This window comes from Primulina huaijiensis, chromosome 3, assembly GCF_012295235.1.
Source record: "Primulina huaijiensis isolate GDHJ02 chromosome 3, ASM1229523v2, whole genome shotgun sequence".
Classification (NCBI taxonomy): Eukaryota; Viridiplantae; Streptophyta; class Magnoliopsida; order Lamiales; family Gesneriaceae; genus Primulina; species Primulina huaijiensis.
This window is the reverse complement of record NC_133308.1, coordinates 2,403,602-2,472,524: the sequence shown is the minus strand read 5'-3', so window position 1 is coordinate 2,472,524 and position 68,923 is coordinate 2,403,602. Positions and strand designations below refer to the sequence as shown.

Here is a 68,923-nt window from a genome sequence, read left to right as displayed (position 1 = left end):
AAAAGGCTGAACTGTATTTTAAGAAGAGACCAGAATTGATCAGTCTGGTCGAGGAGTTTTATAGAATGTATCGATCATTGGCTGAGCGATATGATATTGTCTCCGGAGAACTACGAAAAACCATGCCCTCCGATCTTGTATCTCAAGGTTCCGGAATTTCTGATGTGAGTTCGGAACAAAGTATTCGTTCTCCTAATCGAAAGAAAAGTCATGGTAAGTCTGGTTCTCGTGCTGCGGGATTTGATGTTTTTCTTGGTGGTGGTGGTGGAGGAAGTGGCTTGGAATTAAATAATAAAGGAGATGATTCGTCTAGTTCTGAATCAGAAACCGATGATTCCTCCATTGATAATTACAATATCACACCGAGCAATGATGGTGAGACGCAAGAGTTCCGTCAGAAGAATATTGAGTTAGAGGTCCAGCTTAGAGAGGTGAATGAGAAGCTGAAGATGCTCCAAGAAGAGATTACTGAAGTGCATAAGAAATCCCATGATGAAAATGCTGAATTTTCCTCCAAGATAGCTTTTTATGAAGAGGAACTGCGAGTTGCTAAAGAAAAGATACAGCATTCTGAAGAAGAAGTTACTAACTTGACGATCGAGCTTCAAAAGTATCATCAGTCTTTGGAAAATTCAAATAATCCTGTTACTGATCCTAGAGTCTTGGATTCAAGTTCATTACAGGAGCTAAGTCCAGCCCAAGAGCTCGAGGAAAACATCAATGGTTCGCAGGCGGAGGATTCAGATTCTGTCTACAAAATTCAGACGCTAGAAAAAGAGCTGAGAACCGTGGAAGAGAAGCTTCGTGATTCAGTGGAGGAAATCGAGAAATTGAGGCAGGAACTTATGAGCAAGGGCTCGTTCATTCAAAACTTGCAGAATCAGCTCGAATCAGCACAAACAGAGGCATCAAACTCAAAAAACGAACTCAAGAAAGAGAAAAGAGAGGTCTCCGAGCTGCAAGACGAAATAACCAGGTACAAAACGAGCCTTTCAGATAGCGACCAAGTAATCATGGGATTAAAAGAAATGTTATCTAATGCCAACAATAACTTATCTGAAGAAAACGAGCAACTTCAAGCTCATATATCAAGAATGACAACGGAAAAAACTCACTTGGAGGATAGCCTAAAAGAATTGGATTTACGTCGTCAATCCTTAGAAGACGAACTGAAACAAGCCAAGGCTGGAAAAGACGAGAAGGAAGGTGAATTCCGAGGTCAAATAGAATCGTTATCTAATGCCATTAAGAGCTTATCTGAAGAAAACGAGCAACTTCAAGCACATATATCAAGAATGACAACGGAAAAAACTCACTTGCAGGATAGCCTAAAAGAATTGGATTTACATCGTCAATCCTTAGAGGACGAACTGAGACAAGCCAAGGCTGGAAAAGACGAGAAGGAAGGTGAATTCCGAGGTCAAATAGAATCGTTATCTAATGCCATTAAGAGCTTATCCGAAGAAAACGAGCAACTTCAAGCACATTTATCAATAATGACAACGGAAAAAACTCACTTGCAGGATAGCCTAAAAGAATTGGATTTACGTCGTCAATCCTTGGAAGACGAACTGAGACAAGCCAAGGCTGGAAAAGACGAAAAGGAAGGTGAATTCAGAGGTCAAATAGAATCGTTATCTAATGCCGTTAAGAGCTTATCTGAAGAAAACGAGCAACTTCAAGCACTAATATCAAGAATGACAACGGAAAAGACTCACTTGGAGGATATCCTAAAAGAATTGGATTTACGTCTTCAATCCTTAAAAGACGAACTTAGACAGGCCAAGACTGGAAAAGAGGAGAAGGAAGGTGAATTCCGAGGTCAAATAGAATCATTATCTGATGCCAATAAGAGTTTATCTGAAGAAATGGAGCAACTTCAAGCACAGATATCAAGAATGACGGCAGAAAAGACTCACTTGGAGGATAACATAAAAGAATTGGATTTACGTCTTCGATCCTTAGAAGACGAGCTTAGACAAGCCAAGAGTGGAAAAGAAGAGAAGGAAGGTGAATTCCGAGGTCAAATAGAATCATTATCTAATGCCAATAAGAGCTTATCTGAAGAAAAGGAGCAACTTCAAGCACAGATATCAAGAATGACAACGGAAAAGACTCACTTCGAGGATAACTTAAAGGAATTGGATTTACCTCGTCAATCCTTAGAAGACGAACTGAGACAAGCCAAGGCTGAAAAAGACGAGAAGGAAGGTGAATTCCGAGGTCAAATAGATCGGTTAAATGCTGATATTACTGAGAGGAATAAACGTTTGGAAGAACTAAACAAAACCCTCGATTCATTAACGCTCAAACACGAAGGTCTAAAGTCCAAGAAAGATGATCAGATTGATCAAATGAGCAAACATCTGCACCAACTGCATATGGAGCACGTCAAACTGATTGCTGGAGCCGAGAGGGCACATAAATTGTCAGAGGAGCTGGGATCGAGGGTTAAAGAACTGGAAAGTGAAGTAGAGAGGAAACAAGAGATCATTCTAGAAGGAGCAGAAGAGAAACGAGAGGCGATCAGGCAGCTTTGCTTCTCGCTCGAGCATTACCGCGATGGGTATCATCAGCTTCGCCAGGTCATTTTCGGCCACAAGCGATTGCCAGTAATGGCATTATGAGTTTTAGTCTTAATTTGAGGCATATCATGTTAACTAGCTGTCTTAGCTCCGAATTTTGTTTCGTCCTATGTTTCTAGTCCGTTGGTGTATCGGTTTTAGCTTTGATGAACTACTTCAGTTGTGGTGGTACGGTTGTCATTGAGTTCTGAAGGAATAAAAGGATGTGATACTAAGTGTATTGTGTTGCATTTTTCCTTGTTCATGTTGTATTCTTACAGGCAGCATTCGCATTTATGTGTAACGTTCATCTTCTGTCCGGTTCAGATCTTTTTACTGGTCAATTATTCCTTGGTGTTGTGGTGTGCGTATATATATATTTAGGTCAATTAATGAATTTTTGAACTTTTTTATATTCATATATTTTTTTATTTTGATTTAAAATACCTTATTTTCTATTGTCAAAAAGCTTTGATCATTATTATTTATTACCAGTGACTAGGGCATATAAGGCTGGGTAGATGTTACTTATTGTGAGTGTAATCATCCACTGAGCACATGAGATATTGAATGATGAATCATGATAACTCAATAATACATTATGATTGAATGAATGACTACGATTTATCTATTGATCACACTTGTCATGTGCTGAGTACGTAAGACGATGTTCGGTTGGAGGGATTAGGTGGGTTTATGGTTTTTTAACCCACCTAATCTCATGTTTGGTACGTTTTTTATTTAACCAAATCAATCTCTCCTATAAATGATTAGGTTATATTAACAGTGATAAAATAATCACTTCCCACTCCCTGTGATTATTTATCTCACTCTTAATCCATACTATTTTTCCAATTTTACCCTTTTCTTAAATCTAAATTCACCACCACTTCTCTCCACCGACCGTCCACCGACCGCCGGACGACCACCCCCGCCACCGGCCGACCACCGCGGCCCACCTCCGACCGCCGCTGCCGACCACCCCCTCATCCTGCCGGCCGACCGCCGCCGCCGGCAATCACACCGCCGACCAACCACCACCATCGTCGACCGTCGCCGCAAAAGTGGAAGGGCAATTTTGTCAATTTATCAAAAGATTATTAATTATCCTATTATTAATCATCGTACCAAACATAATATTATTTTAGCTTTATATATTATATTTCTACTCCAATCATTCTTTTTATCATTTCTCTCTTAACCATTTCATTATTTTATCTTCCAACCAAACGTAACCTAGAAGCACTATCACGTGGATAGAATGAACAAAACCGGCATACGTACGCTCTCTTACAAATATCTCTAATTTTAAAATCAATGGAAGGGAGATTGGGGTCACTTATTCACTTGCAGCACTTGGCTCCTCTCCGTATTTATTTATGGTATGTAGCCTAGAAGTTAAATATATATTAGTATTTCTTGGTATGCGATATATGTATATATAAAAAATTTGTAAAAAGTTTTTAAAAGAATTTTAATGCTTAGTTTTTGAATTTTTTTAATAAAAATATCTTGGGGTTATTTTCTTGATTGCATCGCTGGTCCCATGTATTTAAAAATAATCCATGTTTTTCAATTTCTTATTATTTTTTAAAATAGTGATCTACGGGGACCGCACCAAATCGTTTGACACCCCATTGGCTATTTATTATTAATAAAAAAATAAAGTTAAGAGCTCTTTTTAAGATTAGTTGACTTTGCTCGGTTACAAATTAAATATCAAATTTCATATATACTTTTAACAAATTTCTCTCCGACTAAAACANTATATATATGTTTGTTACAATTTGAACTCGAATGTCATATGGATTAATGCTATTGGTATTATTATTCGATTGTTTTTCATGTCCAAATTGTTATTCGAAATTTAATCCCAAAGGGATGGTTCAAAATCAAGTCCGTCGCTAATATAACACTAGAGAGTTATATTTTTGGGGGTTAGGTTTTGGTGGAAAATGATGTTCCCATCCGTTGTGGTAGGTTTGAAAAATATAAAGATATAATAATACATAACGTGGTTAAATAAAAAACAATTAATTTCATTTTTGGATTTATCCTAGATTAGTATATGCTATGTTAGAATTGAAAGAGCAACTGCCCCATTTAGAGGATCCTTGTTTGTTTTTTAGCAAAATTTTTCGATTTCAAAAAACTTAAAAATAATAAAATGTCCCTTAATATTGAATAGTTATGTTTGGTAATAATTATCTTTAAGGAAAAAACTTATAACCATATATAAAATAATTAATTCTAACATCCCATAATTATATTAAACAACACAAAAACTCTTGTGAGACGGTCTCACGAGTCAATTTTGTAAGACGAATATCTTTATTTGGTTTACCAATGAAAAAATATAACTTTTTATCTCAAAAGTATTATATTTTTTTTATAAATATGAGTATAGTTGACTCGTTTCACGGATAAAGATAAGTAAGAACATCTGAAAAAAATTCTTCGAATAAAACAATAATTGAATAATAATCGTTTCCCACCGATATCCTTCCTAACAATCCTACAATTTTATAAATTAATCGTTTGACCTTAATTTTAATATCATGGGATCAAACTATAGTTTGTTATAATAAAAATAAAGATCTTATTCCGTATAGACACTAATGCGAGATATCGAGATGTCTATATTAAGTCACCATAAGTTATATATTCGTCGAGGCATATTAACTTATGAGATAATTACCCTACTAAGATAACGAGTAATTGACACGTGATTTTTGGTCGTTGCACGTACGATCTAAAAGATTGAATTTTTAAATTATCATTGATCATAACTTTTGATAATACGACAACAAACGCTTAAATCAAATAAAAATCCAAAATTTGTGGGTTGAAATTTATTTATATATTTAGTAGCTACCTGGCAGATCCAATAAAATTTCATGGTAGCCTTAAAGTTTTTTCACAAGGGAATAACATAATTATTAGCACATGAAGGTCAACCTGCATGTACGGGTGAGCAATCGATCTATTCGTTACCGATCGAACCGAATAGATCTATAATCGATTTTATTTTCGAATAACCGAACCGATCGAAATATTCATATAAACCGGATTAACCGAACCGATTGTTATTTCGATTACCGACTGAAATAACCGATATTTTTTAAAAAATACGAATTTTAACATAAAAAAATAAAACAATGAAGAGTTTATAAATAACAAGAAACATTGAACAAAAAATATCAATAACAAATAGAAATATTGAAGATAAAATAATTGGATGAATGAGCTTCCTTCTAATATATGAAAAATTAAGGTTTCCTTAGAATGTATTTTTAATGCTCATATACAATTTAAATTAATATATATACTAATTCAGTTAATTCGGTTTAAACGAATTTTTCAAATTAAAACCGAAAGCGAACCAAATTAATCGAATTAACCGATTGTTTAAAATTTCAAAACTGAACTTTCAAATTAATCGAACCGAATTAATTCGGTTCGTTCGGTTAATTCGATTTAATCAAAATTTTGTACACCCCTATCTGCATGCTAGGTCTCCTCCAACATATATAAACGTTTGAATCGTGATTACACTTTCAATCATGCATCCAAATTTGAGCCAACTCATTCATCTATATATGACTCTTGATGGACGTAAAAGTTGTGGAATATTGTATTTGTGATGAATTGGTCATACATGTTAAATTCTCTATCACCACACTGTCGGACATGAGCTTGTCTAATGCAGTTTACTTGGTTGACGTTATTTGTACGTTATTGCGCTCAGTTCGAAAGTTTTTCATGTTCGCAATTACAAACTCCGTCACCAATGTGTGTGNCAATTTGTGATCAGTTTACTAACAGAGTCAACTGATATATATTATTTTGTACGAATTTAATTCTACGAGACACGTGAAAATAATGTATTTTTGATAATGGTGGTTGAGAGAATATTGTTCGGCTAACTCATAGCACTATTCGAATTCTTCAATCCACCACGAGTTTTACCATTCGATCTCACATCAAAACAAAACTCTTCACCTCGATTTACAACAAAGAAAAAAAAATATCTATAACAAATATATTTTTAAATAATCAAAATAAAACCAGAACTCTAATTTAGAACACTATTAGATTGGAAATTTTTTATTTTTTTTTAAAAAAAATATGTTACTTCAAACAAATAATAGAGCTAGGAATTATATTAATTTTAACTGGTTACATAGTATACGGTGCAACTCGTTAATTTGTTTTCATCTTGATTAGTTCGATCCTATTTTAAGATATTATCGATGACTATAAAAAAATTCGTATACTTAATTTTTTTCGTAAAGTAAAATAATGTATTGGTCCATATGCCAAATACACATGTGACCGTTTTAACATTATTAGATCAATATTTGAGATAATACCTTAAGAGTAGATTCGACTAAATAATGTATCTCATTATCTTCCATTGAAACGAGAATAAGAAAAATTCTATAAAAATCGTGTTATTTTAGTTGGTTCGAATAATTGTGTATAAAAGAAATGTTTTGCAAAATAAAATTTGTTTTTTCATAAGTTCGATTGAATGTGCATAGTCTCGTGATAATTTGAAGATCAAAACTTTGTTCTAAAATGTTGTTTAAGAATCAAATATTAGTTTAGCAAAAGTAGATAATTAGAATTTCACAAGAGTTGTCCCAAAAAATGTATGGAATGATATCCGATCTCAGATCTGTTTTCAACAATATATATATATATATATATATATAGGGTTAACTTCTTGTACTGAATTTGTCTAGTGCGATTTATCTGTCCGAGATGATTTCAAACAAGTGTAGATCCAACAATCTTAATTGCTCAAAATGCACGAGATATGTGCTTTGTTCCATATAATTTTTTTTAAAAAAAATATAGATCGAACTAAATTAAATATAAGTATTCGAAATGATTAAATAAAAAATTTAAATTCTTGAAAAATGGAATTCAATCAACTACTCCTACTAATATAAAAATAATAATCAAAAGTATCGGCCAGATCGTGAAATTTAAGAATTAAAAATTACTTCAAGCCAAAAGAAAAAGTATAATTAAATGCGACTTTTTGTGAACTCACGCTGAACCCAAGTACCAAACCCGTTTACCTACCCACTAATCCTTTCCTAAAATTTACCCATTCAATTCTGATTCTTCACGAGTCTCTTTGACGCCGTCAATTTCGGATTAAATCAACTTCTAACCAAACGCCGTTAACTTTGACGCCGTCAAATCCTGCCTCCATCCTATAAATTTCAACTGTCCGTTGTCACCTTCTCATAGAACAGAACAACTCCGCCAACATTGTACTTAACCCACCATAACTCCACCGCCATCAACCTCCGTTAGACCCCGGCTCAGCTACTTCTACTCATGGATCTTCTCCTCCTAGAGAAGACCCTTCTTGGCCTCTTCTTCGCCATAATAACCGCCACCGTCATTTCCAAACTCCGAGGCAAGAAGTTCAAGCTCCCCCCGGGCCCCATCCCCGTTCCAATCTTCGGAAATTGGCTTCAAGTCGGAGATGATCTGAACCACCGCAACCTGGCAGACTACGCCAAGAAATTCGGGGAAATATTCCTGCTCCGTATGGGACAGCGCAACCTTGTCGTCATCTCCTCCCCTGAACTCTCTAAAGAGGTCCTCCACACTCAGGGAGTGGAGTTCGGGTCCCGCACGCGTAACGTCGTGTTCGACATCTTCACCGGAAAAGGGCAGGACATGGTTTTCACCGTATACGGCGAGCACTGGAGGAAGATGCGGAGGATCATGACGGTGCCGTTCTTCACCAACAAAGTGGTGCAGAGGAACCGCCGTGGATGGGAGGCGGAGGTCGCCTCCGTGGTGGAGGACGTCAAGAAGAATCCCCAAGCTGCCACGAATGGGATCGTTCTCCGGAGGAGACTCCAATTGATGATGTACAACAATATGTATCGGATCATGTTTGATAGAAGGTTTGAAAGTGAAGAGGATCCACTGTTCAATAAACTCAAGGCTCTGAATGGGGAGAGGAGTAGATTGGCGCAGAGCTTTGACTATAATTACGGGGATTTCATTCCCATTTTGAGGCCATTTTTGAGAGGGTATCTCAAGGTCTGCCAGGAGGTTAAAGACAAAAGATTACAATTATTCAAGGACTATTTTGTTGATGAGAGAAGGTGAGTTCTTATTTCCACCTTGTTTTCAAAATCATTGCATTAACTCACTGCTTTTGACCTTTTCCATTTTTCAAAACCTTTTGGTTGGGCAAGGGCATATTCTGATCTGTGCTTTGCTCTTGAAATAACTATGATTTTTAGGGATACTTTTTCTCTCAAAAGATTCAATTTTGCAACCCATACATCTGTTCAAGCTTTGAAGCAATTTAGCGTAACCAAGAAAATAAATCAATTTCTTATTCAATAGCTTGAATTTCATGTTATAGGAAGCTTGCGAGCACGAAGGCTACAGACAATGACGGCCTAAAATGTGCCATTGATCACATCATCGAAGCCGAAGAAAAAGGAGAAATCAATGAAGACAACGTCCTTTACATTGTCGAGAACATCAACGTTGCAGGTAATTTTTTTTTCCTATATTTGTCCGATATTCCTTTCATTTTTATCGCTGGAAAAAGTTCCTTTTTGAATCTTCTTCTAGTATAAATGATTTCTTGATGATTCCAGATTGTGTTATTGATAATGGTGGAAATGGGGTAGGGTTGTTGACTTTGATATCATAGTTGTTTTCTAATTTGAATAAGTAACAATGACTCAAAAGACAATTCGAAGGCTCTCGTATGTTCTTGTCGGTAGTTAAAAATGTCATCATCAGTTGAGCTAATAAATAACCCCACGCACTATATGTCTTCTTTGATATATTCACCCCCGGGGCTTCAATTGTAGATCACCAAAATTAGGCCCTACTTCAACTTAAAACAGCATAAGGATGTAGAGGATAGATAATATTGAAAATCAAAAATTCAGACCAAAGTTACTTACTTGCATTGATAGAAATAGATTATTTCGAAATCTAGGAACTCCTGAAAGATTGACCCGACAAAAGTTTCATACTTCACCAAAAAAGTTATCGTTGGTGATCAAGCCAAATCTAACTCATTTTTTCCCCATGAACAGCCATTGAAACAACACTGTGGTCAATTGAATGGGGTATTGCTGAATTAGTGAACCACCCTGAGATCCAGAAAAAACTTAGGAATGAGTTGGACACCGTGCTTGGTCCGGGAGTACCAGTTACGGAGCCCGAACTCCAGAAACTACCATACCTTCAAGCGGTTATCAAAGAAACGCTCCGCCTCAGAATGGCCATTCCTCTTTTAGTACCCCACATGAACCTCCATGATGCCAAGCTAGGTGGCTACGACATTCCAGCTGAAAGCAAGATCTTGGTGAACGCTTGGTGGCTGGCTAACAACTCAGACAACTGGAAAAAGCCCGAAGAATTCAGGCCTGAAAGATTTCTGGAAGAGGAGTCCAAAGTGGACACTGCTGGCAATGATTTTCGGTATCTACCATTTGGGGTTGGCAGGAGGAGCTGTCCTGGAATTATTCTAGCATTACCAATTCTTGGTATTACTTTGGGGGGACTGGTGCAGAATTTCGAGATGTTGCCTCCTCCAGGGCAGTCGAAGATCGACACCACCGAGTGCGGTGGCCAATTCAGTTTACGTATATTGAATCATTCCACCATCGTTCTGAAGCCAATATCTCATTAAAGTTTCATCGGTTTGAATCATAATGGGGACTGAATTTTGGATTCTTCAAAATCATGTTTTGTAACGTTTCTATTTTGCGTGTCTTTGGGTGATAAATATTATTGACAAATCCCCTTCTTCGTGTTTGTTTGTCTTTCTTGCTTCCCTTCTTTTCTTTTTAACCCCTAAACCCTTCAATATATTAAAAGATACATACACAAAATAGATCAATCTGAATTAAAAAAAAAAAAGAGATAAAAAAAAAGATATAAAGTCATGTGCGTGCTCTATTTTCAATAATTTTTTAGTGGGACAATTAATTTTTTAAAAAAATAATTCAATACTTTTAATCATTTTTAATTTTAATTATTATAAAATTAGAGTTATAAAATCATCTCATTTAATTAAATTTTCATGATTCCATTAGTCGTATCCTAAAAAATAATTAAATGTTCCCAAAGTATTTATTTTCCTCTCTGCGGGCTTATTTAAGTGGCCCATTGATTGCTCTTTTTAGTCGGCTTCTTTTATCCTTGTTATTTTCAACTTTGGGCTTTCTTACAATTTAATGCAATGAGACAATCTAAACCGTCCATTTTCGATCAATACTAGCAATCCACGAAGAAGTAGATAATTCACTTCTATATTTTTTCTAACCTAATTAATTATTTTGTAAATCCTTGAGTAATTAATTATGATTAATAAATTGTTAATTATTTTTAGAATTCAATAAAATATTTTCTTATAATAAATTTTTAAAATAAAATTTTTTGACTTTATATAAGTTAATAATATATAAAGGTTAATATAATTAATGACAAAATCGATTGATATATATAACTCCTCACCAATATATAAAAGCACAAAAGTATCTCAAATTACCCTTGAAGCTACTGGTCTCGTGCTCTTGAGTTACAGACGATACATTTACCAAACAAAGTATGTCAAGTGATCTGTTATTTTCACAATTTGTAAGTATTATGCGTTCCTTCGATTGAAATCTTCTAAGCGCTCTATTTATCTCTATAGATTGTAACATTGTGAACGGTATCAAAGCGATTAAAAAGAAAAAAAAAGAGAAAATCATCATATAAACATAATGGCATAAAATATCTATCTGAAGAGGTAACAGCTGATATGACATACATTTGGGGATTCAGATACATGTCATATCAGCTTTCTAAAATATATATATATATATATTCGAATCTCTCATGGTACGATCTTCTAAATCTTAGGTCTTTCCGTTCATTCGTCTGGCTTATATATTTGTATTGTGTGTGCTGTGCTATCAAGACAGGTTTGGATGAAGTTTTTGAGATAGTTTATAAGCTCAAAGTTACTATAAATTTGAAAATTTACAAGTTTTTAAAATAAGATGTTTGTCAGCTTAATAAGTTAACTAAAAAAGTTAGACGATCATCGTGTATTATCCATAAAAATACATGGAGATTTGACTTTGGGGTCTTCACCTTTGTTACGAAGTCTCTACAAATTCAGGAGTTTTTTTTCAAAACGATGAAGTTGAAATCTTACAAGAGCACATACGTAATTGCCCAAGAGAAGATAAATATTTGGTCAATACACAAATTAAGAGTAGTTTTCTCCAGAGAGATCGTAGCTTCATCACAATGGTATGGCGGTTCAAAATGCGGGTAGAAAATTTTCCATTATTTTCTGTCATATCGACCTTGGATTGTCCCGGCGGGGGCAAAAGCTCGAAATTTTGAACCAAACTTCCCAAGGTGATCCCCATAGAAGCCATCGCCATGAAGATTCCGGGGCAACTCCTCCTGCCAACCCCGAACGGGATATATTTTATATCATTACCATTGGCTTACACCTTACACTCTTCCTCGAAGAATCTCTCGGTCCTGAATTCTTCCGGCTTCTTCCAGTGAGCAGGGTCGTTCGCCAGCCACCAGGCGTTGACGAAGATTCGGCTTCCTCCGGGGATCGTGAAGCCCTTGAGATCAACATCCTCCAGGTTCAGGTGTGGAACCAAACAAGGGACGGTCATTCTTCGGCGAAGTGTCTCCTTTATTACTGCCTGGAGATAGGGGAGCTTGAGTGTATCGGGCTCGGTAACCTGCACGTCCGGCCCGAGCACGGCGTCTATCTAAGCCCGGAGTTTGCTTTGAATCCGAGGGTGTTGATCAGTTCTCCAACGGCACACTCTATCGCCCATATGGTTGTCTCGATTGCTGCTCCATCGGAAAAAAAAGATAATTCAGATTTTTGTCACCTTTTTAGCTAAAGGAACGAGTTTGAGAGGCAGTCTCCAACAATGAGTTGGACCCAAATTTGATTGAATTTAGTTTTAGAGTTGAATTAAATTGAGTTTCAAAGATGTACATGTTATAGCAACTATTAGACGTACCAGCAACATTCATGTTCTCTGCTATGTAGAGAACATTGTCGTCATTTATCTCTCCCTTGTCTTTGGCTTGAAGAATGTGATCGATTCCACGTTTGAAACCTTTGTTCTCTGTTGTTCTCGTGCTTACATTTCCTCCGTTGAAAATTTCAAAAAAGAAAAAGAAAAAAAGGTGTCTAAAAGGAATTACTTACTTTTTAAGTGATTCAATATTTTCCAAGATTTATAATTAATAATTTACATCAAAGAGTGAAACTTACTTCCGGTCATCAACAAAATAATCCTTGTACAACTTCAACCTCCTCTTGGTAACTTCTTGGCAAATCTTCAAGTAACCTCTCAAGAAAGGCCTCAAAATGGGAAAAAAATCACCAAAATTGTACTCCAGACTCTGCCCCAATCTATTCCTCGCCGCGTTCACGGTCTTAACCTTGAGATACAAAGGATCGTCCATACTCGCAAAGCCTCTCCCGAACATGATCTTGTACACATTATTGTACACCATTAACTCTATCCTATCCCTCAGAACAATCCCTTCCGTCGTCGCCGCCGGGTTCTTCCTCACATCCTCCACCACCGCGAACGCCTCCGCCTCCCACTCGCGGCGGTTCTGCTACACCACCTTGTTTGTGAAAAAGGGTACCGTCACGATCCTCCTCATCTTTCTCCAGTGCTCCCCGTATTCCGTGAAGATCATGTCCTGCCCTTTACCAGTGAAGATGTCGAAGACGATGTTTCTGGACCGGGAGCCGAACTCGACTCCTTTAGTGAGCAAGACTTCTTTGGCCAGCTCTTTCGAGGAGATCACGACGATCTTTCTTTGGCCCTTCCTGATCAAGAAAACTTCCCCGAATTTCTTGGCATAGCGGATCAAGTCGTGGTGGTCTAGCTTGTTGCCAATTTGGAGCCAGCTTCCGAATATGGGCAAGGAGAATGGGCCTGGAGGGCACTTAAACCGCTTTCTGCGCAGCTCGGACACAAAAATGGCGAATGTTACTGAGACAAGGAGACTTACAAGGGCTTTCTGGAAGAGGGAAAGATCCATTTGGAAGAGTGCATGAGCCAGAATTTTACAGGGAGGAACTGCTGCTGACTTTGCCACTGATTCGTAAACAAACACGAATGAAAAATAACAACAGTAATCGAAGTGTCGGCAAAGAAAGATATTGATGCATGGTGATTAATTGTGAGAAAAAGACGGGTCGTATCAGAGTTGCAAGTGGAAGGAAATTGCTTACACGTTGTTTCACAAAGACGAAGATATCTTAAATCATATCTTTTTCGAGTTTTTCTCTCCTTATAATATTTGAATGTTTAGTTCATATCTCGATGATATTGCCTTGGTCAAAGTGTTTGGAAAACCAAACTTATTTCTTACTATCACTGGCAATCCCGAATTGAGAGAAATTAAAGACAATCTATTTGATGGTCAAGTTGCCCATGATCGGCCTAAACTTGTTTCGCGAGTATTTCGTTCGAATTTGATTGATCTAAAAGACCAAGTCCTAAAAAAAAGTATGTTTGGCCGCTTTGCTGCTTATGTTTATGTTATTGAGTTCCAGAAACGAGGTTTGCTGCATTGCCATATGCTTCTTATCTTATCCACTGATTCCATGATTAGTTTGCCTGAAATCGGATGAGGATTATTTCCCAAAGCTCTTTCATTTGGTGTCGAGGCATATGATGCATGGCCCGTGTGGCGTGCTGGACAAAAAATGTCATTGTATGATAAATGGAAAATGCGAAAGCCATTATCCTCATCTTTTGTTAGATCAAGCAATACAAGGGAAAGATAGGTATCCGATATACAGAAGAAGAAATGATAAGAGGATTGTTGAAGTCCGTTATCGCACATTGAATTCACAGTGGGTTGTTCCATATAATCCATTTTTGTTGTACATGTATGACTATCATATAAACATTGAGATTTGTTCGGACCTCACAGCTGTCAAATACCTTTACAAGTATATATGTAAAGGTCATGACAAGATATATGTTAATATTTCACTCCACGATTCTTGAACATACATTGACGAGATCAAGACATATCAAGATGCTCGGTGGGTCAAACAAATTCAATCTTGCATTTATAGATTATCATTTTTGTTAGATGACTGTACAACTATTGCTAGGATTAAAATCTTTGAAGAAGTTGTGAAGGCATTAATTGGATATCCGTTTGAAAACTACATGAAGATTCATAATCAAGTACATACTAAATATGACAATATATATCATATTGGTAATAATTTTTATCATCACAATAAAATCTAAAGATTTTGTTTTTTTTCTTATTGCCTCCACCTTGCCCCTGATACCACAATTAAAAATCACGTTGATGCATTGCTAAACGAAAACTACAAAGTCTTGTTTAAATTAAATCACTCTGTAGACAAACGTTGCACCATATGTTCTATAGAAGCTAAAGGTGCTGAAAAAATCGGAGACAATTTGAAGATCAGAAAACGAAAATTGACGAAGAAAAGTTAAATTTCATCATATGAACCTCTTTCGACTTGTGTTGCTTTAGAAAAAAACAAATTTGCTTATCATCTAAACTTGGTAAGATATTATATGAAATTTCATTAACGAAAAAGCTAATATTGAACAAACTCAGAAAAGACACAAAATTATATATACTCCATTTAAACAAAACACCGATAATTACATCTTACGTGCAACACATGTGCCCCTCCTAGTTCGTTCAAATATCCTGAAGATCCGACGAGTAATCTGTCACCGATTTCTCCCCCTGAGTAAGAGCCTTCAGTTTGGATCGCAGTGCAAATATGTGATAGGAATTTCCACACCTCCTTCGCTGTTTGGAACCAAAGATACCTTCCACTTCCACTGATATTAGGCTCCATCCAATTGAAGAGCCAAGCAAGGACCACAGAGTTCTCGGCAATCCAGATTTTTCAAGACGGGTCCCAGATGTTGGGTATCTGGGTTGTTCGCTTCCGGAGAGAGAGGCGAGAGTGCCAAGAGGATTGTCGGAGGACTTCCAGCTCTGACTTAAAACTTGCTAAGAAAACCTTGATATAACGGAGTTTCTTTTTGTTAGTAATTTATAGATTTTGAGCCAAGAATGAACTTTTTTTTTGCAAGTAAATGGTAAAAGTCGAGAAAATGAGGTAAATAATGAAGTGTTTGCTGATTTGTTAGTTGTACCACGAAAAAATCCATGAGAGTTATATATATGGACTAAAACAATCCTCCTCCTTGAGCTAGCTTTTGGGATTGAGTTAGGTCCAAATTCCAATCTGATCATGGTATCAAAGCTCAGGTTCCACCGTTATGTTGGGATTAAGTTAGGTCCAAGTTTCAATCTAACATGGTATCAGAGCTCAGGTTACACCGTTATGTGTTGGACTGCCCATAACTGGGCCACATGTTCTGCCCATAGTGGGGTTATTTTTAAATTTCACACTCAAGAAATTCATTGCTAGGCGTGAGGGAGGTGTGTTAGTTGTCCAGCATCGGTTGGATAGAATCTCTGAGAGTTGTATATATGGTCTTGGACAATCCCCCGACCTAATTTTTTGGGTTGAGTTAGATTTCAGTCTCAATCTTAACAACTTCCTCTAAAAAAAATGTGCTTATCGGATTTTCCTTCACAAATTTAGTTGAGCATGTCCAGTATTTATTATACAAGTCGTATTCATTACATGACAGTTAAAAAATGTAAGATGATATACAGATTCATAGGTTTAATGGTATTACATAAGTCTCGTTTGTGTTATAAAAATACATTCATGCAATGCACATGTTGCCTAAGCTGATGTCGTAAACAAATTGAATATATGATGGCAGTTTTGTGACCACCCCGTGCCAGATTACGGACATCGACTCGTGATTCATGCCAAGTTGTAAAGAATCTTTATGCATAATAATTAATTCAAATATCAATTATTAAATACTCTTCCAAATTCTGATTATATACGTGACATTCTTCTTGTTGGGCCTTGGACCAATCCTACACGCCCAAGATATTCGTATTCAGTAGCGGAGTCACATGTTTATGTTTGTATATCCGGACTAAAGTCCGGTCCAATTTTTTTAAAAAAATTTGATATGTAAATTTTGTATAATTTTAGAATAATATGATATTAGTCCGAGTAAATCTATTTAAAATATTAAAAGATTTTAGAATTTAAAATTCTAGCTCGGACATAACCATATTTCTGGCTCCGCCACTTCCTATTCGACATACATACCATATGCATACGTACATTTGTGTCTATTCAAGTGATAAAGACACCGTTTCGATGGTGTATTTATCATTGAACGTTTATCAATATATGTGAAGTCTATCGATTTTAATTTCTCATGTTCAAGAAGGACGAATATGTGATATGTGCAATTGTATCTCAGTATAGAATAAAATTAGTCAATCTAAGAAATAAGGAAAAATGTTCGAAATTAAACTTGTGTTGGTAATTTTTTTATATTTCTTAAATTAAACTTGACTTATGGATTTTGAACTAGTTTTGAATCGATATTGAAAATTTTATTGAGAAAAATACGAAAATGTCAATGATAATAATTTCCTCGTTCATGCGTGTCCTTTATTTTCTATTGGGAATATTTTCATTTTTTTATGCTCGACTGGGGGAGCAATGGAATGGATTTCAAATCACTATTTAAATCGATATAATTTATGTATTCATCAATATATAATTGTATGTTGTATTTTTTTACTTTAGCATCGAATAAAATGTTCCGACTACATTATGGGAGTGTATAAATTAGTAGAATATGTGAATGTTTGATCAATTATTAAGAGTTCAATTCGTTCTACCAACACCTTCTCGAGCAAGTCATGTGCAGCTTGTCTGTCTAACGTAGTTGATAGGTTGTTATGTTAGCCCAAATATTTACTCGGTAAACACGACGAACTGAAAGATAATAGTTGCGGATTCTCACGTCATGGAAAAAAATGTTTTGGCAACCATACATTCTAACATGTGAGAGTCCATTGAACAAAATATGACCCCTCATATTGTACTTAAATACATTTTTATTTAACATAGTATTAATTTATATCATAAGATAAACATTGTAAAAAAACCACAAGCGGCACCTAAATTATATTAATTTATATTGGGCATGAACTTCAAATTTGGTAGCATGACAATTGTTTTAATTGCCTAATATTTAGAATTATCATCATTGTTTAAATCTTGATAGCTTGGTCTCGAGAAATTTATTTTTATCTTTTCATTCCATACATGCAAAATATTCATTAAGTAAATTTCAATGAATTGCATGAATATTATCAAAGTTTTATATTTACTTTTCATTCGGCAACTCCAAATTTTGTCTCGAAATACAACCTAATATATTCAAATAGCGGATGGTACAAAATTTTTTTTATTAAAAAAACCAGAATTTTACAATTTTGAAAACATTGGCCATGAAATTTAAAATTCTTTATCCAAATGTAACAAAAATATATTTCCGTTTTCCCCTTAAATTTCAAAATTGTATTCAAAATATAAGACCCGTATATTTAAGAGTAGTTTAAATTTTATAGTTTTAACTTTATTGTGTTGTGTTGTCCTGTTCCAAAATTATGAATGACAATGAGTTGAGTTCGGTCATCTCCATTTATTGTCTCTACCTTGTACCCATCCTCATCTCCGTTGGATATTCAACTTTTAAGTTCATCCTCATATTTGTCGAAAGGTTGTGTATCCACATCTTACCCAAATATCTTATTACCACCTACAATTGTATTTTTTCAAATTTGAATTATTTCGATAAAATTATGCTTATTTACTAAATTCTTGCAAGAACAATAAGAAAAATATTAAAGATTGAAAAATTAACAAACTAAACATCGTATAAGAAATAACAAAATATTACAAATAAATTATTCAAACACCATTATCTTACAAAAAAACATTAGTTTTATACTGATAATTTTATTCGTTCTATCCAATTAACATCATTAAACAAAAGCAAATTAGAATTAATATTTTTAATTTAAATAAAAACATAAATATATGTATACATACGTAAATCGAGTATTCGAGTCGGGTGTGAGTAAGATGTTACTACATCCGTCTTCATCTCATACCCGAAAATACCTCGATTATTCGTTTATTTAATAGAGTAAAAAATTCAATTCATATCCTCTTATATTCGAGTCGGATATCAGATTCTCTATCAGATTCCGAGGAAATTGTCATCCTTAAGTAGTTTTTTATTTGGATTATCGTCAAATTTCAATTAGTTTAATTTTTTTAAATTTTAACTAATTTAATATTTTTTAAATATATATGATATTATTGAAGTATTTGTTGGATAAAAAAATGAATTTCAAATTAAACAACATTAATTTAGTGCATCTGTCTTCGTGCATGCATTTTGTTCATCTGTTCCCTTTTTGCATGCACGCCCCCCTTCTCTCTTAATTCTCTTTCTACGCAGAGTCGCGACGCCCACGCTACATACACATCCTTGTATCTACACACATCTCTATATCTACTCCGTTTGTTTATGTAATTTTAATTTTTATTTATATTTAATTTTAATTAATTTGATTTTGGGACTGCAAGAATCAGTAGCACCACCGATGGGGCCATCGGCGGCCGCCGCAGTTTTGACTTTCGATTTTTGAATCTTAGATGCAATCCAAGATTTCTAGTTTGTGATAAAAAAAAATTGGCGACGTGGGTTTGGATTGATTCGTCATGGAGATGGTTACTTGCGGTCGTGCATTTGATTGATTTGGATAAGGTAAGTGGAAAATGTTTTTTACTGAAAAATTAAAGTACATGAGAAGTTTTCTCTTGTTTTTCTTTTGATATGGCGATTTGCCCGAAGAATTGTGTGTTTTGTCCGTCTGGGTCATCAAGATTTCAGATTTGATGGGGTTTTTAGGGTTTTGATCTCGATGTATAATGTTTGGGTTTAATAGGGATTTTGACTTGGGAGTTGAAATTTGCGAGAAATGGGGTCAAAGAATTGCATGAATGACGCGTGCTGTACGACGACGTTGTCTGAGTGGAAGAAAGGTTGGAGCTTGAAATCAGGAGGATTCGCCACGCTTTGTCACAACTGCGGGTAATTTCTGAATGCCAAATTTAACCCTTCACAATTCGGCATACAATTTATCACCTCCACCCGCGTCTGGTTTCAGCTCGTGGGGGTAATTTGGGGATGTGAAATATTGATTCCTAAAATATCGTTCCACCGGAGAGTTTTTCTTCTTCCGCTAGTATGAATGTTTTTGCTGTCATTGTGTGTTTCCTATTTTTTGAATTTTTTTTTCTATTTTCTGCGCCATTTTTGGTTCCCTTGTCTTTTCCTCAGTTTTTCGTAGTTTTTCCTCGTGGGTTTTTCCCCATTTTGTACTTGTTCATTTTATTTTATTTTAAAAAAAGAAACATTTTTTTCATCTGTATTTATTAAATTGGCTCAGGAGCTATTCATATAGATATATGGAATCTGTTTCTCTTTGAAAGATCACGTTTTCATCCGTATGCTTACTTCACTGGCTGTGCTCGAGTTCTTGTGTATGATGTCTGTATCTTGTATCTATTTTTTATTGAACTAGATTTTTTTAGGAATCAAAGAAGTTTCTTTTCACTTAATCAGTTAGTTAATTTGTGTGGTCTGCTCAATTCGTGTTGTGATATGGGTTAATGTGGATTCAGATTAGCGTATGAGAATTCAGTCTTCTATGAGACATTCCACTTTAAGGAATCTGGTTGGAGGGAATGCAAATTATGTAGGAAGGTAATAATGTATTGACATCCATGCCGTCTTTTTGAAGTTGTTCTTATGTGTTAATTAAGCTTTTTTTGTGTTTGTCTATCCTTTGTCATTCGGCATGACAGATCATCCACTGTGGGTGCACTGCTTCGAGATATCTGTATCAATACATGGATTTTGGAGGTATCAGTTGCCTAAGCTGTGCAAAGCATTTGGAAATTCAACCGTTGCAACCAGTTCAGGTTTTTGTTCCTTTACCATCACAAAAAATGCAAGAACTATAATGTGCTTATTTCGAGAGGTACATCTAGGGGGGATGATATGCATATGCAAATTTTTTGAATAATTTCAGAAATTGCAAGTTCTGTTCCATCTCATCCAGTGTCTTCGAATTCTTGAATCATGGATTGCATCTATTGTGAATTGACCATTTTATAAAGAAATCGTTACTCTTGTATCAATTACGTTAACATTATTTGTATTCACATTTGTAGAGATTCTGGTCTTGATTGCAGTTCATGAAATTGTTGTTCCTTTGAAAGCCTCTGAAGTTGAGCTCTGTTTATTTGTGATGCATGATCCGATTACTTTTGAATATCTCTTATCTTATGAGATGATAGGATGATTCCTTGGTACTTATACTTGAATCGTTCAAGCAGATTCCCAGTGATCTTTCCTGTGGCCCATTTATGACAAATTGTGTGAAAGATGTGTATCCTCTAGTTACTGAGCATAAAAGAAATGATGACAAATTTAGTACTGAGAGACTTCTTCAGTTGACGAAGGCTGTGGAAGCAACTGACATGATTTCGAAGCTCGAGCAAGTTAGACGAGAAGAATCCATGTTGAAAACCGTGGACACCCAAAACTGCGTATCAAATCTCAGACAGCAGTGTTCCTCACCTGCTTTTCTCAAAACAGATATCGGTCGACCAAAACAAGAAGTTAAAGATACACACGAGTCTCTGACTCAGCAGTCTCTAAACTTCTCTTTGGCAACTCCTTTAGGTAGCTCAAGTTCGCGTATGCCTTTTGTTGGAGAGATTACTGAAGGGGTCGAACAGAGCAAAAGTTCTTTCCAACATGGTAAAAGTACAAAGCAAGCATTGTCAAAGCCAGTCAAGAATAGTCCCGCATCCTGTTCAGAGACAAACAAAGGCAATATTGCGCAAAAACGTTTTGCTAGGCCTCCAGCTGATGGGCGGGGTCGGACTCAGCTGCTTCCTCGCTACTGGCCTAAGATCACAGATCAAGAATTGCAGCAATTATCCGGAGAGTATCCTCTATAATTTATTTGTTCCTTTTTTTATTCCTGACAAAGATTTTTCTTTGCAAGAAAAAAAATTTATGTAGAGTTTGCCTTGACTGTAGATTTTCAGCTTGAAATCCTCGATTGTGCCATTGTTTGAGAAGATCCTGAGTGCAAGTGACGCTGGCCGAATTGGTCGCTTGGTCCTTCCTAAAGCCTGTGCTGAAGTTAGTCTTGTGTTTTTACTTAGTGTTTCTATTTTTTTCAGCATCTAGTGACAAAACTTCGGAAATCATCACCACAAATATATTTGATGCAGGCATATTTTCCGCCTATTAATCAATCAGAAGGTATACCTATAAGGATTCAGGACATAAAAGGAAAGGAATGGACATTTCAATTTAGATTTTGGCCTAATAATAACAGCCGAATGTATGTATTGGAGGGTGTTACCCCTTGCATCCAAAATATGCAAGTACAAGCCGGTGACGTAGGTATATCCTCCGATGATTATTATTTTTTTATATCACTAAAGTATTTATCATTAATGCTTATTTGTCAAACTGTTTGATGGAAACAAAAATTATATTACTGAGCATTATTTGTGTTTTGAGCAGTGACATTTAGTCGGATAGATCCTGGGGGTCAGCTCGTGATAGGCTATCGGAAGGCGACAAATAACAGTGATGTGCTGGTAAGCATGTTATGCATGACCCTGTTGATTATTTTGAATTGCTGACGTGTAATTTTATTTGGAAACAAATAGGATTCTCATGCAACCATCCTTCCAAATGGTAATTCTTCTGGGGAAATGTCGTATTCTGGTGTTACAGACACTTTGCTTACCGTAAGTTATTACTTTCTTTTTTTACTTGATTCATTCTTTTATTGTTTTTATGCCTATGATAATGACATAATCTTGTTTCCCTATATTCGGAAGACTGGAGGCCGAGCATCTGATGATTCAATACAGCAAAGTGATCATGTGTCTGAGAAGAAGTTGAGAAACATTAAAAATAAACGGCTTCTTATGCCCAATGATGAAGCTGTGGAGCTGAGAATTACATGGGAAGAAGCACAAGAGTTGCTTCGTCCCTCACCATCTGCCAAACCAACCATTGTCTTGGTTGAGGACCTTGAATTTGAAGAATTTGATGTAAGAAAAGTTTCATTCAGTCATCGTATATGTTAATTTAATAAAATGGTTCCCATGTTATAAGGTGTAAGTTTATGAAACCTTGTATTGGTTTTTCGGATTTCACTTTGTATTCTGTTGTATTTTGTATATCTATTGACATGGCACAACAATTGAAACATGATGTTTTGACAAATTTGACTTTTAAATTTTTGAGTTATACTTTTACCATCTTCTGTAACTTTTGCTGCATTGTGCAGGCGATAATATTCGGCTGTTCAGATTCTTATTTTTACTTAGGTAGTAGTTTGTATTAATTATTCTTCTGTTGCTTAGGAGCCACCAATTTTCGGTAAGAGGACAATTTTCACTTCTCGACTTTCAGGGTAAGAATTTAAGTATGATTTTTATCTTGTGAGACTGCGACTCAAATTTAAACAAGTGTCTGCAGGAGATTTTTTGTTTTTGTGTGTTAATTAATTATAATGTTGGATAATTTTATCAGAGAGCTGGAACAACTTGCACAATGCGACATTTGCTCAAAATGGCGTAGATTACCTGTTCATGCTCTTCTTTCTGCCAAGTGGACGTGTTCAGATAATAATTGGGACTCGAATAGGTTAGTACTTTGAGAGGTTCTATATAGACGAAAATATGGAATCTATAAACTTCAGTGTGCGAATTCTTGAACCTTCTGAGCGCATCAATAAATTGTTGGAACCATGTTTGAATAAATATAGACTAGAAATGTTCAAGGTCAATGCATAGATTTTATCTAATTATTTTAAATTTGAGGGTTATGCCTAAAAATTCAAACATCAGCCACTAAGAGCAAAATTTTCAATTTGAGTGTATTTCATCTTCTTGTCAACGATACTAGAACAGGATTAAATGATTCATTCCGAACTTAACATGACAAACTCTTAAGATTTGTACGATTCTGATCCGATGTCCATACTCCATACCCTTAAGGCTTCTCTATGAAATATCAATAGCTTGTTTAATTTATTAATAAATTTTTTTCTGTTTATTTCTAAATCTTTCATAGCAGTAATTTTGAGGATGTGCTGTTTATTTGCTTCAGGTGTTCATGTTCAGCTCTAGACGATATAAGTCTGCAGGATCTGGAAGCTCTCTTTACCTATAACAATGGTATGAATTATAAGCATTGTTCAATGTAAAAATTCCGCCTCCTTCTGTGGACGTTTAGAATGTGCAATGAAATAATTGGAGAACTTCTCTATTTTGTTAATCTGTATGTACCACCTATTTTCGTCTATTGTAAACCACTTTCTATGTGGAGGATAAACCACTTTCTATGTGTTTCCTTCACGAAATAATTGTTCTTGTGTACGATTCTGAGTTGTTTCGTGTATGATTTCCAGAGTTTAAGAAGAGAAGAATTTCAGATAATGTGTCCAAAGAAGGGGAGCCGTCTGGCTTAGATGCGTTGGCTACCATTGCAGTTCTAGGAGACAACATTGGTGACATGGGAGAGTCTTCTGCTGGGGCCACCACAAGACATCCTCGACACCGGCCAGGATGCTCTTGCATTGTTTGCATCCAACCTCCGAGTGGGAAAGGAAAACACGAGCCCACATGCAAATGCAACGTCTGTTCAACCGTAAAACGCCGATTCAAGACTCTAATGATGCGGAAGAAGAAGAGACAATCAGAACGTGAAGCTGAGCTCTCCCAGGTGAAAGATAAGCCTGCTCTTGCCAAAATTTGTTTCGAGAAGGAAGAAGAAGATATCGCTGGAAATGCTCTTTTAGATATGAATCATCAGAAGGCAAACGAAGATGGAAATCAAACCCATTTGGAAGAGGCGAAAATGGGAAGATTGGATTTGAACTGTGATCCATACCGTGAAGAGGATGGGATGAGCTTGACAACGTTGATGAGCGTTGCTACTCTTCCTTTCGATATGTTCTTGGGGAAGCCGGATGCCTTACCAACCCTTGAAGCATCTATACTTAAGAAGGAAGATAATGTTGCCGGTGAAGGAGCCATTCTTCCTAGGGATTCGAGACAAGAAAATAATCCAGGAGATGGGTAAGGGGCATTATTTTTGGGTACCATTTACCATTTTAGATGATAGATTTCTTCATATAATATTAATTTTTTTTTTGGTGACCACAGTCTTTTTTTCTTGGATACATATAATCTGTTTTTAGCTTATGTAGTCGTATACAAGGTATAGAGTTGAGTGAGTGATTTTGTTTCCTTTGGATTGGGGTTTGCTGTTTGAAAATATCCCGAGCCAACCAAATTTGTTGAGACTAAATCAAGTTTCAAAATATATATTAACGTTTTCATTTTTGTCTAAAACTGAAATTCTAGTCATATATGCTACTGCATACCCAAACAAAGTCGTATGTCGTACTGGCGGGGATTCTCAGGACACAAACTTAATCAGAAAGGAAGGTAAATTTTGAAGAAATGAGCTTCGATTTTCTTTATAATTAAAGGCAAATTGTATTTTTGGTTTCACGTGTTGGTCTCATAACGATTTTGATATATTATGTTATTAAATATAAGATTTAGTATGTTATCTTTGTTTTTTTTTTCTTTTCGATTTTTTAGTCTTTTTTATGATTTTACGTTAATATGATATCAATGTGACGTTAACGTGTATGTCAAATCAGCATTCTCGATGAAAAATATTAAGGTTACGACTGAATTGATGGATTTTATATGTTGTTGTTGTTTAGATAAATATGATCACAAATTTCAAATTCATCACTTATTGTTTATGTATTATATTTCATGTTAATTTGGTGGATTTGAAGTTCACCCAATAATGATGTCATTTTAAATTCGCTATACTTTGTACTACTAAAATGTATAATCATTAATATTTTTGTTTCTTCCATTATTTTTTATTTGGTCAAATATGCTTCACCAAATGTCATTAAAATTCTTTATATGTTTTTCAGAAATTTAGTAATAAATAAAATTATCTACATGTTTTCGAAAAATTAGTAATAAATATTTAGTCTCTCGAAACTAAAACATTTGCATATATCAAATATTTTTTTCTATGAAAAATTTCAAGTTACCTGTAGAGAAATTTTTCGAAGATACTTTAAAAAGTGAACGTATATTTCAATATATAGAGTCAACTGAAAAAAAAATATAAATTAAATAAGATCAAATGTTAACTCTTGAATACTCGAGTAAATATAACATATAAGATCAAATGTCCACCATTTAATCGATGCCCCCATAGTATCCCATTAACCCTATTTCATGTCCTTAACTATGCTGCATTCAATTACCATTTAATTTTGTTATTTTGCGATTTTGATCATCTATGTCATCGAGTTTCAATTTTAGTCTCGATCTTCCGATTTTGAGCAATTTTAGTCATTTTTTCATCGGAAATGCTAATATGATACTACTCATGTCAACGCTACATTAACAATGCATTGATGTTACACTAACTCTGCATTGTTGTTACATCAGTAACACGTCGAAAAAAGACTAAAATTGCACATACGCAAAATTAAAGATAGTGGACTAAAAGCTTATATTTGATAACATAATAGACAAACATAGCATAAAAACAAATATACAAAATCAACTAACAATTTTTTTAAAAAAAAAAATTAGCTGGCAACTCCAAAATTTGTCTGAAATATAATACAGCCTAATTATTGTTATTATTATAAAAAGAGCGAATTCGACAAATTTGTAAGCATTAGATACGACATTTAAAATTATTTATGTAAAGTTCACTATATGTTTCGTTACTAAAAAAATATTTGGGTGGTGATTTTTCACAAATTCTTTTAAAATTTAATATACCTTTATTATTATTTAATTTAAAATTGAAAACTAATTTTGTACATTTATTTCCCATTTATAACTGTCATCTTTCATATATAATTTTACCATGTTTTCTGTTTCTAAAAAATATTTCTTGAATTTATGAAAAGTATGATAAATATGGATCCTCTAGAAGAGTGAGTTAATCGAAGAGTAATAAACATCATAGTCATGATGATTTTTTTTCTTATTTTGTTTAATTTTCATAATTTATCAAATTAAGAAATATAAAATTGAAAGCAAAAATAAGAACACAAGACAACTTTCATGTAGTTGGATCCAACCTATCTATATTTATGGGATCACGCTCATCTATCAAGCAAATCCACTAAACTTTAATAATGTTACAATTATACAAGAACTTAAACAATTAAAAGACTTCATCTTTTCTTATGACGCCTTTATGATGAACATGTTCAGTAGACTTAATTTAGAGAGCATTACTCGTCTTCAATATCCGCCAACTCGAAATCTCTTTGAAATTGAGAACGTCACATTCATCTATCGAGGAATGAATCGCGATTTTTAGAGTATGGTGCATACCACTGTCAATTGAAACCCTCGAAATCATAATGAAGACAATGAATCTTGTCTCACGGTTTGTCACGATACATAATGAACTACAGACAATTTTCTGTAAAAAAAAAAAAAAGTCGTATATTACCAACTCTTAATGATTTGACAATATAAGATCAACGGCCTTTTTCTCGGCCACATAAGACCACTTTCGGCGATTTTCATAATGAATGAACACTCATTTATATAGACAATCGCATTATATCCAAGATAGACATTTTCTTTTCAAATTGTGCATCATATCTTCTCATATTAATCAAAACAATATATTTCAATATTTCCATAATATCTTCAACAATCACACTATATCTACAAACAAATAACTTCTTCAATTATGTCTTTTATATCTAAAATCTTCAATCAATATTTTAAATTTTATTGATAAAATAATCGAAAAAATAAAATCAACCAAAAATAACATATAACATACTGTAAATAACTCAATTAATACATGACTCAACTAAAAAAAATTGATTTCACTCTTACCATAAATTATTTTTGAAGTTCAAATAATTTTATTGAATTAAATTATGTACGCATTTTTTATTTTCAATTTTATTTTATTGATTTTTTTTTAAAAAAAAAATATTATGTTAATTTTAAAATTATATAATGATTATCATACCCTTTATATTAAACTAAAATTATTGATCAATACAAATATACATATAAATTGATAAATATAGTCTCAAATATATAGTATATTTAAAAATATCTATAATNGTATTAGCGACGGAAAAACCCGTCGCTAGCTCTTTTAGCGACGGAATTTCAAACCGTCGCTAAAGTCAGCGTCACTAAATATTGCGACGGTTTTGCAAAACATGTCGCTAATTAGCGACACTTTTTACCGTCGCTATAGCGACGGTTTTTAAAACACCATCGCTAAATAATTGACGACGGATTTTATAAAACTGTCGCTATCCGTCACAATATTTAGCGACGGGATAAAACCGTCGTCATTATAAGATTTAGCAACGGTTAATAAATACTTAAAACCGTCGATAATTTTTTAAATTTTTTTAAAAAAATTAATTTATATAAAAAAAGTACCTATTTTTAAATTATTTATACACATTTTTATAAATAACCTCTTCTATTTATCTAATATATATCAAATTTGTAAAACAATTTAAATAAGATTCAAAAAAAATAGTAATCTTAACAAGATATAATAAAATTCAAAATATGAAATTTCGCGTTTGATACCTCGTGGGAGAAGACACAAACTAGAGACAAGAAATCGTAACGAGAAATGAGCTCGGTGGGTCGAATATAAAGGCATTGCGAGACGGTTTTTGACAGAGCCGTCGTTAATAGCGACGGTTTTGTATTAACTGTCGCTATTTTGCGACGGTTTAAAAGACCGTCGCTACATTGCGACGGTGTACAAAACTGTCGCTATTGAGCGACGCTTTACGAAACCTTCGCCGATCAAGTTAGCGACGGTTTACATTAAGTTGTCGCTAATTTAGCGACCGATAATATTGCGACGGTGTACAAAACTGTCGCTATTGAGCGACGCTTTACGAAACCTTCGCCGATCAAGTTAGCGACGGTTTACATTAAGTTGTCGCTAATTTAGCGACGGTTTATATTATCGGTCGCTAAATTAGCGACGGCTTTTATTAAACTGTCGCAAATTGGCGACAGTTAATACAAAACCGTCGCTAATTTAGCGACGTCTTTTATTAAACTGTCGCAAATTGGCGACAGTTAGCAACGGTTTAAAAACGTTGCAAATTTGCGACGATTTAGTAAAAGCCGTCGCGAACAGCGACGTTTGATGACAAACCGTTGCGAATTTTGGCGACGGCTTGTTTTAAACCGTCGCTAATCCGTTTTTTTTTTTTGTAGTGAATATCTAACATTATTTTTTCCCTATGTCGAACTATTTTTGGCATATAAACGAGTACAATTTTATGACAATACAATTCCAAAACCTAATTCTTATATCACATATTTGATAGAATTACACACACTTAGGTTATATTATTTTGTATATTTCCTATGTTAATTATATACATTTAAAATATTATTATAATTTTAATAAATTTTCATTTGAGTGTTGACGTAATACTGATACCATATTGACATAGCATCAACATCGTATAATGTTACCTTAACACTACTTTTAAAAAAATGACCGATGTTAGAAAAAAACAACTACGATGTCACCTTAACAATACTTCGGAAAAAATGACTGATGTTAGAAAAAAAACAAACAAAGATGACATATAAATATAGGAAAAATAACATTTTGTTAATGTAATTTGAGTTTTTTATTTTTTGTCATGTTAACAGTAAATTTATATGTTCGATTTTTTTTAACTCAGGTTAAAAAAAAAAACTAGCATGTATATATATGTACGTATTCAGTGTGGGATATCAAATGGTATACGTTGACAACGTGAGAATCTACGTAACGTAAGTCAGTAAGTGTCATGAAATTCATCGTATCGGTTGTTTGAAATATGTAAGAACCCTGAAATTAATTAATAATTAATTAATTATCTTCTGTAAAATAAAAAAAAACCCAAAAAAAGAAGGAATTAAACAGCATTCATTTAGTGCATCTGTCTTCAAGTGTCGTGCATGCATTTTGTGAATCTGTTCTCTTTTGCATGGACGCCCGCTTTTTCTCTCTCTATTCCTCCCATCTCTGTCTACGCGTACGCATACGCCCATGTATGTACGCTACTACACACATCTCTATGTCTAATCCGTTTGTTTATCTATCTTTAGTTTAATTAATTTGATTTGATTTTGACGCAGCAAGAATCAGTAGTACCACCGATGGGGACACCGGCGTCCGCCCCCGTGTTGACTTTTGATTTTTTAATCTCCGATTCAATCCAACATTTCTAGTTTGTCGTACAAAAAAGAAAAAAGATTGGCGACGTGGGTGTTTTGATTGATTCGGCCTGGAGATGTTTACATGCCTTCGTGCATTTGATTGATTTGGACAAGGTGAGTGACTGGAATATGATTTTTTCTGAAAAATTAAGGAACATGGGAAGGTTTCTGTTGTTTTTCTTTTGATATGGCGATTTGCCCGCAGAATTCTGTGTTTTGTACATGTGGGTCAGCAAGATTTCATTTTTGATGGGGTTTTTAGGGTACTGATTTCGATGTATTATGCTTGGGTTTAATAGGGATTTTGAGTTGGGGAGTTGAATTTTCGAGAAATGGGGTCAAAGAATTGCATGAATAAGGCGTGCCGTACGACGACATCGTCTGAGTGGAAGAAAGGTTGGAGGTTGAAATCAGGAGGATTCGCCACGCTTTGTTACAACTGCGGGTAATTTCTGAATGCCAAATTTGACCCTTCTCCATTCTGCATACAGTTCCCGCGTCTGGTTTCAGTTCGTGGGGGTAATTTGGGCATGTGAAATATTGATCCCTAAAATATCGTTCCACTGGAGAGTTTTTCTTCTTCTGCTAGTATGAATGTTTTCTCTGTCATTTTTGTGTTTCCTATTTTTAGAATTTTTCTTCTATTTTCTGCTCCATTTTTTATTCTCTTGCCTTTTCATCTCAGTTTTCCGTAGTTTTTCCTCGTGGGTAAATTTTTTTTTCCCTATTTGGTAATTGTTCATTTTATTTTAATTTTTTTAAAAAAATCTTTTTTTCATCTGTATTTAAATTGGCTAGAGCTATTCATATAGATATATGGAATCTGTATCACTTTGAAAGATCAAGGTTTTCATCCATATACATACTTCACTGGCTATGCTCGAGTTCTTGTGTATGATGTTTATATCCTGTATCTATTTATATTGAACTAATTTTTTTTATAGGAATCAAAGAAGTTTATTTTCAGTTAATCAGTTAGTTAATCTGCGTGGTCTGCTTGATTCGTTTTGTGATGTGGCTTAGTGTGATTCAGATCCTCGTATGACAATTCAGTCTTTTGTGAGACATTCCACTTTAAGGAATCTGGTTGGCGGGAATGCAGAATATGTGGGAAGGTAATAATATTCTGACATCCATGCCGTCTTTTTAAAGAAGTTCTTATGTGTTAATTATTATTATTATTATTATTATTATTATTATTATAATTTTTGTGTTTGTCTATCTTTTTTTTTTTCATTTGGCATGACAGCTCATCCATTGCGGGTGCAGTGCTTCAAGATATCTGTACGAATACATGGATTTTGGGGGTATTAGTTGCCTAAGCTGTGCAAAGAATTTGGAAATTCAACATGTGCAACCGGTTCAGGTTTTTGTTCCTTTCAAATCGGAAAAAATGAAATAACTATAATGTGCTTATTTCGAGAGGTAAATCTAGTGTTTTTTTTTTTTGGGGTGGTGGGAAGCAATATGCATATATTTTTCTGAAATTGCAAATTTAATTCCATCTCGTTCTGTCCTCTTGTGAGTTGACCATTTTACTAAGAAGCCGTTACTACTTAATACTTGAATCGTTCATGCAGACTATTGGTGATCTTCCCAGTGGCCCGTTTATGACAAATGATGTAAAAGATGTGCATCCTCTAGTTACTGAGCATATAAGAAACGACGAAAAATTTAGTACCGAGAGTCTTCTTCAGTTGACGAAGGCTGTGGGAGCAAATGACGCGATTTCGAAGACTGAGCAACTTAGACGAGAAGAATCCGTGTTGAAAACCGTGGATACACAAAAATGTGTATCAAATCTCAGACAGCAGTGTTCTTCATCTGCTTTTCTCAAACCAGATATCGGTCGACCAGAACAAGAAGTTAAGAATGCATATGAGTCTCTGGCCCAGCAGTCTCTAAACTTTTCTTTGGCAACTCCTTTAGGTAGTTCAAGTTCGGTTCTGCCTTTTCGTGGAGAGATTATTGAAAGAGTCGAACAGAGCAAATGTTCCTTCCAACGTGGGAAAACTACAATGCAAGCATTGTCAAAGCCAGTCAAGCATAGTACCGCAGCAAGTTCAGAAAAAAATAAAGACAGTATTGCGCAAAAACGTTTTGCTAGGCCTCCAGCTGATGGGCGGGGTCGGACTCAGCTGCTTCCTCGCTACTGGCCTAAGATCACGGATCAAGAATTGCAACAATTATCCGTAGAGTATCCTCTATAATTTATTCGTTCCTTTTTTTATTCCTGACACAGATTTTTCTTTTCAAGAAAAAAAATTTATGCAGAGTTTGCCTTTACTGCATATTTTCAGCTTGAAATCCTCGATTGTACCCTTGTTTGAGAAGAGCCTGAGTGCAAGTGATGCTGGCCGAATTGGTCGCTTGGTCCTTCCTAAAGCCTGTGCTGAAGTTAGACTTGTGTTTTTGCTTAGTGTTGTTACTCTTTTCAGCATCTAGTGACAAAATTTCAGTAATTATCATCACAATTATCTTTGCTGCAGGCATATTTTCCTCCTATTAATCAATCAGAAGGTATACCTATAAGGATTCAGGACATAAAAGGAAAGGAATGGACATTTCAATTTAGATTTTGGCCTAATAATAACAGCCGAATGTATGTATTGGAGGGTGTTACCCCTTGCATCCAAAATATGCAAGTACAAGCCGGTGACATAGGTATATCCTTGGATAATTATATAATTTTTTAATCACCTTTTTTAAATCACTAGATAGTATTTACCATCCACAATTATTTTTCAAACTGTTTCCCAGAGACATATATATGATATTACTGTGGATTATTTGTGTTTTGAGCAGTGACATTTTGTCGGATAGATCCTGGGGGTCAGCTCGTGATAGGCTGTCGGAAGGCGACAAATAACGGTGATTTGCTGGTAAGCATGTTATGCATGACCCTGTTGATTATTTTAAATTGCTGACATGTAATGTTGTTGCGAAGGAGTCCCATGTGACCATCCTCCCAAATGGTAATTCTCCTGGAGAAACGTCTTTTTCTGGTGTTACTGAAACTTTGCTTCCCGTAAGTTAATACTTACTTTGTCCTTGACTCATTCTTTTATATATGCCTATGATAATGGCATAATCTTGTTTCCCAAAATTTGGAAGACTGGAGGGCGAACATCAGATGATTCCATGCAGCAGAGTAATCCCGTGTCTGAGAAGAAGTTGAGAAACATTAAAAATAAACGGCTTCTTATGCACAATGATGATGCCGTGGAGCTGAGAATTACATGGGAAGAAGCACAAGAGTTGCTTCGTCCCTCACCAGCTGCGAAACCAACCATTTTCTTGGTTGAAGACCTTGAACTTGAAGAATTTGATGTAAGTTTCATGCAGTTATCATATATGTTCTCATAATAAAATGGTGCTCGTGTTTTAAGGTGTAAGATTATGAAACCTTGTATGTTGCTATGGTTATGGCTTTTTAGGATTTCACTTTGGATTCTGTTGTATAGTAGCAATGCTCCGCTCCCATTGTTTTGTATATCTATTAACATGGTACAACAGTTGAAACATGATGCTTTGACTGTTTCAATTCTAATATATTGAGTTATTATTTTACTCGCCTATAGCTTTTGGTGCAGGCGTTATTGTTCGGTTGTTCAGGTTTTGATTTTTACTCGGTAGTAGTTTGTATGGATTAATTTTTCTATTGCTTAGGAACCACCCATTTTTGGAAAGAGGACATTTATCACTTCTCGACTGTTGGGGTAAGAATTGAAATATATTTTTTTTAATCTTGTAAGACAGCGACTCAAATTTAATCGTCTGCGTGAGACTTTTTGTTCTTGTGTGTTTATTAATTACAATGTTGGATAATCTTATCAGAGAGCAGGAACAACTTTCACAATGCGACATTTGCTCAAAATGGCGAAGGTTACCCGTTCGTGCTCTTCTTTCTGCCAAGTGGACGTGTTCAGATAATATATGGGATTCGAATAGGTTAGTACTTCAAGAGGTTCGATATAGATGACAGAGCAAGAATTCTTGAGCCTTCTGAGGCATCCATAAATTTTCAGAACCATGTTTGAATAAATATAGGCTAGAATGGGATAATTCTGATCCCGCTTCCATACCTCTAAGACTTCTTTATGGATTATTGATAAGTCATTCAATTTATTAATATTTCTTTCTATTTATTTCTAAATCTGTCGCAGTAGTTTTGAGCCTTTACTGCTCACTCAGTCAAGGCAGAGCAAAGGGAACATTACTGATGTGCTGCTTATTTGCGTTTATTTGCTTCAGGTGTTCATGTTCAGCTGCAGATGATATAAGTCCGCAGGAATTGGAAGCTCTCTTTACCTATAACAATGGTGTGAATTATAAGCGTGGTTCAATGAAATAATCCCTCCTTTTGTAGAAATTTACACTTTACAATTAAATAATTGGATAATTTTTCTATTTGGTTAATCTGTATGTGTATATGTAGGTCTCCTGTAAACCAATTTTTATTTGTTTAATTCACAAAATAATTGTTTTCGAGTACGACACTGAATTGTTTCGTGAACAATTTCCAGAGTTTAAGAAGAGAAGAATTTTGGATAATGTGTCAAAAGAAGGGGAACCATCTGGCTTAGATGCGTTGGCTACCATTGCAGTTCTAGGTGACATTGGAGAGTCTTCTACTGGTGCCACCACGAGACATCCTCGACACCGGCCAGGATGCTCTTGCATTGTTTGCATCCAGCCTCCGAGTGGGAAAGGAAAACATGAGCCCGCGTGTAAATGCAATGTCTGTTCAACCTTAAAACGTCGATTCAAGACTATAATGATGCGGAAGAAGAAGAGACAATCAGAACGTGAAACCGAGCTCGCCCAGGAGAAAGATAAGCCTGCTCTTGCCAAAATTTGTTTCGAGAAGGAAGAAGAAGAAGAAGATATCGCTGGAAATGCACTTAAAAATATGAACCATCATCAGGAAAATGAAGATGGAAATCAATTGCATTTGGAAGAGGCGAAAAAGGAAACATTGGATTTGAACTGTGATCCATACCGTGAAGAGGATGTTATTGCCGAAGAGGATGGGATGAGCTTGACAACGTCGATGAACGTTGCTACTCTTCCTTTCGATATGTTTTTAGGGAAGCCGAATGACTTCCCGAGCCTAGAAGAATCCGTTCTTAAGAAGGAAGATAACGTTGCCGGTGAAGGAGCCATGCTTCCTGCGGTTTCGGGACAAGAAAATAATCCCGAAGATGAGTAAGGGAATTATTTTTGGGTAACATTCTCTCTTTTAGATGATAGATTTCTTTGTATGATGTTAAATTCTTCTTCTTTTGTGTGTGTGTGTGTGTGTGTGTGTTTGGATACATATACTTTGTTTTTAGCTTATGTAGTCATGTACAGGGGGGTATAGAGATGAGTGAGTGTGATTTGTTTCCTTTTGGATTGCGGTTCGCTGTTTGTAAATATCCGAGGGAACCAAATTTGTCGAGAATAAACCAACTTTCGATACCTACAACTCAATTAAAGAAAAGGCTTCCAAGTAAAGGGCTTGGATCGTAAAACAATAAATTAGTATGGTCAAAAAGGCTAGCGAGGCGAGCCACCCGTGATCTGCCGTTAGACAGGGCGGAATAGGTCGCAAAATTACTACCTCAACCTGTCTATTTTATGTGATGGAACGAGTCGACCAAATTTACTTTCAACTTTTTTTTTTACAGCTTTACAGCAAAAATAGTAAATAAACCATCTTCTATCAAATTATAGTAGAGACCAAACAGAGGACAGATGTATGCATTCACGGGGCAATGATAATATTGAGGCCGGACTTGCCTTTTGTAGTGAGTCTCTAATTGGCTCCAGTTAATGTAAAAAAATATGTTTTCAAATGGCCAATTTCTTATCCATATATTACTGTCACTCCCACCTAATTATTATTGTATATAGTTTTTGGAAAGGACTTAATTATTTTAAAATCCCACTGAAAACTACAAAACTATGGTATATTAGCTTGCAGCAACCAATGTAAGCATCAGGCCTGCAAGCAAATTTAATTGAAAAGAAAATATCCCAAAAGATATTATCATCTAGTTATTAATTTATCGATAAATTTGAGAATTTTAAAATAAATAATTGGTCTTGAATACTTATTTGGATTTTTGTTACATGTTATAAATACTCGAATAATATTCGTGTGAATATTTTGAATGCTAATTTTGATATACTTATCGAAGATGATTTAAATCGCAAAAAGATGAGACATTAATTGAATATTTCACTAAAGTTTTAGCAAAGATTAAAATTGTAAATTATTATGTTATCATGTTTAATTCGTCGTTCCTATATGTTACATTGAGAATTAATTTTGAAATTAAATATTAATTACATTTGAATAATTAACACGATTATTTATATACCTTCACGGGCTCAACTTTGTTACCATTCTTTTGTACACTAGAGACACCAAAACGCGTGACCGGCCTAACGTTTTGGCTCTTTGTAATGTCTCGTCGTCCTTTACATTGCGCCTGTTCAATATATTCCCACCAAACACACGTAACTTCATTTTACAACTCCCTCAATTCCGAAGAAAATTTTCAGAAATATATCCTCTCAATTCATGGGGGACAGAGCAACGCTAGAGAAAGCAAGAAAGGAGCTTGAGGATTTGTATCTCGGAGTGCCAGATGATTCAGTTAACCTCACTTTCCAAGACCTGGCTCAAGTGAGGCAACAGCATGCAGCAGACAAGAGAAAAGCCATAGAACCCATATCGGAATCGAGCCCGAAAACACAGTTAGCCAAACTCCCTAGCCTAGACTTCAGCAAAGGCTTAGAAGCATCTTTTCAAACCACTAATTACCATCACCACCAGCATAATAGTCTGCATGGCGATCACCATGTGATCCATCGATCGAACGAGGGTGATTTTCGGGGGCCTGTGGGGAATATGTTCGGCCATGATCACCATCGTGACCATCTTCATGGACTGAGCTTACATAGTGGTGATCATGGGGCTGGGAGTTTTCAGAGGAGTGTTGTCTACGATGATGATATGAGCCATGTCAGTGGCATGAGTGTGGCCTATGGAGGAGAGAGAGGCGGCGGCGGGAGGCACCGCCCCGGGATTCCACACTCCAATATCTGTGCCGTATGCTGCAATTTTATCTACATGTTTCGGCACCGTTGCTTAGTAAGTAGCTTGTTTTTTTAGATATTTTTTATTTGGACCAGCACTTATTTTGATATGACATCATTTTCACATTTATGCGTGTTCATTATATCAGGTGTGTGGAAGGGTATATTGCAGGCAATGTGTGAGCATTGGAATGGGAGAGATGACCGAGGGTAGAAAGTGCATAGAGTGCTTGGGAAGAAGATTCAGCCAAAGGTACAAAAACTCCATGATCCGATTGCTGCATATGTGGCTAGAATGAATTTTCAATTTTATCGTAGACGTTTATGTATTCTCATATTCAATATATGTGTATATCTATATCATCATGATCCATTTATTTTTGTGAAATTTTTGGCCATACCATTATCAGTTCCTTCGATGATTTTGAGTTATTACCAAGAAGTTGATACGACAATCACATATATGATGATATTGTTTGATAGATATATAAAAGAAGCTGGAAAGATAGGGTGTTGTATGGGATATCCATCTTTGGTGAAACAACAAGAGCTCAAATGGGCAGAGAGAGGACCTCGAAGAAGTGGCGAAAATCAATACACTCATAGCGTGATGGTATCCAGATCAAGAAGTCCTGCGACTCCAAGAACGCCGAATAGGCCACATTCTCCTACCAGTCATCATTTCCCGGTCACTCCAAGAACAAGAACACCAACCAGGCCACATTCTCCACACAATCCCCCTTCATTTGTCGCGAACTCGTCGCCCTATTCGCCTTATTCACCAGCTCATCACCATCCATTGCCTTTCTAGTTTCTAGTTCTGATAAAATTATTTGGTTTTTCATTCATAATCAATATTTTGTTCCTGTTGTTTGAGGATAAATTAAAGGTTATATTTTTGAAGTGCATGCTATTATTATGATTATGTTTATGATCGAAAGGGTGCTGGCCTTTATTGGATGGATTCATAAGGTGGTCCGACCAGCTAATTTAAGGAGAACAATGGTGCATTTTAGAACAATGTTGTCTGTGTCAAATGTTGTATGTTTACTCCCAAGTTTGAATAATCAACAATATTCTACAATACAATATATATTGTCAGTTGAATGCCAATTAAATTCCAAGTCATTTTAAATATTTAAATTGTCACACATAGTTTCGCAAGACAAAAGTCAATAAACTTTTAAAAATTATATTAATAATAATATATCATAAGGTTCAAATTCCAATCTTAACATGTTATCAGAGCTCAGATTCCATCGTTATGTCATTGACCACCCGTTCTGCCCATAGTTAGGTCATTTGTAAATTTCACGTTCCAGATGTTTATTCCTGGGCGTGAGAAGGTGTGTTAGTATTCCCACATCGGTCGGATAAAATACTGGGAGTTGTATATATAGGCTTGGACAATCCTCCTCTCTTGAGATATCTTAACAATAATGAAAGTATATTTAAAAATCTAATGCGATGGCGGTCCGTGGCGGCGCTATCTCCTCCGACGACGTCGTGATAAAGTCCCCCGCAGACAGGAGGCTTTACAGATACATTGAGCTCGCTAACGGTCTCTGTGCTTTGCTTGTTCACGATCCCGAGATTTACTCCGATCAGCCTTATGTGGAGAGAAAGCTTGGTGGCAGTGAGGAGGACGAGGACGAGGATGAGAATGAAGATGAAGAAGAAGACGATGAGGATTTCGGAGAAGGAGATAGCGAAGAGGAAGATGATGTAGAGGAGGAAGAGGAAAAAGTATTGAAAGGCTCATTGCAGAAGAAGGTTGGATTAATAGATTCTGTCAAATTAGTGGGGATTTAATGACGTCAATCTGAGTTAGTTTATTTCATTTGGTTCGATTGAGCTATTTGATAGTTGAGAATAAAGTTCTCTTCGTTTTCTATTTTTTTACACAGGCTGCGGCTGCAATGTGTGTAGGACTAGGAACGGGGAGTTTTAAGGATCCTTATGAAGCGCAGGGCCTTTCACACTTTCTAGGTTTAATTTGCCACTCTTGTTTGATTATGAAATGCTACTCCATTCATTTGAGCATTGCGAGTTTCCATATATATCAACCACAGGCTAAGATTATTGAATTGCTTAGGTCCTGTGTAAATTGTAACTGAAAAATTAAGGCGAGGAAGAGGAGGTTTTTTGGATATTACCTGACTTATTTTTTTTCCAGTGGAAGTCAGTAGTAAACTTTCTGTTATTTTGCTGATATTTTGATAAAGTGTTGAAAGTAGCAGCAGCTGTTTTCTGCTTACTGCTCCCAGAGAAGTGATACCCTGCGTACCATGAGAGATTTATGTGGAGTTTTTTTTTGCCTAAGATCATATTTTTTGTTGCATGATATGCAAGAAATGCTCTTGATTTTACCGGACGTGAGAACAATAGAGGGCATTCTTTATAAAGTAAATAGAATTAAATTTTCTGTTGTTATTCGAACATGTTTATCTTGAAACTTTTAATGCAGAGCACATGCTTTTCACGAGAAGTGCTTTTCATGAGGAGTAAGTCTCTGTGAGATGGTTTTACGAATTTTTATCTGTGAGATAGGTCAACCCTACCGATATTCTCAATAAAAAAATAATACTCTTAGCATGAAAAGTAATATTTTTTCATGAATGACTCAAATAAGAGATTCGACCCACGAAATTGATCCGTGAGACCGTCTCACAAGAGTTTTTGTGTTTAATGAGAAGTGCTTATTTAAATTTAATTATAATGAATTAAATTATCATATAAATTTAAAATTAAAAAACTTGACAAACGTAAGATTGAACAAAATAAATAAATTTAAGTAACTTACGACCGAGCACAATAGTCCAATTATACTTCTCTCTCTAATCCCTTATTGGGCTGAAAATGGATCTACATTATGCTCTCGAGCCCAATGGACTCTAGGGTTTTTAACAAGCGTATATAATACCACTGCAAAATTCCTCTCGCACCTGCAAACTGAACCCGAGGTACTTTTGCGCTGTGACCCCGCGGCTTCACTTCCAGAGATCAAGAACAATATATCCACAATGGTGATAAATTAATTCTACTTTTTATTTTTACATTATCCACTATTTGATCCTGTTCTGTATACTTGCAATTTTCCTGGAGTGCTGAATTTTTCTGTGTTTGAATTCTCAGACCTTCAAGAGAAGGAACGGAGGCCGCAACAAGCATGGCCGTGGTCATGTCAACTTTATCCGCTGCTCCAACTGTGGGAAATGCTGCCCCAAGGTTGCTTTTTGTTATTTTCATTAGCTTTTTGTTGAATGAATATTTGTTCTTTATACAATATTAACTGTTCCACTATGTTTAGATCTGTATATTTCGTTGGTTCGAGTTTTATTTTGAAATTAGTTTGTGTTAGGTGGTCGGAAATTGAATGTGTTTTGATGTTATTCTTTTTGTTGAAGTATTGTTAGTTGGTCAAATATTGTTTTGTGGTTGGAATTTTAAAAATCAGCTCCTTCTTTGATTGAAACTCTATTTTTAGGGTGCCATTGCTTTACCATGTTGAAGAAACACAATTTTTCCTGCTATTGTGTGGATCTTATGTGAATTTTTTATATTATCATGACCTTACTGGCTATGGTGCATTAAATTTGATATCGCATCTCTAAGCATCATTAATATCTGCTCATAGTTATTAAAGACGTGACTGATGCACCTAAAGATCGGGTGCATCTGATGCACCTGGAGGCACAGCCAGGTGTAGCAATGAAGCAAAGCTTTAGCCTGGCACCTATAAAAAAGAGTAGTGTAGATGTGGTTCTTTAAGAAAACTAGAGCCCTTGATAACCATATTTCTGCTACAAAATATTCACTATTTTCTATTTCGATTTTCTTAAATACATTTGATAAGCTTTAATTTAATGGCTTCTTCACGGTAGTGTTTGCAACCTCTATAAAAGTGATTCTCTACTTCCTTCACAATTTTGTGTGTGATACCGCCCCTAGGTTGAAGCTGTAATCCAATTATATGAGTAAGGCGCTGCTGATTAATTTTTTGGTCACTGTTTTGGTTGACTTTTGTAGGACAAGGCAATCAAAAGGTTTCTGGTGAGGAACATTGTCGAGCAAGCTGCTGTTAGGGATGTTCAGGAAGCCTGCGCTTTTGACAGTGAGCTTCCTTTGCTTTAGTTTTACACCTACATTCACCTATCCATGTAATCTTTCCTCGTCCTAAATAATCGGTATGAAGATAACATCTCATGTATATCTTTGTGTTCTCTATAGTGTACACCCTTCCAAAACTGTACGTGAAGATGCAGTACTGTGTTTCATGTGCCATTCACTCCAAAGTGGTGAGGGTTCGGTCTCGTACTGATAGGAGGAATCGTGAGCCTCCACAGCGCTTCAGACGCCCAAGGGTAAGTATTCTTTACCTTTTATTATGCAATTTGATCTTTATCTTTTGGCTATTAATGATCGTGTTCCGCTTCTCTCAACTTAACATGCAATTATTTTTCACCTTTCCTTCTATCAAACACCATTTCCCAATTTGACAACAATTCTGTTCTTTCTTAAATTTATAACGATGATGACTTATATTACTGCCTATCTTTCTTCCACATTTACAGGATGATATGCCAAAGCCTGGCCAAGCTCCTCGTGTTGGTGGAGCGCCTGCTGCGGCACGTCCATAGTATAATTTTGTCGAAACATTTGCTATTAGACTCGCATTGAAGTAGTGCTATGAATTCTACATGTCCTGGTTTTAAGCATATCATCATAAGTTCGGTTTTTTCCCTGAATGGAACATTACTTTCATTTCTAGTGCACAAACGCACTTCCTTAATTTAGTCAATGGGTTTTTCGGTCGGATGTTTCCCATTTCAGAACATTTGCTATTTCTCGAACACAATCTTTTCTTACAGAATGTGAATTGACTTGTTGATATTCGTTTATTCATTAAAAGGAAGACCATAATATCTATTGCTCCGGCTCTCCCTGATCTAATTTTATTTTTAAAAAAAAATTAAATGAAAGAATTTGATATAATATTTGTTAGGATAGGAATCTACATCCTCATTTGTTGTCATGAAGGGTAATTTGAGGAGCTTGCACGAATAAGGTACTTCTAAAAGGCTAAGCAAGTATACAAGTCTGTACGAAAACTTGTGCCGACCAAATATAAAAAGCTAAGGGTGCTGGTCCCCGATTTTAACGTGAATTCATCACACGAGCTTGTTCACATTCTTCTGGGTTTACACTCGATAGCCCTGGTGATGCATAAGCACAATAAATTCATCAAAATTGAAAAAATATTTGATAAAAATCAGATTATTCAGCACCATAGAATTTAGATGTTCTCACACAAGGATAGATGTGTAAACGAACTAAATTGAGTCGAATATTATTAAAAATTTATTGTTCGAATTCGATTCGAAATAAGTATATTCGAGTTTGAGCTCGAGTTTGACTCGTAATGAACTTCAAGTTCGACTCGAAATGTTCGAACCTATGCGCGAGCTATTAAAATTATTGTTGAGATATTAAAGTTCGGGAATGAAAGTTTAAAAGGCTCGAAATGTATATATATTTAATATACAATTATATTTTAAAAATAATAATGTTGAACTCTTGATTGAATTTGATAAATTCAAATACAAATCAAATATTTATCGAATCGACTCGAAAGAGTTGATTTATGGCTCTAAGCATGGCAAGGGCCCAACTCAATGTGCGGTCACTGGAAACCCAAGGCTGGAACTGCGACAAATAGTGAAGAAGGTATGAAAATTATGTTTCTTGACACACATAATTATTTGATTAGAGTTGGATATAATGAGACATTCCCACTACATAATAATTCTCATGCATCACGCCCCGTTGGTTAATATTCTTACGACTTGCTTCTGCATTCTCACCAATTTACCACATAATAACCCATTCGTAAGAGATTTCTTTAATTAAAATTCTTATGTTTCAATTAAAATGTGGGTTTAAATCGAAATATTAAATTGTAGAAAAATGTGCGTGCCTGTTTTGTGCTAATTAAGTAATTATTCTATGAGAATTCTTTAATTAAAACCCACATGTTTCAATTAAAATGTGGGTTTAATTTAAATTGGTATATTAAATTGTATAAAATTTGGGTGCATGTTTTTTGCTAATTATTCGATGAGAATTCTATAATTAAAATTTATTTGTTTCAATTAATTTTTTTATTTTAAATCGATATATTATATTTTAGAAAAATTAATGTGCTGCATGTTTTGTTCTGGATTTAATATCTTTTTAATAAGAGTAAATCTCTTATGAGACGGTCTCACGAATTTTTATCTGTGAGACGAGTCAACCCTACCAATATTCACAATAAAAATTAATACTCTTAGTATAAAAAGTAATATTTTTTCATGGATGACCCAAATAAGAGAATATTCTTAGCATAAAAAGTAATTTTTTTCATGTATTACCCAAATAAGAGATCCGTCCCACAAAATGCGACTCGTGAGACCGTCTCACACAAATTTTGGTTTTTTTAATAAAATGATTTAAGATTTAGTTTGGATACCAACTCAAAAGTGGCTTTACTTGGTCTACATGCCTATCTTGATATATTAAAAAATTGTGGACATCCTTTCTTCGTAGTGCTATCATAATCATTAAAAAAAAAAGAAGAAGAAGAAGAAGAAGAAAAATCAAACACTAGATACAAAAGAACAAATTTCTTCTGTTTTTTCGCATGATTTTCCGACAATTAATCAATAGTTAGGACGTCTAAAATAATTAAATATTTTTATCAAAATAGGAATGCTAGAGATGTATTAAACGACAACAAAATCTAGAGAAATTTTGATGCTATGCTTCGAAGCCTAATTGGTCCTCACTACATTTCAAATGATCACCTTATTGGCTTTGATCGATCTCTTCAAAACAAATAAATAAAACATGATACGGTACGTAAATTCAAAAACATCACTATCTATCACTTATACTAATCTCTTTCCAATATATTTTTTGCAACAACTGATTGAAATAACGAAAAAATCTTGATTATGGGCCAAAATATTTTACATTTTAATTCTTAATACTCAAAACTTTAGAAATGTATTTGTTTACATCAAATAAATCCCATGCTTGCATGCTCCACTTGGCTCGGGAGATATAGCTAAGTTGGTATAGCTCAGTTGGTAGAGCTCATATATANTGTATAATGGAAAGAAGAAGGAAAAAAGAGAAAGGAAAAAGTGATGATCATTAAAGAAATTGAAAGAAAGAAAAGTTTGCACCACACATTCCGGGGGGGTGAATTATTTGAGGAAGAAAAGCTCTAAACTTTTTTTTTTAAAGATGAAATCACTGATTATACTATTATATCGTAATAAAAGATCATTTTATTTTTCACGAAATTTGAAGCCATCAAATTTATACAATAATGTCTAAAACTGCACAAATTGATTTTTAAAAATAAGTACAATCAAAATATTAATACTGATAATTTTTAACTAGCTTGAAATGGGCATGGTGAACCAGATTTGCTCGAAGGCCTTGATAATGAGATCATGATACCGACTCGAATTCAACGAGAGGTAACAAGCAAGAAGCTCTTCAAGTTCCCTCGAAGCCCGGATATTGTTCTCAACGATCATCTCCTTCATTGAATCCCTGAAATCTTTTTCAGGATCAAATGATGCCTTAACCATCGCAAAGCTCTCAGAATAGAAACAATTACATGCCTTCTTTTCATCTTTTGAAGTAATCTTCCTCGACCCACAGGTTTCCATTTTCCTGTTTTTGATCTTCAGTCTCCTGGATCGCGAAACTGGTTTTCGGGTTGGGGGATTTGTTTTTGTTTTTGTTGTTTTCTTTGGCTGGATGCTGATTTTTTCAGTTCGGGAATTGGCTGATGTATTGTTTTTGTTCTCGAAGTAGGGAGATGCTGCTGGGGTGATCTGTTTTGTGGGCTTAGTCAAGATTCGAGGGAGTGTGGTCTCTGATATCACGTCGAATTCCGCCACCTTTTCGATTTTTCGGGACGTTTCTTCCTTTCTGAAGATGATCGAGTAGGAGTCGAGCTCGTCGTCGAATGATTGATCATAGGAGTACTGATCAGAAGAATCGACGTATTCGAATTCAGATGAGGGAGATTCAAGAAAAGTATCTTGAAAACATGAGGCGTGAACTTGAACGACCTTGTCAGGCTCCAAAATACAATCGAAATCATCTGAAACGGAAGGGATTATTTGCTTAGGAGACGGCCTGTAGATGGTCTTTCTCTTCGGTTTCTTCTTCGACGATTTTGTCGGAGAATCATTGATCTTTCTTGAATTGTAAAGAGTGTCCAGTGTGACGGATTCTGGGGTGTATTTGAAAGAATTTGTTGGGATTGGAGTTGGGTGAGGAAGCTTTTTCTTGATGGCATGAAAAGGGATTTGATTTCTTGCTTTGTTCATGTCTCTCAGCTTGTAAAACCAGGCATTTGGCATCATGTCTGCCAATCTGAACTTGTGATTTCTCATTGAAAAATACTCTTAGATTTTCATGTGCTGTGGGCTTGTGGTTTAATAAAAGTGAATATGAAAACTATGGGAGAGAATATAATATGCGAGCACATCAGGGGAATGGGAGCTTTATAAAGGAGCATACAAAATATATATGCAAAGTTTTAACCATGGTTACCCTTCTTTTTTACACCTGGTTAACTTCATTCTCATGGTTAATCTATAACACATCAAGTGAAATATAATATATAACTTGTATTGTTAGATCTATCAAGAANTTAACATAATAAAACTAAAATTTCGATGACATAAAAGACTAAAAGAGCATAGAGACAAAAAGCTTTAAAAAAATCAAAATTTCAATTTAATTTCTCTACTATATTATTTAGATAACAAACTATATACTTAATTATTTTTTAAAAAAAATAAATAAAGAAAGAAAAAGCGTGATAAAATATGCATAATTTCAAGAATTTAAAGTAAAAGTGCAGCTATTGCTCGTGCGAAAAAAGAGTGCAATTGAGGTCAAATAAAGGAGAACGTACAGCTATGTTATGACATTCATTCAAATTATGCAAACATTTTCTCCTTTTGTTGTAATCATTTATAAGCAATTTCATGCGCAAATCAAAACCAGACTTTATAATACTGAATAAATTGTTTGATCACTAATTAAATAATATCACATGTATGCACATTTGATATTCTAGGATTATATACAAGTGATCATATTTCTTCTTCTTTTTTCGACAATGGAACTCCCAACTGCTTTTTTTATGTGAATTAGATAAACATCGGGCTAACGCAGTAGTCTGAAAACTACGTTAACTAAGTAAATCGAACTAGAAAAACCTTGTGTCACATGCTCGTTCATATGAGAAAAATATTGAGCACATGATTATTAGTTAAATACTCACCTACTTCACCGTGTCATACACTCTTTGGATTTAGATTACTTTACGATCGAGCAGTTATAATGTATATTGACTTTATATTGCTAAAGTCTAAGGCCCACATGTCAATGGAATCCCTATATTATAAGTACCGTCCAAAAATATAAACCCATTTTCCTTAATGGATATCCAATAAAAAAGCCCAATTTCTCATATTTTAAGCCCAACTATACAAAAGAGTTCGGCCGCAAGAAAGGGCCTCCAAATCCAATATCTTTAACCAATACTTTATAATTCAGAAATCTAGTTTTCCAAATAATGATAATCTTTCTATTACTGTTTATATCTTACAATTTGTTTTTTTTTTAAAAAAAAAAAAAAACCCGAAGTTGATCAAAAGACCAGTAAACCGAAATCTTATTTTTGGTTGTTTATTATCTTCCGAAGTTCTTTAAAAAAAATTGGTTATTGCGAGAAGTTTGGATGGTAAAGTATGATGAGTTTCTACCAAGAGATTAGTTGTTCAATCTCTCATTTTGTTTCTTTCATCATTTGTTATACAGGATGGTTTATCCGTCAGCATAATTTACAAACTATTTCATTGACTTTTGAGATTTGTTTAAAATACACTAAAAACAGAAGCATAGGATTCTCAAAAAAAAAAAAAATTTAAAAGTGTTGAAAAATTATTTAAAAATGTGTTAAATATTTGTGTTGNATTAGTTGTTCAATCTCTCATTTTGTTTCTTTCATCATTTGTTATACAGGATGGTTTATCCGTCAGCATAATTTACAAACTATTTCATTGACTTTTGAGATTTGTTTAAAATACACTAAAAACAGAAGCATAGGATTCTCAAAAAAAAATTTAAAAAAAAAGTTGGTTATTTGGTTAAGACAACATCCATCGAGCTGCAGACTTTATCCCACGCAAAATTTGACACCTATATGTATTCGTGTTTTCATGAGAATCAGCAGAATTATTACAAATTCCATTTTAAATTTCTTGTCTTTTTCCAAGATTCCCCAAATTGGCCCTTTCAAGTTTCAATTTTCCTCTCACAATTTTCTTAATTCTCTGCGCCAAGCTGACGTAGTAGTGATACTGGAATCTTTAGGATTTTGTTGATTTTTGTTTTTTTTTTTTTAACTTTTTAGGAAGGAATTCGGACTTGACATATATATACAAAATACAATATTATGGAACCGTTTTGGAGATCTTTTGTTTATTTTAAAGTGATTATTTTGAAATTAGGGAGAAATTAAAGTAGAGAGACTTCGAAAATAAAAGCCTAAAGCTAAAAGCAAAAGTTTGAGTGTTTGAAGACAAATTATTTTCAGACTTAATTTTAGTTAAATGACAACTATATCCTTAAACTATATAAAATTAATATATTTTAATTGTTTAAAATTTGATATTCACATTATCAATAATGTATTTATATAAATATTATTAAATTAAGAATATTATATCAAAAGTAATTTATATAACATGGATGTTTGAAAAAATATATAAAAATAAAAATATAAAAAAAGGACAAAATTTGTATAAATAGACAAAATATGTATCAAAAAATGACAACACATGACATCTGACATTAAGCATTAATTTAGAATATGTCAATATAATTGAGCTGGATTGATTTNCTTGAAAAAATATATAAAAATAAAAATATAAAAAATGACAAAATTTGTATAAATAGACGAAATATGTATCAAAAAATGACAACACATGACATCTGACATTAAACATTAATTTTAGAAAATGTCAATATAATTGAGCTGGATTGATTTTCGTTGAATTTTGCATACACAATATGGAATTAATCATCCTCTTTAGAAAAATTATGCATGAAAATGACAATGTTAAAATAAATGTAATTCATGTACAATAATAATAATAATAATAATAATAATAATAATAATGCAAGAGAGGTTCTTGTCACTCGTGTGGACTTATACGAGACCCTACTGAAAATTAATCATGTCCTCCAAACGGGCCCATTGGCTGCAATTCTCGGAGTCTCGTTCTATATAAAAATAATAATGTATAGGATTTAAATTCAAAGGACGGGGATGTCTTAGCATCAATCCCCGTTTTTTCTAATAGGAGATTCTCTATTTAATTCTCGTGAGATTAAGTTTGCATGGGACGATGTTATCTAATTGATATGAAAATTATCATCCCGACTTCGCAGAAATTAAATTTTCACCAACTCTCTATCCTCACTATAAATAATCTAGAAATGGTAATGACGTGATCCGGATATGTCATTATGATCCTCGACCTGACGTGAATTAAATTATTATCTTCGTTACCATTTCAAATATCAGTTGAATTAATTAAAAAATCTTTATATTAACTTAAATAATATTGATACAATAATCCAAGTACATATATAAATACTAATTTTACTTTAAAAATAAATTGTTTTATAATTCATAGTTTTAATAAACATAAAAGATGAAACCACATATTATCATAAAGTGATGAGTTGGATCATGAACGAGATTTAAATGTTATGAATTTGAGTTTTTAAATTATTAAGAAAAAACATTATTATTAGTTATAGTAATGATATTATTATCCGATGCATCAGAGAGAATTTAAGAATGGGGATAATATTTTCGTACCCGTTTACAATTTGTTTTCGCAAACCTATCCCGCGGAAAAATCGTCATCCCTAAGACATGACATGTTTAAGCCACATACATCGAATTAATGCATATAGTTGTTAGATTTAATTATGATATTGATTTTGTCTCCTCGTCATAAATTCATAGACCATTTAAACAAGTACTGTCAAGTCAAAATTAAATTTATATTAGATACAATGTTTTATATATATATATATATAATAATTTTGACATGTTTCATGAAAATAATTGCTGAAACATACAAGGTACATATCATGTAAGGCAATGACAAAGGTTTGGACGAAATTTCCTACCAAGTATATATGTACTGTGGAAGGACAGCACATATAATCAAAACATGTCATAATCCAAAAAAACATATGAAATAGGTTTTGTATTCTTAGTTTTAATGTCTTGTCCGCTTCTTTTTACCTTTGTAATCCAACAAAGTGATGGATGGATGGGAAAGGAGAATTGACTTTTCATTATTTATTATGTATTTCACAAAATCTTATGTTACGTAGAAATTCGTGTTTGTCGATAATAACTTGAAATATTCGATAATAGGAAACGAATCATACATCGATTATTGAATATGGGTTGATGTAAGTGTTAAATATTTTTTTTAAGAAGAATTTGTCTCTTCTTCTCGTCTTCTTTTAAGACACAACAACTCTTTATTACAAAAATGATACAGAAAATTACAAGAATAATAAACCAGAAATATAGTAAACTCTCTTTGTAGGAAGAAGAATGAATGAACAATATGAGTACATAATTTCTAAAAATAACTATCATTTTGTTTAGTGATATAAATACATTGAACTAAAATATCATCACTAAATTTAATATGTTAATTAAAAATACATACAATTTTGCAATAATGTGTTAAAACTAAATTAGAACAGGATAATAAACACATGATAATTTAGCACTAGCATCTTTAAAAACTTTTAAAATTTCATAAATATTAGTAGTCATGTTTCATTGATTTGAAAACAAATAAATATCACGAGTTTGAACATGTTGATGACAAATGTACATAATATTTTTTTTATATTTAAAAGACGACAATAACAATTTATATATTGAATTCCAATGAATTGGAACGCCTCGTGCAAACAGTTTAGGCCTCATACTATTTATTTTGCGAAATTTGCACATTGTTTCAAAATTTGGGTATATGTCTATAGATAATGAATTGTGGTACTAATTTATTGAAAATTTGATTCTAATTTTTTAGTTCATCTTGAACACATAAATTATATGACGTGTTCACTTAATATGAAAAAATTTAACCATATAATGATGGTTTACTTATTTGAATAAGTTCGGTAATATTAGATATTGGAATAACATGTAATACTTACGTATGAACAATTTTTCTAATAATCACTAAAAATATTCAAAAACAGAAAAATTTTATTATTTAAACTAGTAGATTTTTTAATGAATTCTTTTTTCATTAACTAATTTTTAAAATGAGTGTTTTAGTATATTTCGTGGGATACATCTAATAGAAGAATTTGCACTTGTAGAACAGCAATTTTAAAAAGTTAATTTATCAATATCAATAAAACTAAAAAAAGTTCTTCAACCGCATAAAATTTAGGCGTTTCTTCTTTAAATTTAACTTGGTAAAATTTTAAAAGCTGAGAATCGTTACCCGATTAACAAGAGAATGTTAGAATTTGAGTTTAAGAACTATTAATACCAATTTTCATCGGATTATTTTTCTCGATGTACTATATTAAAGTTTCATAACCACATTCTTGTTGAAATTTGTAACTTTTGAATAATATTTGTGTTTTGCTTGCAAATCACAAGAGGAAAACATCACATTTTCGAAATGTTTGATGAAAACTTCAGTTGTCGGGCAAGGCTTCATTTGGGTTTTACTTTTAGGCATCGTCACATTGCTCATGGGCCAACATAATGAAACTTTTATACGTTACAAACGTATATCGTCACGATAACTAAAAGAAATACATATCATTACATGCAAGATAAAACGAATGGTGTAACTCGAAGCTGCTCCATAAAATTTTAATAAATAACAATTTTACGATATATTTAATATTGTTGTGAAAAAGTAAAAATTTACGATAAAAAGTAAAAATCTCAAACTCTCAAAATTATCACACTACACACTTTATAATATTTTTCTCTCAACTCAATTGTGATTTTCTTCACAAATGAGAGATCTATTTATAGAAAATCTTTACAAATAATCCAAAAATAAAATCATCATTACCTACATCATCACACACTAATTTTCAATATTTACAACTCTTATTTTCAACATTCAAATATTCAACATTCAAATATTCAACATACANATGAAAACTTCAGTTGTCGGGCAAGGCTTCATTTGGGTTTTACTTTTAGGCATCGTCACATTGCTCATGGGCCAACATAATGAAACTTTTATACGTTACAAACGTATATCGTCACGATAACTAAAAGAAATACATATCATTACATGCAAGATAAAACGAATGGTGTAACTCGAAGCTGCTCCATAAAATTTTAATAAATAACAATTTTACGATATATTTAATATTGTTGTGAAAAAGTAAAAATTTACGATAAAAAGTAAAAATCTCAAACTCTCAAAATTATCACACTACACACTTTATAATATTTTTCTCTCAACTCAATTGTGATTTTCTTCACAAATGAGAGATCTATTTATAGAAAATCTTTACAAATAATCCAAAAATAAAATCATCATTACCTACATCATCACACACTAATTTTCAATATTTACAACTCTTATTTTCAACATTCAAATATTCAACATATACATTTTAAATATTAATTTTCAACACTCCTCCTTGTGATGATGATCATGATACGATGATGTCTTCATTACGTGTTTTTGTACTGCCTCATTAAAAACCTTACTAGGAAAAACCCATTGGGATAAAAAACCATAGTAAGAGAAAAATAGTGCAGTCACGTAAACTCCCTCTCATGTTGATACGAACAATTCTTCACAAATTTCGTAGATTGCGCATCCCAATATTATATATGTGATTTCTGAATATTGTCGTAAAAAGTGCCTTTATGAAGAGATCTGATGAGTTTTCACTTGATTGAATGTAACGAACATCAATACATTTATTCTTCTCAAGCTCTTTGGTGAATGCGATGAATTTAGGAGGAATATGTTTAGTTCTGTCACTTTTTTTTTTTTCTTCTTTCATTTGAGCAACACATGCAGCATTATCTTCATATAGTATCACATATTTCTCGTCGAATGATAATCCGCATAAGATTTGGATATGTTGGGTCATTGATTTTAACCACACACATTCACGGCTTGCTTCATGTAGTGCAATAATCTCGGCATGATTTGATGAAGTTGTTATGAGCGTTTGTTTCTGTGAACGCCAAGAAATTGTAGTGCCTCCACGAGTAAGTACATATCCAGTTTGGGAACGTGCCTTGTGTGGATCAGATAAGTATCCAATATCAGCATAACCAATTATACTTGGATTAGCATCTTTTGAATACAAAAGTCCCAAGTCTGTCGTTTCTCGTAGATAACGGAATATATGTTTAATTCCGTTCCAGTGTCTCTTTGTTGGAGATGTGCTAAATCTTGCCAATAAATTTACAGCAAAAGATATATCAGGCCTTGTACAATTTGTAAGATACATAAGGGCACCGATAGCACTTAGATATGGTACTTCTGGACCAAGAATATCTTCATCATCTTCACATGGACGGAATGGATCCTTTTCTATGTTTAATGATCTAACAACCATTGGAGTACTTAAAGGATTTGATTTATCCATATTAAAACGTTTAAGGATCTTTTCTGTATAATTTTTCTGGTGAACAAATATTCCACATTCTTTTTGTTCAATTTGTAAACCCAGACAATACTTGGTTTTTCCAAGATCCTTCATTTCAAATTCTTCTTTCAAGTATGACACAACTTCTTGAATTTCCTTATTTGTTCCAATGATGTTTAAATCATCAACATATACAGCAATAATTACGCATCCGGATGTTGTTTTCTTAATGAAAACACAAGGGCATATTGAATTATTTACATATCCCTTTTTCATCAAGTGATCACTTAGCCTATTATACCACATTCTGCCGGATTGCTTCAACCCATATAATGATCTTAGTAATTTCACAGAATAACATTCTCTGGGTTTTGAACTTTGTGCTTCAGGCATCTTAAATCCTTCAGGGATTTTCATATATATATTACTATCAAGTGATCCATATAAGTAGGCTGTAACAACATCCATAAGACGCATTTCTAAATTTTCAGATACTGCCAAGCTAATCAAATACCGAAACGTAATTGCATCCATCACAGGAGAATACGTTTCTTCATAATCAATTCCAGGCCTTTGAGAAAAACCTTGTGCAACAAGTCGAGCTTTATATCTTACTATTTCATTTTTCTCATTTCGCTTTCGAATAAAAACCCATTTGTATCCAACAGGTTTTACACCTTCAGGTGTAAGGACTATAGGTCCAAAAACATTACGTTTATTTAGCGAATCCAATTCAACCTGGATGGCATCTTTCCATTTTATCCAATCCTGCCGATTTTTACATTCACCAAAAGATTTTGGTTCATGATCTTCATTATCATTTATGATGTCGATTGCCACATTATAAGAAAATATATCATCAATTTCTTCTATATCTTTTCGGTTCCATATTTTTCCAGTATTAATATAATTGATAGAGATTTCATGATTCTCGTCAGTTTGTGGTTCTGACAAAACATTTTCATCATCATGTGTTTCTTCAGGAACATCATTCTCTATTTTGTGATCATTATGTGTTTCTTCAGGAACATCATTCTCTATTTTGTGATCATTGTGTTTCTCTATGAATTTTCTTTTTCGAGGATTTTTATCCTTGGAACCAACTGGCCTTCCACGCTTCAGGCGTTTAATGACATCATGACTATCTTCAATTTGTTTCTTCGGAATTTCAATTCGAGCAGGGGCATTTGCAGCATGTATATATGATTTAGTTACCCCTTTTGTGTCTGCAAATGCATCTGGTATTTGATTTGCTATTCTTTGCAAGTGCACAATTTGCTGTACATCTTTTTCACATTGTTTTGTTCTTGGATCCAGATGTAACAATGATGATACATACCATGTAATTTCTTTTTCGGTATGTTTCTGTTCTCCCCCTAACATTGGGAAGATTTCCTCATTAAAATGACAATCAGCAAAACGTGCTGTGAACACGTCGCCTGTCTGTGGTTCAAGATATCGAATGATCGATGGACTATCATAACCAATATAAATTCCAATCTTTCTTTGAGGTCCCATTTTCTTTCGTTGAGGTGGTGCAATAGGCACATACACCATACATCCAAAAATTCTCAGATGAGAAATGTCTGGTTCTTTACCAAATGCAAGCTGCAATGGGGAGTATTTATGATATGCACTTGGTCTGATGCGAATTAATGAAGCAGCATGTAAAATTGCATGTCCCCATATAGAAATAGGGAGCTTTGTTTTCATAATCATTGGTCTAGCAATCATTTGCAGACGTTTAATCAATGATTCAGCCAATCCATTTTGAGTATGTACATGAGCAACAGGATGCTCAACAATGATTCCCATAGACATACAATAATCATTGAAAGTCTGGGAAGTAAATTCACCAGCATTATCAAGTCTAATTTTCTTGATTGTATAATCGGGAAATTGATTCCTCAATTTTATTATTTGAGCAAGTAATCTTGCAAATGCAACATTTCGAGTTGACAATAAACATACATGTGACCATCTGCTGGAGGCATCAATCAATACCATAAAGTATCTGAATGGTCCACATGGTGGATGGATTGGTCCACAAATATCACCCTGAATACGTTCAAGAAACATTGGTGATTCAGTTTGGATTTTGGCTGGTGATGGTCTTATAATAAGTTTTCCAAGAGAACATGCTTTACATTGAAACTTATTATTCTGAAAGATCTTCTGGTCTTTCAATGGATGACCATGTGTATTTTCTATAATTCTTCGCATCATTGTTGAACCAGGATGTCCTAATCGATCATGCCAATTGGTTAATATTGAAGAATTATCAATTACCATGTTTGATTCAATGGGACGTATATGTGTATAATGCAATCCAGTAGGGAGCATTGGTAGTTTTTCAATCACATATTTCTTTCCTGATTTATATGTGGTAAGACACATATATTTCTCATTCCCTTCATTCATTGTTTGAGTATCATACCCATGGGAATATATATCATTAAAACTCAACAAATTTCTTTTCGATTGTGGTGAATATAAAGCATCATTGATCAAAAATTTTGTACCATTAGGTAACAAAAAATTGTGCTTTACCACATCCTTTAATCAAGTCTACAGGACCTGATATTGTATTCACCATTGTTTTTGTTGGTTTTAGTTCCAAGAAATATCTTTTATCTCGGAGGATAGTGTGCGTTGTACCACTATCAGGTATGCAAACTTCAGCTTGGTTCGTAGCATTTTCCATATTTGAACTTCAAAAAATATGCAATTAAATAAAATTATTGACAATAAAATACAATACAATATAACACACTATAAAACATTATCATACGAGTACATGGAAAAATAAAATATTTTACATATCTATTCCACCATCAAATTGATCATTGTCTGAGAAATCAATCAGAAAATCTCCAGCATCAAAATGAGTTGAACCACTCAAAGGTTCACTGTGTTCAGTAAAGTTGGTATCCTTTTCTTTCCCCTTTATTGATTCTTTATAAAGTTTACAAAGGTGCTCAGGGGCTCGACAAATACGGGACCAATGTCCTGGAGTACCACATCTGAAGCAAGAACTTTCAAATCTTTTTGAGTGATTTTCATTAACACTTATATTCTCTTGATACCTTTTCGGTGGATGGTTTGGGACGCTCTTTTGAGATGAGTTATAGAAATAACTATCTCGATTATTTTCAAAACCACGGCCGCGTCCTCGACCACGACCACTTCCACGTCCACGTGCACGACCACGACCTCGATTTTGTCCTTGACCAAAATCTTGTCTATAACTTTGATTTTGGTTTCCAGGTTTAAATTCATTTTTACTTACAGCATTTACTTCTGGAAATGCTGTTGATCCAGTGGGTCGGGACTGATGATTTCTCATTAATAGCTCGTTGTTCTTTTCCGCCACAAGAAGACAGGCGATGAGTTCAGAATATCTCGCAAATCCACGCACTCTATATTGTTGCTGTAGAGTTATATTTGATGCATGAAACGTGGAAAATGTTTTTTCAAGCATTTCTGATTATGTAACCTCATGTCCACAAAATTTTAATTGCGAGATTATTCGATACATCGCCGAATTGTAATCACTTATTTTCTTAAAATCTTGGAATCTCAACATATTCCATTCATTACGGGCGGTTGGAAGTATAACTTCTCTTATATGTTCAAATATTTCTTTTAATCCTTTCCACAGAGCCATGAGATCTTTTTCAATCAGATATTCACATTTTAATCCCTCGTCGAGATGTCGACGCAAAAATATCATGGATCTTGCCTTTTCTTGTGATGTGCATATGCCATTTTCTTTTATGGTCTCATTTAGACCTAATGACTCAAGATGCATTTCTACATCGAGAGTCCATGACATATAATTTTTCTCCGTAATATCAAGAGTAATGAATTCGAGCTTTGTCAAGTTTGACATGGTGATACTAAAAAATTACAATGCATTTTATTAGTTAATGAATATTGCAATACAAAGTAATGGATAAACAACAAATACAAGCATTCGTAAAAATAAAGAAAACACACGAGGAGGATATTCTCCGATAAGTACAAGATTCGTGAGTATTATAACTAAAATAATTAAAAATAACTTTGTGAAAGCTATCTTCTCTTTTTTTTTCCTTTAAAAATTTGATGAAGAATAATTTTAGAGAAGAAGAGGAAGTTGGAGTGATTGAATGTGTTTGTGAGATCATATTTATAGGACAAAAACTAGCCGTTTCGTTACCGTTTATGACCGTTGGCGTACAAAAAAATAAATGTATGTATTTGTATAATTTTATGGTAATAATATAGTGTATATAATATTAGTCATGTTTAAACAATTATGTATATCATATCACAATATTATAATGAGGTGTTATAAGATATTTTGTTTAAAAACATTATAGACTTTTATACTTGTCGTATCCCTTACCGGGAGTGTGCGATGTCGTCTTAACATCTTCCCAGGATTTATAACAAGTTTTTGAAAAATTTATTTTATTATAACATTATATTATTATTAAGTATATACACAATAAATAAATAAACAGTAAAATAAATATTATTACTTTTGTTACCTTTTTCTTCTGTTTTGGAGCTTGGAAAAATATGGAGGACTTTTAGAGCTTCGTGCTGATAACGTGTTGTGAAAATGTAAAAATTTACGGTAAAAAGTAAAAATCTCAAACTCTCAAAATTATCACACTACATACTTTATAATATTTTTCTCTCAACTCAATTGTGATTTTCTTCACAAATGAGATATCTATTTATAGAAAATCTTTACAAATAATCCAAAAATAAAATCATCATTACCTACATCATCACACACTTATTTTCAATATTTACAACTCTTATTTTCAACATTCAAATATTCAACATTCAATTATTCAATATATACATTTTAAATATTAATTTTCAACAAATATATCTATGCCAAAAATTTGAAGTGATTAGTAACACATTGTCAAAAGTGAAATAACAATGAAAATGTTGGGACACCCATACATGGGAAAAAGGTGAGGGGTGGGAGAGTTGTTGGCTCTGCTGTCTTTGGGGATTGTAAGAAAAAAGTCTGGAGCGCAAATCTCACCTCCAGACATAGCATAGCCCAGGAATTGACCCCCGTACCACTTTCCCAATTTCCCATTCCATGAGTTAGTTCTTGGCCAATTCTACATTAATAATACTCACTTTTTATGTTTAGAGTGATTTTATAGAAATATANGTATATGCACAATACTTTTCTCACATGCCAAATCCCACTTCTTCTCTGTTGAATATTCCAACTGCTCAACTTGATCATCTTGGTCATTTATAATATCCTTGCACGATTAAGTTCCATCTTCCATTTCGATCCTCGTAAACCATTTTGATTCAACAACTCTAGCTAGCTCCAAACATTTGCACACACAAATCCCACCATTACTTGTAAAGTTTACTGTTGCATGGGGTAGGATCAGATGTCAGAACCCAGCGACAGCGAGTGCTGATTCTTTACTTTAATTTTTTTATTTTTTTTCACGTTTTAGAAGAGCAATTCTTGTTGTACATGGCACAATTTTTCTGCAGAAACACAAATGGACGCATCAAGAAACGGAAGACAATACAGACATGGCCACTTGTTGTTTATGCTGTCATCACAATCTTCTGCGTCTCCGGCTTCTGCGTTTATGTGAGGACAAATATCTGCTCATTTTCTTCTTCAGGTGAGGTTAAAATACTGTATATTTCTTCCTCCTTGATTTTGAGCCTCGATGTTGTCAATTTCTAGTCTACTTTATTGATCAAGAAGATATTTTTCAAAAAAAATCTAGCTACGGAGCCCGAAACAACTGACTGGTTGCGTTTTCATGAACAAATAGAGGCAACTTGGTTGTCTATTTGTCTTATTTATGGATGCATTCATTCGCAGAATACAAGAAGTCGATGGTGTTGGCTCTTAAAGCTGATGAGGATTACTTGCAACAGGTTAGACATTTCAATTAGTCATTCCTTGTTCATTTTGAGGATTTTATTTTAGTTTGTTTTTTGTTTCTTGAGTTTAAAGAATGGTTTGTTATAATCGAGTGTTAGAATTGAGGATATCGTCTCAAACTTTAGACTTTGATGTCAAATGTGTTACAAGTTATCGGCTACTAAATACAATTATAATTTGAATTTTTTTTTACGGTAGACAAAATTCAACCCCCACATGCAGTTAGCTGGCATCATATCTTACAAGTATCTGCTGAAAATATCATCGTTTTATTGCAATAGAGGTGAAATTTGTAGGATTTAGAAACTGGAGAGAAGCATTGACAGAGAAAATTAAAAGGAAAAAAATGACTTTTATCAGTGGATTGAAATATTAAGGCCCATTTAATTTTTGGTCCATTAAGGGCCCATTTGGATTTTCCGAATCCCAGCATGTGTGGGAGAATGCGTTTGATTGGATTTTTAGTTTCTTTTTTTTTTAAAAAAAAAGTTTTGATTTTTATGTTGTTTTTCAAAATATTAATTAAATATTAGTATTTTGTTTTAAATCAATTATTGAAAGTGTAGTGATTTATTGATCATGTTGTGGAAAGAAAAAAGAGAATCTAAGATTGAGTTAGGTTCAAGTAATTTTGATGGTATATCAATCAATGACGTGTGTTTGTTTCCATTTCTTAGAGGAAAATATTCTTTAGCCAAAATACAACATGTTACCGGTAGCTCTCTTTTTATCACTTTGCTCGGATTTCCAATGTGAATCTCATGATCGTTACAGAATTCAGATAGAAACAAGATTTGGAAACTAGTCGATATGACAAGAACAAGCATCACTGGGACAAGAAGACTCTTAGGTCGCCCGGGATCATCACCTCCTCGTTGCACTTCGAAATGTGGTAGATGCGTACCGTGCAAGCCCGTTCACGTCACGGTGCCACCGGGGACGCCCGTGACTACCGAGTACTACCCCGAAGCTTGGAGGTGCAAATGTGGCAACAAATTGTACATGCCATAGTCGATTAATAAGCTTAGAGGTGATATGTTCACTTGGTAGCATGCATGCGCGCACAGTTTGTTTGTCTATAGGCAGTGAAACCATTTAGCGCGTAAATGTCATATTTATGACATTGATTGATTTAATTAAATTAAACTGCTAATGTTTGGTATATTTTCGTGTCAATGGACAACTAAACAGAAGTTTAGTCTTATTTTCCAGTAACGAAATTGGATATTTTGGTATTTTTTATATCGAGTTCAACTACCCTTTTTTTTTTAAATTTTTTTTATAACCAGCTAGCTAAATGCATATAACGAAGGACTTTGCAGATTTCGAGAGAGATTATTCCAATATGTAACCAACCAATATATTATATAAATATATATCCCTCGTTTTTGCCCGCGCATTTCACACGTTGGCAATGATTTAGCCAATTTAAATATAATTTATTTTGGAACTGAAAACACGTGCGAACATATATAATATAATATAATATAATGTTTTGGTAAAAATTCAAAATTCTCATGCTCAAATTCAACGATTACAGGTTACAGACAAGACAACCGCACCTTTTAATTGTGTTTGTGTGTGTGTGTGTGTATATTATATATATAAGCATCTGAAAACCATTCAATCATCTTTCACTCGAGTAAAACTCGCGCTGTTTCAATTTTCAACAGCTCGTAAATATCTGTACGTATGCTTGTTTTTGGGTCTCTGGATCAGCCCAGAGATGCCAGAGATCGACGACGTTTCGGCTTCCCACCGGCCCTCCCCATCGGGAAACGCCTTGTTAAACAAATACGAGCTCGGGAAACTTCTGGGGTGCGGCGCATTTGCCAAAGTGTACCATGGGAGAGATATTGAAAGCGGCCAAAGCGTCGCGGTTAAAGTCATTCACAAGAACAGGCTCAACAACGCCGCCAATTTCATGGGTAATATCAAGCGCGAGATTTCCATCATGAGCAGGCTGCGCCACCCATATATCGTCAAATTGTTGGAGGTTATGGCCACCAGGACCAAGATTTACTTCGTCTTGGAATTCGTTAAAGGCGGGGAGTTATTTGCTAAAGTGGCAAGGGGACGGTTCAGCGAAGATCTCAGTCGGCGATATTTCCAGCAACTCATCTCTGCCGTCAGTTACTGCCACTCGCGAGGCGTTTTCCATCGCGATTTGAAGCCTGAAAATATGTTGGTGGACGAAAACGGAGATCTCAAGGTGTCCGATTTCGGACTCAGCGCTCTCACCGAACAAGTTCGACCTGATGGCCTTTTGCATACTCTTTGCGGAACCCCAGCTTACGTAGCGCCGGAGATTCTAACCAAAAGAGGTTACGACGGCGCCAGAATCGACATATGGTCGTGTGGCGTCGTCTTGTTTGTGCTCACAGCTGGATTTTTGCCGTTCAACGATCCGAATCTGATGAACATGTACAGAAAGATATACAAAGGCGAGTTCCGGTGTCCGAAATGGATGTCGCCCGAGCTCAAGCGGTTTTTGTCTCGCCTTTTGGACACCAATCCCAATACGAGAATCACCATCAACGAAATCGAGCGCGATCCTTGGTTCAAAAAAGGTTACACCCAACCCAAATGCCAGGAATACGAGAATCTTTGCACCGTAGTGGAGGAACAGCAGGACAGGAAATCATTGGATCTCAACGCATTTGACATCATTTCCTTCTCTTCGGGACTCGATCTTTCCGGATTGTTCAACGACAAACTTAGACCTGCAGAGTACGTGGAACGGTTGACGGTGGACGATCAGCCGGAGAAAGTAATCGAGAAGGTGGAGGAAGTTGTGAACGCCGAGCATGGCGGCGTGAGGTTGAGGAGAAAGAAGGATCGCGGATTGGAGCTGGAGGGGCAGAACGGTAACTACGTAGTCCAACTGGAGGTGTACCGGTTGACTGACAATTTAGTAGTTGTGGAGGTGAAGAAAGAAGCTGGGGATGCCGACGTGTTCTCGGATTTGTGGAAAGACAAAATTAGGCCTCTAATCGTAAGAAAACCGGAGAAGCAGGTTTCCGGCGACTAAGTTAGGGGCGGTTTCTGGCGACTAGGTTAGGTTGCCAGCCAGTTGGAGAGGGTAGTTGATTTTGTCCTTCTAGTTTTTGGATAGATTGTTTCATTCTTTCACAATTAAATTAAATTAATCAATTATTGTAAGTAATTAAAAAATGTGGATTATCAAATAAAACATTGAACTCGGCCCTAAAGGCCTGGATTAGAGTTTAGGGTGTGACATTTGTGTTTCTATATCTTCTATTGTGGGATGTAAATTTTCTTGATTGGGATTTGTATTTGGATCATACAATACAATGAAATAAAAAGTAAATAGCACAGTTTTATTTATCTACACAAAATTTTTGTAGGATCAATTTTGTGAGACAAATCTCTAACTCAAAAAAAAATTATTTTTTATTATTTTTTATTATAAATATAGATCGAGTCAACCCGTCTCATGTATCGAGACATGTGAGACGATGCTACTAAACACCTACTCATCTATCTATCTTTTTTAGTCGTATTATGTGAAGTTCACAAAATCATTTTTTCAGCAATGTATAATATCAAAGGCACGCACACTAACTGAGTGTATTCAATTCCATTTCAATTGGGAAAGAACATTCTGGAATTGTTTAAAGGAAATTTTTTCTAAGTGCATGTATATATACATACTAGGAATCACAGCTTTAAATAACAAATATTTAATAAATTTTGAACTTAACAAATTGAAGTGCTAGTAGCTTCTGAATATTTTTTTTTTACAAAAAACAAAAAACAAAGAACAAAGGATATTTTATTAATTTATATTTAAGTATCAAGATAGACATAGTTATTCAAATTCATACATTGTTGATTAATAAGTGTATATATATATATTCATAAAAATTATATAAATTTTCAAAATGGACTATCAAAATTATTTTGAATTTTTTTCAGCGTAGAAAAAGTGTTGGACCGACGAATTCTCGCACGGCCCGCGAGTATTACAATACAAACGGCGTCGTCTCTCTCTTTCTCATCTGCAGGCTGCATATTCTGAGAGGTGACGGTTCAGCAAACACCTTCTGTGCATGGATTCAAAGGTATTCTTTCCTTTTGTTCCTCCAACTTTGTTCAAAGGTTTTATGTGCTCACCAATGGTAAGCTTATGTAAATGTACAGTTTTTTCGATTTGGAGCCTCAGTTTTCGTGTTTGTGCTTTGAATTTTTACTTTATTTGTGTTCCAGTGTGAAGAGCGTGTGAAGTGCGGCTATTATTGGGTTTCGGTATTCATGTAATTATTAGTCTCTGTTTCGAATTTCTGAGCAATGCCTGTAGAAAGAAGTTCAAGTAGGGGTACTGCTAATAAAGTTCATAGGAAAGTGAAATTTGCTGCGGGAAGATCAGGAGGGTTGAGTGACGGTGTTAGAACTCTAGAGCATAAGAAAAAGGGTAGTAAAAAGGTGCAAAGTAGAGGGAATAATGATGATGTTTCTTATGTCAACGTGTATGAGAAACCTAATAAATCCATTGGTATCGGAAAAAGGGATGAGAAATTGAAGAGTAGAACTGGACATGAAGGGCTTGAAGCAGTAGTTGAAAGGAACTCCAGTTGGAAGAGGAAGAGGATCAATGCTGATTCTGGAAAGTATGTGGATCGAACACTTGAAGGCAATCTGAAAAAATTCAAGGCAAAGTCTGTGTTTAAAGATGAGAAAAGAGTGCTTCGATCCAATTTTGATAAAGAAAGCATGGTGGCGAAAGGAAAAGTTCGTGAATTTGAAAAACCCTTGTTGACTGGAAGCAGTAAATCCATCGGTAATGACGATGTACTTGGTCAGAAATATCAGAGACACACGGTAAAGACTGCCAATATTGTAAGCAATGCTTCTAAGAATGTCGTAAGGAATGGAACATTGAATACACTGGAGAAAAGTAAAGCTCTGTTTTCAACAAAAAATAATCTGAGCCAGAGAAAACGTGCTGTTGACTCTATAGAGAAACATCAAAAGAAAGGGACTCGGGGCAGGAATATATCGGCCATTGATTCAGAGTTAAGGGAAGAGCTTCCAAATAAGAAGAAACGAGTTATTCGGCTAGATCCTCATGATACATCCAACAAGAGGTTGAATGATGACTTAGCTAATAGTGGTGGGTTTTTCTCCTTCACATCTTGTCTGTTTATATTTCCGTTTTACATATAACAAGCACGACTTTCACTTCGATTTTTTTTAATCTGGATTTAGAATTTCAAAAATCCACTGCTTTTTAGAGTCAATTAATATTGATTTTTGTAACTGTTACCTTTCTCAATGTTCGCACATACTTTTCGAAGTTGTTTCTAAAAGTCTTGGTCCCAGACCAGTGGAGATCAGCTAAATGCAGCTCTGTCTCCATAATGCAAATTCACCAACTAACATATTGGATTTAATACTCTCCATATCATCATTTCAATGTCTGTAGATAGCCTCCCTCTCCTAATTTACTGTCATTGTATTATCCAGGTGACAGTGTACAGAAGAAACAGCAGGCAGCAAACATTGATGTTCAAATGTCGAATAATGCAAAGTTTCGTGCCATTTGTCCTAGCTCCTCTATCCTTTCCTTTGTAGAAGACAATGTAATTGACCTCATCTTAAATTCTTGACAAGTATATCATATCACCTTCAGAAGATATTCATTTCTAAAATCTTTATCGTTCTCCAGTTACTAGGTCGTAGACGGGAGATTGAATTCAGGAGGGCAGGATACAACACCGAGCTTTCTGCTCCTTTAGATAACATTCCTTTCTCAACAAGTTCAGAAAGAGAGAGGATCGAAGTACCAGTATGCATATATGTCTACAATTTCCTTTCACGTTTTGTTTTGGCGAACCTTTGCATACAGTCTCAATGTAGAAATTTTGTTTCAAGCATGAGACAGTAGGTACTCATTGAGGATGAGAGACTGAGACAAAATGCAGTTGCATCCTATCCTTGCAATATTGTGTATACCTATTACAAGTGTATACCTATTACAAGCTCCTATAGACCATGTCTTACCACTTTATTTGCTAGAAGAATTAAGCTATGTAGTCTGGTGAGAACTTAGGAATTAAGAGTCAATGATGCATAAATTAAAAATCTAATCTTGCTGGAGATGTCGTAATTGCACCATATTTTCTCAGTTTTCGAGGATAAGCATCCTGGCATAATTAATAAACAACTCTGATGGCTGCCAGTCAATAACATTGAGCATAAAATCAACAATTTTTTTATCATTATTTTTTAACTCTTATAGGTGGTGGGTACTAACTAGTTTATAGGTGTTCCGTAATAAATTAGAATTCTTTGCTGCGGCCAAGATTTCATCATCATTTCCATCCCCTGATCTTCCGGAGATTGCATTTGCAGGTAAGACTGTTTAATCTCCTAAATAGAGTCAGATGATGAATTATTTTCCACATATTGCGGACTAATGCTTGAGGCCAGTGATGTATGTGCTATTTGCTCAATAACGTGTTTCTTGATTTGGTTGCTTCTATTGTTCATGTTTCATTTATTAATTTGAATCTCAACGTGGAAAATTTTAACAAAATGTTTTATTTTTACTGGTTTTAGAGGCAAACACGAAGTTGTTTACTTTTCCTTTGTTTACTTATATTAGGTCCTGCTAGCAAAATAGTTTTGTTATGCGTGTGGGGCTAAATATGTACTTTGGACTTGAATCTCTTTAGGGCGGTCAAACGTGGGAAAATCATCTTTGCTCAATGCACTTACCAGGCAATGGGGTGTTGTACGGACATCGGACAAGCCTGGCCTTACTCAGGTGCTGCTTGTGTTGTACATCTGAATTAAAAGTATGTTGGTTATGCATGTGTTGTAACGACTTAGTACTCTTTTGTAGACTATTAATTTTTTCAACCTTGGACCAAAGCTCTCGCTGGTGGACTTACCTGGATATGGGTTTGCTTATGCTAAAGATGAAGTGAAAGAATCTTGGGAGGAACTTGTGAGTCTGAAACTGCGTGTTAAAGAGTTTGTTTATGTCTTTCTCAACCTATGTTTTTCCTTTGTTAATTTGGCATCATCATTCTTCAGTAGCTGATATTATGTCATGTGCATTTGTAATTAGCATCGTGTCATGGAAAATGTAATGTCTTTTCTTCCTATTAAATAAGTTTTAAGTGAAAGGTTTGCACATTATACCGTAATACTTTCTCTTACTGTCATATAAAGAAAAAAGGAGAGCTGCCTGTCTTTGGAACGACCCGTGGCCTAGTGATCTCAACTTTCCATGGCTTGATGTCAATCTGTATCGATAATTTAAATGCTTTACTTGCATTTGATAACGCGGAATTAACAAGTTAAATTGTGTCACATCTATTATTTTATGAATTTTCAACTGGAAATCTGAACCAGATCTAACTCACATCTTAAACTAGATTAATAACAACTACGGGAGTGTACTTGATTTGGTTATGTCTCTGGTGTTTATCTGAGGATACTTGTCTGTTTGCCTGAGGAATGTAACTTTTTGTGTTTACAAGAATAAAATATTTGGATTTCTTTTCACTGTTTCATATATTGTGTGTTCATACCACCAACAATGCACATTTGCAGGTGAAAGAATATGTCACCACCCGCGTTAGTCTGAAGCGAGTGTGCCTTCTTATTGACACAAAATGGGGTATGAAACCAAGGGATCATGAGCTCATCCGTTTGATGGAAAGGTGGGTTTATCATATGAATGTCTGTATGGATATGGTGTACTGTTGCATATCTTTTTGAATGTGGTCGATTAATGTGCTTTTCTTTAATTATAATTTTATTCATCCTTGGATTTTAATTTCTAGACTTAAAAGACCGGTGCTTCGAGTAGCTGCCTTCTTAATCTTTTGCCTTGTATATATTATCCAGGTTCATTCTTGTCGGAGAGGCTTGACTCTTGAATCTATTTTATTTTTTGACTTGCAGGTCTCAAACCAAATATCAAATTGTTTTAACAAAGACAGATTTAGTTTTCCCAATTACAGTGGCGCGACGAGCAATGCAAATTGAAGAGGTGGTACACATCTTATGCATTTGATTGAAAACTTAATCAATTAATTTCCTACTGAAGCTACAACATTTCTTGTCTACAGAGCCTCAAAGCAAGCAAGTCTGTGATTCAACCTTTGGTATGCTCACTTAGTTAGCCTAATAGCTTCTCAATCTCAATCATAATAAAATATTATGGTGACTTATGCTGGAACTACAGATGATGGTTAGCTCAAGTACTGGAGCTGGCATCAGAAGTTTAAGGACGGCACTTGCCAATGTTGCTCGGTTCATGAGGCGCTGAAAGTTGTTCCTCAGTCAGGTATGTGTACACTAATTAGGTCTAAATTAGTGAAGGAAGTTGATCGACTCGGCTCAATCCAATCCGATACCAATTATCTTGTTAATTGGTCTGGAGCTCCTAAGCGGGATTAGTTTAATCTTCGTTATCGTTTTTTTAAGCCTGTTTATTAAGGCTGACCTGATTGAATCTTTGCCTCAAAATCAAGCTTGCTCAACTCCAACTAGTTGACAAAGTCATTTGACAAGATTGGTTCAACTCCGATTGCCTTATTTGTTTGTTTTGTTTGGAAAAAACTACACAGGGTTTTGACAACTGAGTACTGTTGTGTTAGGGATTCCCATTCTTGCATAGAAAATATAATTGTCCACTACTTTGTCTGTCAAAATTTGAAAAATAATAAGATGACGCATCCAGACCTAAGTATTCTGATTTTTATATATTTTTGTGTCAAAAATTATATTCAACTTCATTTTATATGGATGAATTTGTATGTCTTAATTTGCAATTTTAAAAATAATAGGTCGAAGGCATTTTGTAAGGTTTAAGAAATGTAAATTTTTTTTTTTTTTTTTTTTAATTGATGAAATTTGAAAATAAGAAAATCTTATTTGGAGGCAATTTGTTTGTTCGTTCGTTTTTTTTTAAATATTTATAATTTGACATATAATGTCATTTATAATTATTTAATTGTTTCTTATGACTACTCAAATTATGTGCTAGTATATAATTTTACTTGATTTTAAATATTTTTATTCTCGACATTTTTCATTATTCATACACTTGCACCTTGTGTGTTTATTCTTTTATTTATTATATATCACGTAGTTATATTATCGTAGTGCTATTTTTAAAATAAATTTAATCATATTATGTACTTAAAAATCATATTTGGTTCGAAAGATGAAATTATGATAGACGTATAATATATAGATGATAAATCTAAATAAGTAGATAACACAATTTTTTATAGAACTTAATTCTATAAAAATCAAATGTTGGATGGAGAAACTATGCGTAAATTTCAATTAATAAAGTTTTATAAAAATCAAATGTCGGATGGAACAATTATGAGTAAATTGCAACCAATTAAAATCTTTTTTTCATAGCATTTTCTTATGAACATTCGCTGTTTGTAAAGGATAATTTAGCATGTCAGCCATGGAGACTTTGGATTAGTTACCCCGTAGCTGTGAAATGGTAACTCTTGAAAATTGAATATGTCAGAATTCAAAATATTAATAGGACGAGACAGAATATATGGAGAGTTGTCCACCTTTTTTTTTTTCCATTTTTTATTTTATTAATGATTGTCCCGATAAAAGGAATTGACTTATTATTCACAGCTGTACCACTCAAATATTAGTAAGAAGTTATATTTATCACGTAATCGTGTTGAAATGCGAAGGTTGACCTGTAAAAATATATATATGAATACGTATAGGAAAGGCAACATTTTGTTTTCCCACGACGTTCCGGATGGGGAAAAAATTGTTTTAGTATTGCTGTCTATTTGTGGACAATATGGCATCGATTTTTAAATAAATGGATATGTATGTATGACGGAGTTTCGAGTTCGAAACTCAATAGAATTCTATTAAGGGATGAGCAGTAAATTTAGGTTAACGGATAGAGCACAAAGCATATGTAATCCCTGTGAGTCTGAAGTCAAAATGCATTTGTCATATCTATATTTGTTTTTTCACACAACTCATATGAGATCGACTCACGAATCAACACAAAAACTCCAGTGAGACGGTCTCACTAGTCAATTTTATGATACAATAATATTCATGAGCCAACCAATGATCTAGACCTTTTAATATATATATATATAT

At 34.4% G+C, this 68,923-nt stretch overlaps 11 protein-coding genes and 1 pseudogene across 23 annotated transcripts in view; 10 read left to right on the top strand and 2 right to left on the bottom strand.

Moving 5' to 3' along the window:
• The window catches only part of LOC140973019 (uncharacterized), a 5,323-nt gene extending 2,523 nt beyond the window's left edge, over positions 1 to 2,800 (top strand). For 5 of the 6 annotated variants that reach the window (XM_073435540.1, XM_073435541.1, XM_073435539.1 and 2 more), the window contains one exon: positions 1 to 2,800. This exon is cut by the window's left edge and continues 63 nt beyond it. In XM_073435540.1, coding sequence (XP_073291641.1) covers positions 1 to 2,627 — 2,627 coding nt within the window. In that variant the 3' untranslated portion in view covers positions 2,628 to 2,800. The other variant, XM_073435538.1, reaches the window with a different exon arrangement.
• Positions 2,801 to 7,817: 5,017 nt separating this feature from the next.
• LOC140973015 (trans-cinnamate 4-monooxygenase-like) lies at positions 7,818 to 10,439 on the top strand. Its single transcript, XM_073435532.1, has 3 exons — positions 7,818 to 8,704; positions 8,971 to 9,104; positions 9,662 to 10,439. The coding sequence occupies exons 1-3, from the start codon at positions 7,920 to 7,922 to the stop codon at positions 10,258 to 10,260; spliced, it is 1,518 nt and encodes a 505-aa protein (XP_073291633.1). The 5' UTR covers positions 7,818 to 7,919; the 3' UTR covers positions 10,261 to 10,439.
• A 1,273-nt stretch (positions 10,440 to 11,712) lies between these two features.
• LOC140973014 (trans-cinnamate 4-monooxygenase-like) lies at positions 11,713 to 13,827 on the bottom strand (annotated as a pseudogene).
• A 5,170-nt stretch (positions 13,828 to 18,997) lies between these two features.
• On the top strand, positions 18,998 to 24,935 carry LOC140973012 (B3 domain-containing transcription repressor VAL1-like). Of its 3 annotated transcripts, XM_073435527.1 has the most exons (14): positions 18,999 to 19,360; positions 19,542 to 19,687; positions 20,281 to 20,362; positions 20,464 to 20,580; positions 20,998 to 21,614; positions 21,718 to 21,814; positions 21,907 to 22,081; positions 22,205 to 22,281; positions 22,354 to 22,434; positions 22,528 to 22,743; positions 23,059 to 23,108; positions 23,228 to 23,341; positions 23,807 to 23,874; positions 24,108 to 24,935. In XM_073435527.1, exons 2-14 carry the CDS (start codon positions 19,575 to 19,577, stop codon positions 24,779 to 24,781), a joined length of 2,481 nt encoding a protein of 826 aa, XP_073291628.1. In that variant the 5' UTR covers positions 18,999 to 19,360; positions 19,542 to 19,574; the 3' UTR covers positions 24,782 to 24,935. The 3 variants fall into 3 exon arrangements, with proteins under 3 accessions (XP_073291627.1, XP_073291626.1, XP_073291628.1); XM_073435526.1 differs by having other exon boundaries at positions 18,998 to 19,360; positions 22,354 to 22,743; XM_073435525.1 differs by having other exon boundaries at positions 18,998 to 19,360; positions 20,959 to 21,614; positions 22,354 to 22,743.
• A 4,772-nt stretch (positions 24,936 to 29,707) lies between these two features.
• On the top strand, positions 29,708 to 35,448 carry LOC140973013 (B3 domain-containing transcription repressor VAL1-like). Of its 4 annotated transcripts, none has more exons than XM_073435531.1 (15): positions 29,708 to 29,817; positions 29,905 to 30,099; positions 30,285 to 30,430; positions 31,019 to 31,100; positions 31,235 to 31,351; positions 31,566 to 32,182; positions 32,286 to 32,382; positions 32,475 to 32,649; positions 32,791 to 32,867; positions 32,933 to 33,013; positions 33,136 to 33,315; positions 33,655 to 33,704; positions 33,823 to 33,936; positions 34,240 to 34,325; positions 34,512 to 35,448. In XM_073435531.1, the coding sequence occupies exons 3-15, from the start codon at positions 30,318 to 30,320 to the stop codon at positions 35,195 to 35,197; spliced, it is 2,475 nt and encodes an 824-aa protein (XP_073291632.1). In that variant the 5' UTR covers positions 29,708 to 29,817; positions 29,905 to 30,099; positions 30,285 to 30,317; the 3' UTR covers positions 35,198 to 35,448. The 4 variants fall into 4 exon arrangements, with proteins under 4 accessions (XP_073291632.1, XP_073291631.1, XP_073291630.1 ...); XM_073435530.1 differs by having other exon boundaries at positions 33,133 to 33,315; XM_073435529.1 differs by having other exon boundaries at positions 33,100 to 33,315; positions 34,240 to 34,307.
• A 1,061-nt stretch (positions 35,449 to 36,509) lies between these two features.
• Positions 36,510 to 38,007, top strand: LOC140972070 (uncharacterized). The gene is made up of 3 exons (XM_073434540.1): positions 36,510 to 37,129; positions 37,224 to 37,327; positions 37,558 to 38,007. The coding sequence occupies exons 1-3, from the start codon at positions 36,557 to 36,559 to the stop codon at positions 37,883 to 37,885; spliced, it is 1,005 nt and encodes a 334-aa protein (XP_073290641.1). The 5' UTR covers positions 36,510 to 36,556; the 3' UTR covers positions 37,886 to 38,007.
• Positions 38,008 to 38,541: 534 nt separating this feature from the next.
• Positions 38,542 to 39,191, top strand: LOC140974647 (nardilysin-like). The gene is made up of 2 exons (XM_073438197.1): positions 38,542 to 38,847; positions 38,982 to 39,191. Exons 1-2 carry the CDS (start codon positions 38,542 to 38,544, stop codon positions 39,189 to 39,191), a joined length of 516 nt encoding a protein of 171 aa, XP_073294298.1.
• Positions 39,192 to 39,925: 734 nt separating this feature from the next.
• On the top strand, positions 39,926 to 41,870 carry LOC140973011 (small ribosomal subunit protein eS26y-like). The gene is made up of 5 exons (XM_073435524.1): positions 39,926 to 40,100; positions 40,210 to 40,302; positions 41,104 to 41,188; positions 41,305 to 41,438; positions 41,649 to 41,870. The coding sequence occupies exons 1-5, from the start codon at positions 40,098 to 40,100 to the stop codon at positions 41,712 to 41,714; spliced, it is 381 nt and encodes a 126-aa protein (XP_073291625.1). The 5' UTR covers positions 39,926 to 40,097; the 3' UTR covers positions 41,715 to 41,870.
• A 2,426-nt stretch (positions 41,871 to 44,296) lies between these two features.
• LOC140972069 (transcription repressor OFP3-like) lies at positions 44,297 to 45,643 on the bottom strand. The gene has a single exon (XM_073434539.1). It carries the CDS (start codon positions 45,531 to 45,533, stop codon positions 44,520 to 44,522), a length of 1,014 nt encoding a protein of 337 aa, XP_073290640.1. The 5' UTR covers positions 45,534 to 45,643; the 3' UTR covers positions 44,297 to 44,519.
• Positions 45,644 to 58,053: 12,410 nt separating this feature from the next.
• On the top strand, positions 58,054 to 60,005 carry LOC140972068 (uncharacterized). The gene is made up of 3 exons (XM_073434538.1): positions 58,054 to 58,514; positions 58,721 to 58,776; positions 59,558 to 60,005. Exons 1-3 carry the CDS (start codon positions 58,358 to 58,360, stop codon positions 59,792 to 59,794), a joined length of 450 nt encoding a protein of 149 aa, XP_073290639.1. The 5' UTR covers positions 58,054 to 58,357; the 3' UTR covers positions 59,795 to 60,005.
• A 392-nt stretch (positions 60,006 to 60,397) lies between these two features.
• Positions 60,398 to 62,079, top strand: LOC140973006 (CBL-interacting serine/threonine-protein kinase 11-like). The gene has a single exon (XM_073435518.1). The coding sequence runs from the start codon at positions 60,510 to 60,512 to the stop codon at positions 61,812 to 61,814; it is 1,305 nt and encodes a 434-aa protein (XP_073291619.1). The 5' UTR covers positions 60,398 to 60,509; the 3' UTR covers positions 61,815 to 62,079.
• Positions 62,080 to 62,756: 677 nt separating this feature from the next.
• Positions 62,757 to 67,365, top strand: LOC140973004 (uncharacterized). 3 transcript variants are annotated; one of them, XM_073435517.1, is made up of 12 exons: positions 62,757 to 62,868; positions 63,014 to 63,917; positions 64,271 to 64,386; positions 64,473 to 64,592; positions 65,071 to 65,158; positions 65,482 to 65,573; positions 65,652 to 65,756; positions 66,368 to 66,477; positions 66,722 to 66,809; positions 66,889 to 66,924; positions 67,005 to 67,106; positions 67,294 to 67,365. In XM_073435517.1, exons 2-11 carry the CDS (start codon positions 63,095 to 63,097, stop codon positions 67,086 to 67,088), a joined length of 1,662 nt encoding a protein of 553 aa, XP_073291618.1. In that variant the 5' UTR covers positions 62,757 to 62,868; positions 63,014 to 63,094; the 3' UTR covers positions 67,089 to 67,106; positions 67,294 to 67,365. The 3 variants fall into 3 exon arrangements, with proteins under 3 accessions (XP_073291618.1, XP_073291616.1, XP_073291617.1); XM_073435515.1 differs by having other exon boundaries at positions 67,005 to 67,365; XM_073435516.1 differs by having other exon boundaries at positions 62,794 to 62,925; positions 67,005 to 67,365.
• Positions 67,366 to 68,923: the final 1,558 nt, after the last annotated feature.

Bases quoted from the DNA above. Each gene is read 5' to 3' on its own strand.
- LOC140973015 (XM_073435532.1), top strand. From the start codon at position 7,920: ATGGATCTTCTCCTCCTAGAGAAGACCCTTCTTGGCCTCTTCTTCGCC. The intron at 8,705-8,970 runs GTGAGTTCTTAT...TTCATGTTATAG, and splicing joins TATTTTGTTGATGAGAGAAG to GAAGCTTGCGAGCACGAAGG. The intron at 9,105-9,661 runs GTAATTTTTTTT...CCCCATGAACAG, and splicing joins CGAGAACATCAACGTTGCAG to CCATTGAAACAACACTGTGG.
- LOC140973012 (XM_073435525.1), top strand. From the start codon at position 19,575: ATGGGGTCAAAGAATTGCATGAATGACGCGTGCTGTACGACGACGTTG. The intron at 22,744-23,058 runs GTAAGAAAAGTT...TCTGTTGCTTAG, and splicing joins TTGAATTTGAAGAATTTGAT to GAGCCACCAATTTTCGGTAA. The intron at 23,109-23,227 runs GTAAGAATTTAA...TAATTTTATCAG, and splicing joins TTCACTTCTCGACTTTCAGG to AGAGCTGGAACAACTTGCAC.
- LOC140973013 (XM_073435528.1), top strand. From the start codon at position 30,318: ATGGGGTCAAAGAATTGCATGAATAAGGCGTGCCGTACGACGACATCG. The intron at 32,183-32,285 runs GTATCCTCTATA...GCATATTTTCAG, and splicing joins TTGCAACAATTATCCGTAGA to CTTGAAATCCTCGATTGTAC. The intron at 34,326-34,511 runs GTTCAATGAAAT...AACAATTTCCAG, and splicing joins TGGTGTGAATTATAAGCGTG to AGTTTAAGAAGAGAAGAATT.
- LOC140972070 (XM_073434540.1), top strand. From the start codon at position 36,557: ATGGGGGACAGAGCAACGCTAGAGAAAGCAAGAAAGGAGCTTGAGGAT. The intron at 37,130-37,223 runs GTAAGTAGCTTG...TCATTATATCAG, and splicing joins TGTTTCGGCACCGTTGCTTA to GTGTGTGGAAGGGTATATTG. The intron at 37,328-37,557 runs GTACAAAAACTC...ATTGTTTGATAG, and splicing joins GGAAGAAGATTCAGCCAAAG to ATATATAAAAGAAGCTGGAA.
- LOC140974647 (XM_073438197.1), top strand. From the start codon at position 38,542: ATGGCGGTCCGTGGCGGCGCTATCTCCTCCGACGACGTCGTGATAAAG. The intron at 38,848-38,981 runs GTTGGATTAATA...TTTTTTACACAG, and splicing joins AAGGCTCATTGCAGAAGAAG to GCTGCGGCTGCAATGTGTGT.
- LOC140973011 (XM_073435524.1), top strand. The intron at 40,303-41,103 runs GTTGCTTTTTGT...TGACTTTTGTAG, and splicing joins GTGGGAAATGCTGCCCCAAG to GACAAGGCAATCAAAAGGTT. The intron at 41,439-41,648 runs GTAAGTATTCTT...CCACATTTACAG, and splicing joins AGCGCTTCAGACGCCCAAGG to GATGATATGCCAAAGCCTGG.
- LOC140972069 (XM_073434539.1), bottom strand. From the start codon at position 45,533: ATGAGAAATCACAAGTTCAGATTGGCAGACATGATGCCAAATGCCTGG.
- LOC140972068 (XM_073434538.1), top strand. From the start codon at position 58,358: ATGGCACAATTTTTCTGCAGAAACACAAATGGACGCATCAAGAAACGG. The intron at 58,515-58,720 runs GTGAGGTTAAAA...ATTCATTCGCAG, and splicing joins CTGCTCATTTTCTTCTTCAG to AATACAAGAAGTCGATGGTG. The intron at 58,777-59,557 runs GTTAGACATTTC...TGATCGTTACAG, and splicing joins ATGAGGATTACTTGCAACAG to AATTCAGATAGAAACAAGAT.
- LOC140973006 (XM_073435518.1), top strand. From the start codon at position 60,510: ATGCCAGAGATCGACGACGTTTCGGCTTCCCACCGGCCCTCCCCATCG.
- LOC140973004 (XM_073435517.1), top strand. From the start codon at position 63,095: ATGCCTGTAGAAAGAAGTTCAAGTAGGGGTACTGCTAATAAAGTTCAT. The intron at 64,593-65,070 runs GTATGCATATAT...ACTAGTTTATAG, and splicing joins GAGAGAGGATCGAAGTACCA to GTGTTCCGTAATAAATTAGA. The intron at 66,925-67,004 runs GTATGCTCACTT...CTGGAACTACAG, and splicing joins AGTCTGTGATTCAACCTTTG to ATGATGGTTAGCTCAAGTAC.